At 38.0% G+C, this 72089-nt stretch overlaps 1 pseudogene; it reads left to right on the top strand.

Moving 5' to 3' along the window:
- The first annotated feature begins 26113 nt into the window (after positions 1-26113).
- Positions 26114-26594, top strand: LOC122690459 (annotated as a pseudogene).
- Positions 26595-72089: the final 45495 nt, after the last annotated feature.

The following is a 72089-nucleotide window of genomic DNA, read 5'->3' as shown; positions in this document are numbered from 1 at the left end:
AAAGCTCAAACAACTAAGTGCAGTGTTATTTCTGAGTTAAGACAGCAGTATAAGCATGAGCAAAATTATACAACACCCTACCCCTAAAATGATAATTGAACAAATACATAAATATACAAGCGGGGAAAAAAAATAAATAAAAACTTATCAGGAATGAAAACAGAATAGGTATTCCACACCAGAAAGTTATATCAGAGAGCCATGGGCTACACTGAAGAAACCCAGAGAAGGAATCTATTCTGACAGTAAGTGATGTTTCTAGGAAGTAGTCATAGAAGAGCCTTTTGGAACTGAAACTGATATTCTGTAATTTATAGTTATATATATATATATACACATATATATATCATTATATGTGACTGAATAAAAAGGCAGACAAAGGACTGTTAGGAGGCACAACAACTGGATTTCTTCTTACCTCTGGAGATGGGTATCTTTGTGATTCTATATTGATATAAGGCAATATCTAGGTGTTCTTCTAATTCAAAGGAACAGATCAGATGAAGAACAAGACTTAGTTGTGGAGGAATTAAGGAGGGTCTTGCCCTACATAACCTGACCATATTGATGGCTCAGAAAAGCTTCAGTTCAGTTCAGTTCAGTGGTTCAGTCGTGTCTGACTCTTTGAGACCCCTGCGGCATGCCAGGTTTCCCTGTGCATCACCAAATCCCGGAACTTGCTCAAACTCATGTTCATTGAGTCAGTGATGACATCCAACCATCTCATCCTCTATCATCCCCTTCTCCTTCTGCCTTCAATCTTTCCCAGCATCAGGGCCTTTTCCAATGAGTCAGTTTGCATCAGGTGGCCAAAGAATTGGAGTTTCAGCTTTAGCATCAGTCCTTCCAATGAATATTCAGAACTGATCTCCTTTAGGATGGACAGGTTGGATTTCCTTGCTGTCCAAGGGAGTCTCAAGAGTCTTCTCCAACACCGCAGTTCAAAAGCATCAATTCTTCAGTGCTCAGTTTCTTTATAGTCCAACTCTCACATCCATACATGGATGATGTGAGAAGCTTTGAGGAAGCAAATATTTCTGATACAAGTTATTGATTCTCTTAACTGATATCTCTGATTTTGTTTAGTTTTCTTTGAGGAGGTCATAGGCACAACCTGGAAGAGAGATGGTAGTATACTTAAGAGTAGGGGCCATGGGCTTTAAGTTCACTTTTATTCATGTCACTTACCTGTACCTCATGACCTGCTCAAACACAATCACATGAACTCCACTTTCATTTGATAATAGAGTGCTGCTGTGTCCACACAAATCTACAGCTTGGTGGGTCCAAGAACACATAGTTTATGACATGTAGCTCAAACTGTCTGGTAAATTGGTGTCCCATCATCACAAATTTAGTTTCTACTTAGGCCCAATGGCAAACTAAAAGCTGTTTCTCAAAAGGAAAATAGTTACCTGATGATGCTAGGGCCTTGCTCCAAAATTCTAAAGCTCAGCACCATGACTCATCTATAAAGGCCTGTCGAAGGTTCCAAACAGCACTTTTCTCTGCACTGACACTTCAAGCACCACTGTGTCTTCTGAATCATGGGTTCCAGCTCATGAGGCATTGTGCCTCTTTTTGGCTCTTCAAGGGGTCAGATGCAATAACTTATCCTTCAACTTAAGAGGGATTTCTCCACACAGTCTGCATCATCAAACCCTTAGACATTTCACTGAAGTAGAAGACCCCTAAATTTCAGTCAGATTTGTCTTCCATTCTCTGACATGCAACTATCTTGACAATAGAGCTTAAAAACTAGGGCTTCCCTGGTGACTCAGATGGTTAAGAATCAGCGTGCAATGCAGGAGAGACCCGGGTTCAATCCTTGGGTTGGGAAGATCCCTGGAGAAGGAAATGGCAACCCACTCTAGTATTCTTGTCCAGAGAATTCCATGGATAGAGAGGCCTGATGGGATACAGACCATGGGGCTGCAAAGAGTTGGACATGGCTGAGTGACTAACATTTTCACTTTCTAACAATAAGTTTAGTGTAGTTGCAATTTCTTGCTCACTAGGTGCAATCAGCATATTGTCATCGATGCAATGGTCCAGTGTGATACTGTCTAGAGAAGAAAGGTCATCAAGATCTCTAGGAACCAATGAGTGGTGTCACCAAAATGGTGGAATAGGAGACCTTAGCCTCCATCCACCCTCAAAGATCAACATTACTAATAGATAGCTATCCATGAAAGATAACACAGGTGGGAGGGGTCAGCAGTGAACTTCAGGAGCTTCAGCCAGAACCCGGAACCAAAAAAACCTGAGCAGACCTGCACAATAAGGGTAAGCAGAACAGCTTCATTTTGCCTCTTCCTATTTCCCAAGTCAGCAGTGCTCAGCACCAAGAACAAGCTCTCAGCCTCAAGAACGAGCTCCTAGGTTCAACTGTTCCCCTGCCAGGAAAATGACAACAGGTGAGGGACCCACTTCCCCAGGCTTTCATGGCATGGGTCAAAGGACTCATTCCATTGTCCCCTCACCCAGAGACCAGCAAAGCTGAGACATTTAGGAACAGGGAAGAAGGGCATGTGCAACCAGCATCAGCCAGGCAGTGGGAGGGGGGTTCCCACTGCCTGCTCTGCAGACGACCTGGCCGCCTGTGGATGCTGCAGACCCTGTCAGCCTTCATCACTGAGGACCTCATCACAGACCCCAGAGGCATGCTCTGTAGACCTCCCCAGCAACCTCCCCCACCAGCCACCCTGCAGAAATCAAGGGTTAGCAGAGCTGCGGCAGCAGAACTCCTGCAGATCAGCCACTGAGTTTTTCAGGGCCCCAGGAGGTTTGGCATTTGTAGACCCCAGCTGCCTGGATCCCTCCCACTCCCTTCCCTCCCCTTCCCATAGAGCCTGGGCTCCACACAGGCAGCCAGGTCCAGCCTCTGCAGCTGTATGCATACACGTGGTCTGCCTATACCCAAACCCCTGTCCCACCCCAAGTGTACGCTCCCCACCCGCTCTGGCCACCACCGCAGCCTGCCCTGGTCCCTAGCTTTGGGACCTAGAGGCACTGTGGAGGACCCCAACATCCATGGCAGCCACTGAGAACTCTCTGCAGTGCTCAACAAGGACCATGCAGTAGGTGAGATCATGAACTCCAGTGGCTTGAGCTGATGAGACTCAGGATCATTCAGACATGGAGTCACTGACTCCTGTGCATTTGGCACCCTGAACTACTGGTTCTGAAGTCACAGCATGCTCCAGACAGCCTCCACCCATGGGTGAAGGGCTTTCCTTATCAAAGTATAACTAACGATAGACTGTTTCTTAAGAATGTTTCTCCCCAGGATCACTTTCTCATAGATTTTCATGAAAGTACATTAACGGTTACATACAGTAACCATTTATGTAACCTTTTTTTTTTATAAAAAAAACATTTATGAAAAATATATTATTAAAGCAAATCCAAATATTGTGGAGATTGCCAAATTTTCTAAAGCATTGAATTCTAGAACTACAACCATGAAATCGGAACAAATTGTTCTAGAATTTCAGGTGCATGTTTTGTTTACAGGGAAAGACCTAATGCCCTGAAAACTCTAGTAAATTCAAAACTGCTGTTACATTCTCTTTTAATTAATGTTTTAATTTGCACAACTGTCAGTGAAGGAGAAAATAGAAATCATGCTAATGAAAGCAAATGAGTATATTTCAATGATAAAAGAGAAAACATTAATATTTGTGACTTTAATCTATTGGAAACTACAAACGGCTGATTCTTCTTTAAACTATGCTGAATATTGCATACAAATTAAACCTTTTACAGATTATGCCTACAGCAAGTACGCACGCTTCAGTTAACATGTTTGACAAATTATCTCAAATGTAATAGTTTGCAAGATTGGTTCATGTGGTTTTTCAGAGTTTGCAAGACACAATATATAACATTTGCTATCATAAAAAAAGTATTTATTAATTGCCAAAAAACTCAAATCAAGTGAAAGTAAACTTGTAAAGCATTGTCTTGAAAACATCAAGGGAAGATTGTTATTATTATTGAAATATAATCATTTGCTATGGTTCTTCCTGACTGCTTATAGAAAAACTGAGAAGAAAGAAATGACTTAAATATAGAATTGTTAAGCAAAAAGGAGACAGAATTTCACCTCACACCAGTCAGAATGGCTACCATCAAAAAACCTACAAATAATAAATGTTGGAGAAGAGGCAGAGAAAAATGAACCCTCCAACACTTGGTAGGAATGTAAATTTTTGCAGCCACTATGGAGAATAGTATGGAAGTTCCTTTAAAAAAACTGAAAATCGAGTTACAATATGATTCAACAATCCCACTTCTACGTATATACTTGGAAAAAATGAAAATTCTAATTCAAAAAGATACATGCATCACAATGTTCAAAGCTACAGCACTATTTAGAATAGCCAAGCCATGTAAACAATCCAAGTGCCCATCAATAGACAATTGGCTTAAGAAGATGTGGTGTACACACACACACACACACACACATACACACAAAATGGAATATTACTCAGCAATAAGAAATGAAATATTGCCATTTGCAGCAACATGGATAGACCTAGAGAATATTATACTTAGTGATGTAAGTCAGAAAAAGACAAATACTGTATGGCATCACTTATATAGAGAATCTAAAAATAATACAAATGAAACTATATGGGAAAAAAAATAGACTCACAGACATATGGTTACCAAAGAGGAGACTAGGTGGAGCAAAACAAATTACTATACACAAAATATATTTACCAAAGCCTTTGACTGTGTGGATCACAACAAACTGTGGAAAATTCTTAAAGAGATGGGAATACCAGACCACCTGACCAGCCTCCTGAGAAATCTGTATTCAGGTCAAAGAGCAACAGTTAGAACTGGACATGGAACAACAGACTTGTCCCAAATCAGGAAAGGAATACGTTACGGCTGTATGTTGTCACCCTGTTTATTTAACTTATATGCAGAGTACATCATGAGAAATGCTGGACTGAATGAAGCACAAGCTGCAATCAAGACTTCTGGGAGAAATATCAATAGCCTTAGATGTGCAGATGACACCACCATTATGGCAGAAGTCGAAGAAGAACTAAAGAGCCTCTTGATGAAAGTGAAAGAGAAGAGTGAAAAAGTTGGCCCAAAACTCAACATTCAGAAAACTAAGATCATGACATCTGGTCCCATCACTTCATGGCAAATAGATAGGGAAACAATGGAAACAGTGTGAAACTTTATTTTGGGAGGGGTCTTCAAAATCACTGCAGATGGTGACTGCAGCCATGAAATAAAAGACACTTGCTCATTGGAAGAAAGGCTATGACAAGCCTGGATAGTGTGTTGAAACACAGACACATTACTTTACTAACAAAGGTCCATCTAGTCAAGGCTATGGTTTTTCCAGTGGTCATGTATGAATGGGAGAGTTGGACTATAAAGAAAGCTGAGCACTGAAGAATTGATACTTTTGAACTGTGGTGTTGTAGAAGACTCTTGAGAGTCCCTTGCACTGCAAGGAGATGTAACCACTCCAGTCTAAAGGAAATCAGTCTTGAATATTCATTGGAAGGACTGATGCTTAAGCTGAAACTCCAATACTTTGGCCACCTGAAGTGAAGAACTGACTCATTGTAAAAGACCCTGATGTTGGGAAAGATTGAAGGCAGGAGGGGAAGGGGATGACAGAGGATGACATGGTTGGATGGCATCACCAACGCAATGGACATGAGTTTCAGTAGGCTAGTTGGTGACGGACAGGGAGGCCTGGCGGGATGCAGTCCATAGGGTCGCAAATAGTTGGACATGACTGAGCGACTGAACTGATCTTATAATAACCTATAATGGAATACAGTTAGAAAAAAAACATTCAATCATTTTTCTGTACACCTGAAACTAACCCAACATTGTAAATCAACTAAACTTTGATTTTTAATAAAGAAAGCAAAATGTAAAGATTTGGAAAATTCTCAGACTATTCATACCCACTTCAGTATTGTTGGGCTTCCTTTGTGGCTCAACTGGTAAAGAATCTGTCTGCAATGCAGAGGACCCCGGTTGGTTCCCTGGACTGGGAAGATTCCCTGGGGAAGGGAAAGGCTAGCCACTCCAGTATTCTGGCCTGGAGAATTCCATGACTGTATAGTCCATGCAAAAAGTCAGACACAACTGAGCAACTTTGACTTGGCATCACTTGACTTGGAAGACTATTCATGTTGCAAAAAAGTGAGAACACTAAGGGTGTGGCAAAGTGACCACTTGATAGGGAAATTACTTTCAGCATGAACTGCATACTTCTTCAGCTACTCCAGGAGGAAGTCTGCATTTTTGAACTGAAAGGGAGGGATATGAGAAAGAATGAAGGATGACTGTTGAATTTCTTGGTTTTTCCAGGATAGGACCACGCATGGCTGAGAATGTGCATTATTCTTCAAAAAAAAAAAAAAAAGGGAGTTACCCTGAAAATGATTCAGGGTCAGTCCTCCTCAGTTTCAAAAGTGGGGAGAGGAATTGCTTTGCTTACAAAAAAAGGCAAGACAATTGTCCCAAAGTATCCAGAAAGCAGGACTGCTGCCTTAGTGGGCCTAAAGGGCAAAGAACAGAGCCAAAGAGAATTATTCTAAAGCCTTAACATATCATGGAGTTTGTTTTGCTAGACTTCGGACTTGCTTGGAACTCATGATTGTTTCTTTCTTTCCTATTTCCCCTTTTAGAAATGTGACTATCTTTTGCAGTTCCCAGCATTGTATTTTGGAAACGTAACTTGTTTCAGTCAGTCAGTCAGTTCAGTCGCTCAGTCGTGTCCGACTCTTTGCGACCCCATGAACCGCAGCACGCCAGGCCTCCCTGTTCATCACCAACCCCCAGAGTTGACTCAAACTTATGCCCATCGAGTCGGTGATGCCATCCAGCCATCTCATCCTCTGTCGTCCCCTCCTCCTCCTGCCCCCAATCCCTCCCAGCATCAGGGTCTTTTCCAATGAGTCAACTCTTCTCATGAGGTGGCCAAAGTATTGGAGTTTCAGCTTCAGAATCAGTCTTTCCAATGAACACCCAGGACTGATCTCCTTTAGGGTGGACTGGTTGGATCTCCTTGCAGCCCAAGGGACTCTGAAGAGTCTTCTCCAACACCACAGTTCAAAAGCATCAATTTTTCGGCACTCAGCTTTCTTCACAGTCCAACTCTCACATCCATACATGACCACTGGACTTATATTCACAGTTGGAGAGGAATTTTGTCTCAGGATGAATCTTACCTTGAATCTCACCCATTTCTGATTTAGATAATATTTAGATAGGACTTTGAACTTCAAACTTTAGAGTTGATATTGTAACAAGATTTTTGGGGTTTGGGGGTGGGGAAATAAATATATTTTGCATGCCAGTGGCACACAAATTTATGGAAGCCAGAGGCAGAATGTTATGAACTGAATGTTTGTGTCTCCTCCAAATTCTTATGTCAAAATCCTATACCCCAATGTAATAACATTAGGAGGTGAGGCCTTTGGGATGTAATTACTATTAGATGAGTGCAGAAACCTCATGAATAGGGTTAGAGCCCTTTAAAAGAGTTACAAGAATTATCTTTCCCACTCTGCTGTCCACCATGTTGAGATTTAGTAAGCCAGCAGTCTGCAACCTGGAACAGGGCCTTCTCTAAAACCTGGCCAGGCCAGCACTCTATCTCAGACTTTCAGCCTCCAGAACTATAAGAAATAAAATTTCTATTGTTTAGAAACCACCTAGTCTTTGGCATTTTTGTCCTAGCAGCCCTAACGAAATAAGATAGAAGCCATCATTCCTGTATTTGCAACAAGAAAACGAGTTGGACAAAATAGAAATCAATAACATTTTTTTGGTTCCATCAGAAAACTGAAGTGAGAGTCATCCAAAAGTCTGGAAAGGCAGATGAATTGAGAGTCACCAGCAGTATCTGCTTACCTCGAACAGAAACCACTGTGACCACAAACTGGTAAGAACACCAAAATGGTAATTTTGATGAATTTCTATAGGCTCGGCTCATAACAACTGATCAATCAATGGCAACTAAATATAGTGTCTACCCTTTTTTAATGCTGTTTACATTCATACTGCAGATACACTTTAGGGATTATATTTAACCAGGCTTAATTATTTGCTTCAAATATTTCAGAAGAAACACTGCAGTGATCACTCCTGCACATGATTCTTGAACACATAAATAATTATCTTTAAAACAACCTGGAAGTGAAATATTTAATTCAAAGAGTATGCATTTTTAACGTATAATTCATACACCCTGAAATTCATCCTTTTACAATGTATAAAATTCACTTGATTTTAATAAGCTTACATGGTTGTGACACCATCCCACTATTTAATTCTGAAACATTTTCATCTCTGAAAAAAGAAATCTCATGCCCATTAGTAGTCATTAATTATTTGCAATAGCCAAATATTCATATTTTAATATTTTAATTTTGAGGCCCCAAAATGAAAGCCACCTAAATATTCATTAGCAGGTCTTCATATATCCCTACAGGGGAAATCTTCTCAGCAGAAAAAAGAGTGAACTACTGAGACACACAACAATGTGGATGAATCTCAAAATAATTATGTCAAGTGAAAGAAGCCAGACAAAAACAGCAAATACTATTTGATCCATTTACATAAAGTTATATAAAATAAAAACTACTATATGGTGACCGAAAGCAGGTCAGTGGATGCTTAAAGACAGAATTGGAGAAAGAAGCAGAAGAAAAGAATTACCAAGAGGCGTTAGGGAAATTTCTGAGTCTTTTTCCTGAGCAAACATAATCAAACTTAATAGTCTTCAGTGCAAAAAATTCAAAACAAACAAAAAAGCACAAAACAAGCAAAATAAAATTAACAGAACAACCTCAAATGTCAAGCCAGTTAAGACGAGAATTTTGAGGGCTAAACTTTTTTTTTTCTTTATTTGTTTTTATTAGTTGCAGGCTAATTATGTTACAATATTGTAGTGGTTTTTGCCATACATTGACATGAATCAGCCATGGATTTACATGTGTTCCCCATCCCGATCCCCCCACCAACCTCCCTCCCCATCCCATCCCTCTGGGTCTTCCCAGTGCACCAGTCCTGAGCACTTGTCTCATGCATCCAACCTGGGCTGGTGATCTGTTGCACCCTTGATAGTATACTTGTTTCAATGCTATTCTTTCAGAACATCCCACCCTCGCCTTCTCCCACAGAGTCCCAAAGTCTGTTCTGTACATCTGTGTCTCTTTTTCTGTTTTACATATAGGGTTATCGTTACCATTTTTCTAAATTCCATATATATGCATTAGCATACTGTATTGGTCTTCATCTTTCTGGCTTACTTCACTCTGTATAATGGGCTCCAGTTTCATCCATCTTATTAGGACTGATTCAAATGAATTCTTTTTAATGGCTGAGTAATATTCCATTGTGTATATGTACCACAGCTTTCTTATCCATTCATCTGCTTATGGGAATCTAGTTTGCTTTCCTGTCCTGGCTATTATAAACAGTGCTGTGATGAACATTGGGGTGCATGGGTCTCTTTCAGATCTGGTTTCCTCAGTATGTATGCCCAGGAGTGGGATTGCTGGGTCATATGGCAGTTCTATTTCCAGGTTTTTAAGTAATCTCCACACTGTTCTCCATAGTGGTTGTACTAGTTTGCCTTCCCACCGGCATTGTAAGAGGGTTCCCTTTTCTTCACACCCTCTCCAGCATTTATTGCTTGTAGACTTTTGGATAGCAGCCATCCTGATTGGTGAGTAATGGTACCTCATTGTGGTTTTGATTTGCATTTCTCTGATAATGAGTGATGTTGAGCATCTTTTCATGTGTTTGTTAGTCATCTCTATGTCTTCTTTGGAGAAATGTCTATTTAGTTCTTTAGCCCATTTTTTGATTGGGTCATTTATTTTTCTGGAATTGAGCTGCAGGAGTTGCTTCTATACTTTTGAGATTAAACCTTTGACTGTTGCTTCATTTGCTATTATTTTCTCCCATTCTGAAGACTGTCTTTTCACCATGCTTATAGTTTCCTTTGTTGTGCAGAAGGTTTTAATTTTAATTAAATCCCATTTGTTTATTTTTGCTTCTATTTCTAATATTCTGGGAGGTGGGTCATAGAGGATCTTGCTGTGATTTATGTCAGAGAGTGTTTTGCCTATGTTCTCCTCTAGGAGTTTTATAGTTTCTGGTCTTACATTTAGATCTTTAATCCATTTTGAGTTTATTTTTGTGTATGGTGCTAGAAAGTGTTCTATTTTCATTCTTTTACAAGTGGTTGACCAGTTTTCCCAGCACCACTTGTTAAAAAGGTTGTCTTTTTTCCATTGTATATCCTTGCCTCCTTTGTCGAAGATAAGGTGTCCATAGGTATGTGGATTTATCTCTGAGCTTTCTATTGTGTTCCATTGCTCTATATTTCTGTCTTTGTGCCAGTACCATACTGTCTTGATGACTGTGGCTTTGTAGTAGAGCCTGAAGTCAGGCATGTTGATTCCTCCAGTTCCATTCTTCTTTCTCAAGATTGCTTTGGTCATTTAAGTTTTTTTTGTATTTCCATACAAATTGTGAAATTATTTGTTCTAGTTCTGTGAAAAATACCGTTGGTCACTTGATAGGGATTGCATTGAATCTATAGATTGCTTTGGGTAGTATACTCATTTTCACAATATTGATTCTTCCAATCCATAAACAAGGTATATTTCTCCATCTATTTGTGTCCTCTTTGATTTCTTTCATCAGTGTTTTATAGTTTTCTATGTATAGGTCTTTTGTTTCTTTAGGGAGATATACTCCTCAGTATTTTATACTTTTTGTTGCAATGGTGAATGGTATTCTTTCCTTAATTCCTCTTTCTGTTTTCTCATTGTTAATGTATAGGAATGCAAGGGATTTCTGTGTGTTAATTTTATATCCTGCAACATTGCTGTATTCATTGCTTAGCTCTAATAATTTTCTGGTAGAGTCTTTAGGGTTTTCTATGTAGAGGATCATGTCGTCTGCAAACAGTGAGAGCGTTACTTCTTCATTTCCTATCTGGATTTCTTTTATTTATTTTTCTGCTCTTATTGCTGTGGCCAACACTTCCAAAACTATATTGACTAGTAGTGGTGAGAGTGGGCACCCTTGTCTTGTTCCTGACTTTAAGGGAAATGCTTTCAATTTTTCACCATTGAGGATAATGTTTGCTGTGGGTTTGTCATATATAGTTTTTATTATGTTTAGGTATGTTCCTTCTATGCCTGCTTTCTGGAGAGTTTTTATCATAAATGGATGTTGAATTTTGTCAAAGGCTTTTTCTGCATCTATTGAGGTAATCACATGGTTTTAATCTTTCAATTTGTTAATGTGGTGTATTAATTGATTGATTTGTGGATTGATTGATTGATTGCAGATATTAAATAATCCTTGCATCCCTGGGAGAAAGCCCACTTGGTCATGATGTATGATCTTTTTAATATGTGTTCGATTCTGTTTGCTAGAATTTTGTTAAAGATTTTTGCATCTATGTTCTTCAGTGATATTGGCCTGTAGTTTTCTTTTTTTGTGGCATCCTTGTCTGGTTTTGGTATTAGGGTAACAGTGGCCTCATAGAAAGAGTTTGGAACTTTGCCTTCTTCTGCAATTTTCTGGAAGAGTTTGAGTAACATAGGTGTTAGCTCTTCTCTAAATTTTTGGTAGAATTCAGCTGTGAAGCCATCTGGTCCTCGGCTTTTGTTTGCCGGAAGATTTCTGATTACAATTTCGATTTCGCTTGTGATGCGTCTGTTAAGATCTTCTATTTCTTCCTGGTTCAGTTTTGGAAAGTTATACTTTTCCAAGAATTTGTCCATTTCTTCCAAGTTGTCCATTTTATTGGCATAGAGCTGCTGGTAGTAATCTCTTATGATCCTTTGTATTTCAGAGTTGTCTGTTGTGATCTCTCCATTTTCATTTCTAAGTTAGTTGATTTGGTTCTTCTCCCTTTGTTTCTTGATGAGTCTGGCTAACGGTTTGTCAATTTTATTTACCTTTTAAAAAAAAACAGCTTTGAGGTTTGTTGATTTTTGCTATGGTCTCTTTTGTTTCTTTTGCATTTATTTCTGCCCTAATTTTTAAGATTTCTTTCCTTCCACTAACCCTGGAGTTCTTCATTTTTTCCTTCTCTAGTTGCTTTAGGTGTAGAGTTAAGTTATTTATTTGACTTTTTTCTTGTTTCTTGAGGTAAGCCTGTATTGCTATGAACCTTCCCCTTAGCACTGATGTTACAGTGTCCCATAGGTTTTGGGTTGATGTGTTTTCATTTTCATTAATTTATATGCATATTTTGATTTCTTTTTTGATTTCTTCTATGATTTGTTGGTTTTTCAGAAGCACGTTATTTAGCCTCTATATGTTTGAATTTTTAATGTTTTTTTTTCCCTGTAATTGAGATCTAATCTTACTGCATTGTGGTCAGAAAAGATGACTGGAATGATTTCAATTTTTTTGAATTTACCAAGGCTAGATTTATGACCCAGGATGTGATCTATTCTAGAGAAGGTTCCATGTGATTTGAGAAAAAGGTGAAATTGATTATTTTGGGGTGAAATGTCCTATAGGTATCAATTAGGTCTAGCTAGACATTTGTGTCATTTAAAGTTTGTGTTTCTTTGTTAATTTTATGTTTAGTTGATCTATCTATAGGTGTGAGTGGGGTATTAAAGTCTCCCACTATTACTGTGTTATTGTTAATTTCCCCTTTCATTCTTGTTAGCATTTGCCTTACATATTGCAGTACTCCTATGTTGGGTTCATATATATTTATAATTGTTATATCTTCTTCTTGGATTGATCCTTTGATCATTATGCAGTGTCCTTCTTTGTCTCTTTTCACAGCCTTTATTTTAAAGTATACTTTATCTGATATGAGTATTGCGACTCCTGCTTTCTTTTGGTCTCCATTTTCGTGAAATATTTTTTTCCAGCCCTTCACTTTCAGTCTGTGTGTGTCCCTTGATTTGAGGTGGGTCTCTTGTAGACAGCATATATAGGGGTCCTGATTTTGTATCCATTCAGTCAGTCTTTGTCTTTTGGTTGTTGCATTTAACCCATTTACATTTAAGGTAATTATTGATAAGAATGGTCCCATTGCCATTTGCTTTGTTGTTTTGGGTTCACGTTCATACCACCTTTCTGTGTTTCTTGTCTAGAGAAGATCCTTTAACATTTGTTGAAGAGCCGGTTTGGTGGTGCTGAATCCTCTCAACTTTTTGCTTCTCTGTAGAGCTTTTGAATTCTCCTTCATATCTGAATGAGATCCTTGCTGGGTACAGTAATCTGGGTTGTAGGTTATTCTCTTTCATTACTTTAAGTATGTCCTGCCATTCCCATCTGGCCTGAAGAGTTTCTATTGAAAGATCAGCTGTTGTGCTTATGGGGATCCCCTTGTGTGTTATTTGTTGTTTCTCCCTTGCTGCTTTTAATATTTGTTCTTTGTGTTTAATCTTTTTTAATTTGACTAATATGTGTCTTGGGGTGTTTTGCCTTGGGTTTATCCTGATTGGGACTCTCTGGGTTTCTTGGGCTTGTGTCACTATTTCCTTCCCCATTTGGGGGGAGTTTTCAGCTATTATCACCTCGAGTATTTTCATGGCCTTTCTTTTTGTCTTCTTCTTCTGGGACTCCTATGATTCAAATGTTGGGTGTTTCACATTGTCCCAGAGGTCCCTGAGGTTGTCCTCATTTCTTTTAATTCTTTTTTTTTCTTTTTTCCTCTCTGCTTCATTTATTTCCACCATTTTATCTTCTACCTCACTTATCCTATCTTCTGCCTCCATTATTCTACTGTTGGTTCCCTCCAGAGTGTTTTTGATTTCATTTATTGCGCTATTCATTTTTAATTGGCTCTTTTTTTTTTTATTTCTTCTAGGTCCTTATTAATCATTTCTTGCATCTTCTCAATCCTTGTCTCCAGGTTATTTATCTGTAACTCTATTTTGTTTTCAAGATTTTGGATCATTTTTATTACCATTATTCTAAATTCTTTTCCAGGTAGATTCCCTATCTCCTCCTCTTTTGTTTGGCTTGGGCATTTTTCATGTTCATTTACCTGCTGGGTATTTCTCTGCCTTTTCATCTTTTTTAGATTGCTGTGTTTGGAGTGGCCTTTCTGTATTCTGGTAGTCTGTTGTTCCATTTTATTGTGGAGGTTTCTCCCTGTGGGTGGGACTGGATGTTTGGCTTGTTGAGGTTTGCTGGTTAGGGAAGCTTGTGCCAGTGTTTTGGTGGGTAGAGCTGGGTTTCTTCTCTCTGGAGTGCAATGGAGTGTCCAGTAGTGAGTTTTGAGATGGGTCTATGGGTTTGGTGTGACTTTGGGCAGCCTGTATATTGACACTCAGGGCTATGTTCCTGCGTTGCTTGAGAATTTGTGTGGTATATCTTGCTCTGGAACATATTGGCTCTTGGGTGGTGGTTGGTTTCAGTGCAGGTATGGAGGCTTTTAGATGATCTCTTATTAATTAATGTTCCCAGTATTCAGGAGTTCTCTCATGTTCTCAGTTTTTGGGCTTAAGCCTCTTGCCTCTGGATTTCAGTCTTATTCTTCCGGTAGCCTCAAGACTTCTCCATCCATACAGCACTGATAATAAAACTTCTAGGTTAATGGTGAAAGGATTCTCCACAGTGAGGGACATTCAGAGAAGTTCACAGAGTTACATAAAGAAAAGGAAATGGAAGAAGGAGATAGAGGTGAGCAAGAGGAGAAAAGGGGTTTCAAGAGAAGAGAGACAGATCTAGGTAGTACTCTGTTCCCTAAGTGTTCTCTGCAGCCCAGAAGACCCACAGAGACTCACAGAATTGTATTGAGAAGAGAAGGGGGAGGGAGGAAATAGAGGTGATCTGGGGGAGAAAAAGGAGAGTCAAAAGGGGGAGAGAGTGATCAAACCAGTAATCACACTCCTGAGTAAAAACGGGTACTGAGGTTGGATTCTTAAATATTCAAAATTGATATCAAATACTGAAAAACAAAGATTAAAAATCTAGAGTAGAGGTTAGACTCTTAAAAATACAATATTAAAAAATATCGAAAACACAAAAAATTTAAGAAATACATATATTTTCGCTTTAAAAATAGGGTCCTTTTTTTTTTTTTTGGCCAGGTTATAGTGGGTTATAAAAATGAAAATTAAGGAGTATTAGAGGAGTAATAGAGGACTTTAAAAAAAAAAGAAAAAAATTAATTAAAAAAATAATAGTAATATTAAAAATATATCTAGGAATTTCTCTGGAGCTGTTGCAGTCAGTGTGGGTTCTGTTCAGTTTCAGATAGCTCCTTGTTCCAGCTTACAGTTCTCGATATCTATAGGCCCCTTCCGGTGTAGTCGGTGTTAACTACAGGGATTTTAACCTGTTGCCCCTGTCACTTCTAAAGGGGTTCCCTTTGTTTATTTGGCTTCTCTTTGCAGGTCTCTTCAGTGTCTAATTTCCTCCCTGACACAAGTGGTGAAGGTGGTCTCTTGTTTAGTGCTTATCCCCTCCGCAGTCCCAGCCTCAGTTTCTGCACGCTGGTCTGGCGCTCATTGTGTCTCTTCTGGGAAGCTGATTTCTGGCTGCGACCATCCTGGCAGATGTCAACCATCCAGAATCTCAGGAAGTCTTTGGTTAGAGACTGGAAGCCTGTTTGCAGTTTGGTAGGGGATGCCGTCTCTGGGGCCGAGTTTGCCCCTTTCCCCTCCCCCCTGCCTCCAGAGGGAGATGGGCCGGTCCACAGCCAGCTAGCTCTTCTCTGGTATTCACTTAGCCCTTTGTTCTGGGAACAGGCGGGTAGTGCATCCCACAGTTTAAGTTGCTATCTCTGGTTAGCTCCCTCAGATTGCCCTCAGGGCTTTCAAGCCCGGTCTTTACCCCAAGCAATGCCGCCACCTGCTCCTCTCCATCAGCCCCCACTTGCTGGTGGTGGATGAGAGCATCTGGGGTACTTTTCTGCTGGGAGTTGTTTTAGACATGTAATCTGCGGGTTTTATTTATTTTTCCTTCCAGTTAGGTTGCCCTCTGAGATTCGAAAACTTCCCCGAGACCCGCTGGTGAGAGGGTTTCCTGGTGTTTGGAAACTTCTTCTATTAAGACTCCCTTCCCAGGATGGATCTCTGTCCCTAACTCTATTGTCTCTCTTTTTATCTTTTATATTTTGTCCTACCTCCTTTCAAAGACTGGGCTGCTTTTCTGGGTGTCTGATGTCCTCTGCTAGTGATCAGAAGTTGTTTTGTGGAGTTTGCTCAACGTTTAAATGATCTTTTGATGAATTTGTGGGGGACAAAGTGGTCTCCCCGTCCTATTCCTCCGCCATCTTAACTTCCTCCCTCTGATGGCTAAACCTTAAAATGCCACCTGGGAAGCCCTCTTTAGGCAGAGGTAAGCCAAGAACAAAGATCGTTAAGCCACTCAACAACCCTTGGAGAAGCATATGTTCTGTGTCAAGCACAGGCATAAGGCATCATCCTTGTCACCCACTTTTTGAAGAAAATGACTGCTCCATGCCTTCAGGAATGGGCACTTCCACATATGGCATCCCGAAAAGATGCCCCAAAGTCATTTCCATGCTAGAGAAAATAAACCTGAACTCTTAAAATCCAGAATTCTGAATATTCAGGCATTGTCTACAATGTTCATCATCCATTTAATCCCAAGAGGCTAGTTGGGGGAACTTTTCTGGAAATCAATGTCAGGTATTTAGGTATTGTGAAGGTGAACAGAAAACTGCCATTAAAAGTTTTTGTCTATCAAAATTGGGAATATTTCAATTCTCTTAATTTCATCATGTTATCAGTGACAAAGTAGATAAAACCTAGGATAGCACAATTATGAGTAATTAGAATTGAAATTTGTGCCACATTTTTCATTACCCCTACATGTATCATGGTGAGACTTTCTTGTTTTACTCATATTTTAGATTCCGTCACCTTTCAAGGTCTTCTGAACTAAAAACAGAAAAGCACCACCTGAAGGTCAGTTCAGAGACAGAGGTGCTGAGGCCTGTTGTCCACACGTGTCTCCAAGGTGAGCCCTAAGGTGTCCTGTCCCTCTAACCTCTGTGTATTCACTAAGAAGGGATTTTATTAATATCAAGATTAAACAGTTTGACATTTAACAAATCATTTTATCAATTTGCATAGTCTTAATAAATGATAAATTTCAAGAAGTTATAGCATCAAGCAGAATTGTCATAAAGCCAATAATAGCCTTGCTGGCATAAAAGACAATCCCCACGGCTCTTTGCATAACCCCCATCATTTCTGCGCAGCCCAGGTTCAGAATCCTGCCCCATCATTTCATGGCAAATAGATGGGGAAACAATGGAAACAGTGAGAGACTTTTTTTCTTGGGCTCAAAAATCACTGCAAATGGTGACTGCGGCCATGAAATTAACAGACACTTGCTCCTTGGAAGAAAAGTTATGACCAGCCTAGACAGCATATTAAAAAGCAGAGACATTACTTTGCCAACAAAGGTCTGTCTAGTCGAAGCTATGGTTTTTCCAGTAGTCATGTGTGGATGTGAGAGTTGGACTATAAAGAAAGCTGAGCACTGAAGAATTGATGCTTTTGAACTGTGGTGTTGGAGAACACTCTTGAGAGCCCCTTGGACTGCAAGGAGATGCAACCAGTCCACCCTAAAGGAAATCAGTTCTGAACATTCATTGGAAGGACTGATGCTGAAGTTGAAACTCCAATACTTTGGCAAACTGATGCAAAGAGCTGACTCATTAGAAAAGACCCTGATGCTGGGCAAGATTGAAGGCAGGAGGAGAAGGGAACAACAGAGGATAAGAAGGTTGGATGGCATCACCGACTCGATGGACATGAGTTTAAGTAAGATCTGGGAGCTGGTAATGGACAGGGAAGCCTGGCATGCATCCATGGGGTTGCAAAGAGTCGGACATGACTGAGCAACTAAACTGAATTAGAGAAAGGAAATGCCTCAATACTAAGAGAGTTGCACCAGGTCCCTCACCGACAAGATGGATTTTAGGGTAGCAGTGGGATAAAGTGAGTCATCCTGAGCCATAAGACAATTGACATGAATTTTGGAGAAAGGCAGATTTCTGTCAAATTCATAGTTCATTAATATAGCTTAAGGTAGACATCTCCATGAAAAAAACGCATTGGTTAGCTCAAGTTTGACATAAAGTTCCCCTGGAACCAGATGCCACCATGACAACACAGGATTAGATGAGAAAAGAAAAAGAAAAAAAATAGTCTATCACTTGCAATTTATTGTCTCCTGACACTTGGAGATATATGGCCTCCCTACCAAGACAATTAACACTCTCACAGACAGCTCCCCAAGTTTTCCAAGGAGGCCCCAAAACTAGAATCTATCTCACCATTTAACTTATTTAACTTATATGCAGAGTACATCAAGCAAGATGCCGGGCTGGATGAAGCACAAACTGGAATCAAGATTGCCAGGAGAAATATCAATAACCTCAGATATGCAGATGATGCCACCCTTATGGCAGAAAGGGAAGGAGAACTAAAGATCCTCGTGATGAAAGTGAAAGAGGAGAGTGAAAAAGTTGTCTTAAAACTCAACATTCAGAAAACTAAGATCATGACATCCAGTCCCATCACTTCATGGCAAATAGACGGGGAAACAATGGAAACAGTGTGAGACTTTACTTTTTGGGCTTCAAAATCACTGGAGATGGTGACTGTAGCCATGAAACTAAAAAACAAACAAACAAACAAAAAAAAAACAAACGCTTACTCCTTGGAAGAAAAGCTATGACAACCCTAGACAGCATATTAAAAAGCAGGAACATTACTTTGCTAACAAAGGTCTTTCTAGTCAAAGCTATGGTTTTTCCAGTGGTCATGTATGAATGTGAGAGTTGGACTATAAAGAAAGCTGAGCACTGAAGAATTGATGCTTTTGAACTGTGGTGTTGTAGAAGACTCTTGAGAGTCCCTTGCACTGCAAGGAGATCCAAACAGTCCATCCTAAAGGAAATCAGTCCTGAATATTCATTGGAAGGACTGATGCTTAAGCTGAAACTCCAATACTTTGGCCACCTGAAGTGAAGAACTGACTCATTGTAAAAGACCCTGATGCTGGGAAAGATTGAAGGCAGGAGGAGAAGGGGACGACAGAGGATGAGATGGTTGGATGGCACCATTGAATTGATGGACATGAGATTGAACAAGCTCCAGGAGTTCATGATGGACAGGGAGGCCTGGCATGCTGCAGTCCATGGGGTTACAAAGAGTCAGACACGACTGAGTGACTGAACTGAACTGAACTGATCTCAGCAGTCCTGGAGTTCAAACAGGTCCCACACCATCTAACAGCACTGGGAGAGGCAGAAAGCACACAGACTAGGCTAGCAGATGCATTCCTCTGCTAAGCTCAGAATGAGGACATGAAAAACGCAAGGTCCTATTTTCCCTGGAGAGGGGAAAAGAGTTATTAGAGGTTCTGATAGAGCTTCTGGCAGGACTGACTGGTGGGAGCCTTGTCCATGAAGACTAGGAGTGCCTGATGTGTTTAATGCATAGAGACCAAAACACATTCAAGGACAATCAGACAAACATATCCTCAATCAGTCAAATCTAAAGAACAAGGAAAATCTCCAGAAATGAATTCTATCAAAGGAAATCACACAATTAATTAAATTTTAAGATAACACTTATTCTAAAAATTTCACAAATGTCTGACAAAACACATTAACAATGAACAACAGAAGATTGTCACAGACTTTCAGATATTAAAAAGAAAATATAATGAACAACTTTATGCCAAAACACTTAAAATTTTGATACAATGTATAAATTTCTACAAAAAAATAATTTACCAGAAATAACCAGAAGCAATTTAAAACTGAATAGTTCTACAATTATAAAAGGATTTGCGTTAGTAATGAAAATCTTCCTACATTGAAAGCTGCAGGTGCATAGAGCTTCACTAGCAATTCCACCAAACTTTCAAAAAAGCAATAATTCCAGTATTACACAAACTATTATTCCCAATAATAGAATAAGAAGATATAATTTGCAACTCATGAGTCTAACATCAGCTTGTTAACAAACTCTATCAGGAGTTGTCTCAAAAGGGAAAATTACATGTGAATCTCATTCAAAAATATGCATGCAAAAATCCTTATAAAATACCAGCAACAGAAGAAAGGATTAATATAGCATTAGATTGTGGAGCTATTTTGGAAATGCTGGTTCTATTTTACTTTAAAATTTTAATTAATACAATGTACTATACTACCATATTAAAAGGGGGAAATCATATGATTGTCAAAACAGGTGGAGTGAAATTACTTCATAAAATTAATCACATATTCACAATTAAAAGACTCAGCTAAATTTCTACAGTTAAGCTTCCTTTACAGGAACTCCCTGGTGGTCCAGTGGTTAGGACTTCACACTTTCACTACCAAGGGCCCACATTAATGCACATCATGTATAATTCTGCACATAAAAATACAAAATAATATAGAGATAAATGACTGGGGTTGAGAAGCTCGCCACAAAAGTGAAGTGAAAGTCACTCAGTTGTCTTTGACTCTTTGTGACCCCATGGACTATACAGTCCTTGGAATTCTCTAGGCCAGAATACTGGAGTGGATAGCCTTTCCCTTCTCCAGGGGATCTTCCCAACCCAGGGATCGAACCCGGGTCTCCTGCATTGCAGGTGGTTTCTTTACCATCTGAGCCATTCGTAAGTGCTTTCCAAAAGTCACCTCATTAACATAACAAGACCCCACTGTGGCTCTCCTCACTTCAGTTCAGTTCACTCAGTCGTGTCCAACTCTTTGCAACCCCATGAATAGCAGCATGCCAGGCCTCCCCGTCCATCACAAACTCCCTGAGTTTACTCAAATTCATGCCCATTGAGTCGGTGATGCCATCCAGCCATCTCATCCTCTGCCGTCCCCTTATCCTCCTGCCCCCAATCCCTCCCAGCATCAGGGTCTTTTCCAATGAGTCCACTCTTCACATGAGGTGGCCAAAGTATTGGAGTTTCAGCTTCAGCATCAGTCCTTCCAATGAACACCCAGGACTGATCTCCTTTAGGATGGACTGTTTGGATCTCCTTGCAGTCCAAGGGACTCTCAAGAGTCTTCTCCAACACCATAGTTCAAAAGCACCTGTTTTTCGGTGCTCAGCCTAACTCTCACATCCATACATGACCACTGGAAAAACCATAGCCTTGACCAGATGGACTTTTGTTGGCAAAATAATGTCTCTGCTTTTTAATATGCTATCTAGGTTGGTCATAATTTTCCTTCCAAGGAGTAAGCGTCTTTTAATTTCATGGCTGCAGTCACCATCTGCAGTGATTTTGGAACCCCCAAAAATAAAGTCTGACACTGTTTCCACAGTCTCCCCATCTATTTCCCATGAGGTGATGGGACCAGAGGCCATGATCTTAGTTTTCTGAATGTTAAGCTTTAAGCCAACTTTTTCACTCTCCTCTTTCACTTTCATCAAGAGGCTTTTTAGTTCCTCTTCACTTTCTGCCATAAGGGTGGTGCCATCTGCATTTCTGAGGTTATTGATATTTCTCCCAGCAATCTTGATTCCAGCTTGTGCTTTTTCCAGACCAGTGTTTCTCATGGTGTACTCTGCATAAAAGTTAAATAAGCAGGGTGACAATATACAGCCTTGATGTACTCCTTTTCCTATTTGGAACCAGTCTGTTGTTCCACGTCCAGTTCTAACTGTTGCTTCCTGACCTGCATATAGGTTTCTCAAGATTCAGGTCAGGTGTTCTGGTATTCCCATCTCAGAATTTTCCACAGTTTATTGTGATCCACACAGTCGAAGGCTTTGGCATAGTCAATAAAGCAGAAATAGATGTTTTTCTGGAACTCTCTTGCTTTTTCGATGATCCAGTGGATATTGGCAATTTGATCTCTGGTTCCTCTGCCTCTTCTGAAACCAGGTTGAACATCTGGAAGTTCTCGGTTCACGTATTCCTGAAGCCTGGCTTGGAGAATTTTGAGCATTACTTTACTAGCGTGTGAGATGAGTGCAATTGTGCGGTAGTTTGAGCCTTATTTGGGATTGCCTTTCTTAGGGATTGGAATGAAAACTGACCTTTTCCAGTCCTGTGGCCGCTGTTGAGTAAGTGTTTTAGGAGCTCTGTGCCAGTAACAGGACAAAGACCAAATATGTATTTTTCATTATAAATACAGTTTCACATATGTCAACTTAAAGAAATGTACAATGTGAGGGTTGCAAGTTAAGTTTTCAATCAATCAATTCAGTTGCTCAGTCATCTCTGACTCTTTGTGACCCCATGAACCACAGCATGCCAGGCCTCCCTGTCCATCACCAACTCCTGGAGTCCACCCAAACCCATGTCCATTGAGTTGGTGATGCCATCCAACCATCTCATCCTCTGCCATCCCCTTCTCCTTCCGCCCTCAATCTTTCCCAGCATCAGGGTCTTTTCAAATGAGTCAGCTCTTTGCAACAGGTGGCCAAAGCATTGGAGTTTCAGCTTCAACGTCAGTCCTTCCAATGAACACCCAGGACTGATCTCCTTTAGGGTGGACTGTTTGGATCTCCTTGCAGTCCAAGGCACTCTCAAGAGTCTTCTCCATCACCACAGTTCAAAAGCATCAATTCTTTGGCGCTCAGCTTCCTTTGTAGTCCAACTCTCACATCCATACATGAACACTGGAAAAACCATAGCCTTGACTAGATGGACCTTTGTTGACAAAATAATGTTTTATTTGGGGCAAAATGAGGACTGCAGTCCAGAGATATCACCTCAAGTAGCTCTGAGAAACTTCTTTGAAGAGGTATGGGGGAAGGACAGTATATATGCTATTTTTAGTGAAGGGGGAATACACACAGTCAAGCACATATTTTTCCACGAGGTTTCTACTATTCTCTTGAAGCCTTCGCTAGTCACATGGAACAGTCATCACCATGAAGGATTTTAGTATTTTTCTAGATAAGAGGAAATACAAGAATTGGGCTCATAAAATCTGGGGGCTTTCCAGGTGGTATTAATTGTGAAGAATCTGCCTGCCAATACAGGAGGCATAAGAGACACAGGTCCAGTCCCTAGGTTGGGAAGATCCCCTGGAGGAAGGAACACCTACCGACTACCGACTCCAGTATTCTTGCCTGGAGAATCCCATGGACAGAGGAGCCTGGAGGGTTATAGTCCACGGGGTTGCAAAGAGTTGGACATGACTGAATCAACTTGGCATGCATAAAATTGGCTCCTGAAAATATCTATCTGAAGACCTGTTCTGCCAGTCCACACACACACACACACACACACACACACACACACACACACACACACAATCACCCCCACCCAGCAGAGAGGACCTCATCTCATTTCTGCTGTCCACCCTGAATGAAGGGCAGCAGCTGCAGTCCAGGCAAAATACGTAATCCTTGTAGAGGTGGATGGCAAGTGCCCATGGAAAGTGGCTAATCTGTAGTTGATGCATAGAACCTTGCATGTCAAATAAATAGATATTTGATTTTTGACAAAAGTAGCACTGTAGAGAAGTAAGGGAAAAGTCCATTTTTTTTCCCTTAAATGGTGTGGAGACAGTTGAGTATACACAGGGAAAAAGTATTAAAAAATTAAACTTAACCCTGACTTCACCATACACACATACATCAGTATACACAGTCCCTCCTCATTATTTATTGATTTGGTACTTGTGAATTTCTTTGCTCACTAAAGTTAATTTGTAATCACCAAATCAATACTTACAGTCTTTTGTGGTCACTGTGATCCTGCACTGAGTGGTGAATTTGAGTCTCTCAATGCAGACACTGCCAGGTGAGGTCAAATAAGGCCATGCTCTGTCTTGTTTTAGCTCTCATACTGTAAACAAGTGTCCTTTTCAAGGTCTATTAGTGCCACATCTTTGTTTTTTTTTTTCCTTTTTTTGCTTGTTTTGGGTGCTTTTACTGTTTAAAATGGCCTCTAAGCACAGCACTGGAGTACTGCCCAGTGTTCCTAAGAAAGATATGATTTGCCTTATAGAGAAAATATGAGTATTAATAAGCTTGTTCAGGCATGAATTACAGTGCTTGGGCTGTTGGCCATGAGTTTCTCAACCTAAATAAACCTACATTATGAGGCAGTAATCAAGTAGAAAGCATTTATCTGAGATCAAAGAATTGCAATCAGTGCACACAGATTCTGGTCACAACCCAGTGTCTCCCTTGGAAGTAAAGGGTCTTTTAAAGGCAAAGAAGAGAAGTTTGCACTACAAGGAATTTTAATTAAAATTAGAGGCAGACAGTAGCATTGACTCAACAAGATTAAGTGCTAAGACTACTGCATGCATGTTAAGCCGCTTCAGTCATGTCCAACTATTTGCAACTCTGTGGACTGTAGCCTGCCAGGCTCCTCTGTCAATTGGATTCTCCAGGCAAGAATACTGGAGTGGATTGCCATGCCCTCCTCCAGGGGATCTTCCCAACCCATGGATCGAACCGAGGTCTCTTATGTCTTCTGCGTTGCAGGTGGGTTCCTTATCACAGAGGACTGTAAAGTTCCTCACTGTGACAAGTGCAGGTGTCCCTAGGTTTGTAGTTTGGCCCAGTTCAAAAGTTCATGGTTCCACCTGGTTGGGACATGTATAAAATCCACCTTGGTAATGGCCTCCCAGCTCTAAGACCCCTTGACATAAGCAACTCCATTTTATTTCATAGGTTCAAAGTTAATGAGTCAGTAATTTGGTATATCCAGAAAAATGGAGAGGAAATTTACCCATCTTTACATGAGGCAGCTCAGTACATGTACATGTGCTAAAGTAACAGCTCTAGTATGTGATGATGCCATGGAGAAGTGACCAAGCCTGTGTATTTGTAAGATGATAGCCAATTAATAAAAGCATAGTGGGCAGCATTCTTGTGAGGCTGAAAGCCAAAGACATTTACAGTCACATTATCCAGGGTTAGGAAAATGTTAAACCCTTCTTGACAAAGGCTGGCTGATTGGCTTGCATATTTCAAAAAACCATATGTGTGAAAAACATTGAACTTTTAGGTGAAGCAGGTCTGTAGGTCAGGAGGCTGTGGAATAATTTTAAAGTATCCACTAAGTGTTGTACAGAAAAAGGGTAATGGAAAAAGAAGATTTACAAAGCAGATGAGACTTGCTTGTTTTAAAAGGACATTGGCAAAGATCCTATACAACAGAAATGGCATTTCAGATGGTGAAAATGTCATCAGAGACTTACAGGAACCTAATCCTATATTTTTTCTAAGAGAGGATAGTTCATCATTTGCTAATTCAATGTTGATGGTGACTTTATAAAACATAACTATTGGGGATAATTAGAATCAAACATATATATATATATTTTTTTTTCAGTTTACTGCAGCACTTTTTATTTCCTCACAATGACGCGTTGCTGGGGCCTAATGTTCTCACATGACAGTAGAAAATCAAAGTCTGTTGTCATCTCTTAAAAGAATTGAGAATTGCGTACAAAAACCTTACATAAATTAAAAGGATGAATAAATTTACAGGTGTGAATGCAAACTGTTTCCAACTCAAGGCAAGTAACAGCCCACGGTATTCTGGTGGGAAATCTTCAGTAAGAAAGGAAAAGCAGGTCCTAAGGCTTGGACCTTCCCAACCCCATTTAAGACCGGCCAAGACAGAAATGACAACTGTTTCAGGACTCTTGCCAGCCTCTAGAGAAATCCTGGAATAGGCAGCTCTGACACATTAATACCCTGCACAGACAGAGACTCGCAGTCTCCCAGATTCTAATCAAGCCATTGGATTTCTCTTCCATAAACATTCTCACCTCAGCTACAGAGATGATAGAGCCGCATGTAACTAGGGGTTAAAATCAAAGATATGCACAGGGTATTAAAACATATACCAAGGTAGAGTTAACTTGAATACAAGCTCAAAATCAGCAACAAGTTCTATTATATATATATAATCTTACAAATAAATAAGAAAAAGATGGACAACAAAGACAATTACAGAAAAATGAACAAAAGATTTGAACAATTCCCTCAAAACAGAGGAATTCCACAGTCCAAAAATCATTTGAAATGGTGTTCAACATTATTAGTAACTAGGAAAACATAAATTAAAACCACAGTATAGAGGCCTTGCAGATGCCACCACCCTGAGCCTCCTGCACTGCCCAGCCTAATTCACATCCACCATGTTTTTGGACATCGCCATACACAGAGAGCCCTTAGGCTGCATCCCCTTTAAACTGTCTGCAGACCAAGTTCCAAAAAGAGCAGAAAATTTTCATACTCTGAGCACTGGCGAGAAAGGATATGGTTATAAAGGTTCCTGCTTTCACAGATTAATTCCAGGATTTATGTGCCTGGGTAGTGGCTTTACATGCCACAATGGCACTGGTGGCAAGCCCATCCACGGGGAGAAATTTGATGATGAGAATTTCATCCTGAAACATATGGGTCCTGGTATCTTATCCATGGCAAATGCTGGTCCCAATACAAAATAGTTCCCAGTTTTTCACCTACACTGCCAAGACTGAGTAGTTGGATGGCAAGCATGTTGTCATTGGCAAGGTGAAAGACAACATGAATGTTGTTGAAGCCATGGAGCACTTTAGGTCCAGGAATGGCAAGATCATTAAGAAGATGACCACTGCTGACTGTGGACAAATCTAATAAATTTGACTTGCATTCCACTTAACTACCAGACCATTTCTTTTGTAGCTCAGGCGAGCACCCCTTCACTCCCATCTGCTCGAAATATCCTATAATCTTTGTGATCTCACTGCAGTTCTTTGGGTTCCATATTTTCTTTATCTCCCTCCAAGTTTAGCTGGATTGCAATGTTAAATTTATGATTATGAAATAAAAACTAAACAACAGAAACAACAACAAAAATCCCACAGTATGAGATCATTACCCACATTACAGACTGGTAAATTTTTCAATACAGTTCAATCGTTCCATCGTGCCCAACTCTTTGTAACCCCATGGACTTTAGCACCATTCCTTCTGTAAAATCGTAAATTTTTACAATCTGATAATAGCCCATGGTGGAAAAGATATGATTCTAATACTCTATGGGTGGAAGTGCACAATTAACATAAGCACTTTGGAAAACAAAACTCATTTAATAAAGCTGAAAGCATATATACTCTGTAGTCCAGCAATTCCATTATTGAGTAAATACCATACAAAAGTGCATGTATACACACACCTGAAGGCACTGAAAAGAATTCCCATAGTAGCACTGTTCTTAGTAGCCTGAACTGGAAACAATCCATAGGTACATTATTGGTGAAGCTAGGAATAATCTGTGATATTTCTTCTCATAAGGAAAATAAGAACTCTAAATATGGGGAGGTGTACCCATATTTTCTGAAATGATTAACATCCCTATGTTTTTTATTTTTTTAATGAGGATAGAAAATGTGAGTGCTCAGAACAAGCTCCAGAGAAAGGTAATGTGTTCTAATCTAGGAGTGACTGAGATATTTTTTCCAGATTTTCTCTATTTTTAAAAGCATAACCGTTTTCATTTTGTTAGCTTAAGATTCCATTTTAAATATTTTAAGTGTATTAGCATATTAAAATCCACAGAAAGCTAAAGAAGCACTCCCCTGCTCTTGTTATGTTAATAGACATGCCATTTAATTCATTTAAATTTTATTGTCCTCACCTATTAAATGGTGATGAGTCAAGTCCATTAGCTAGAAATGTATTAGCAAACAGAACATCTGAATAACAGGGTTCAAATAGGAGTTATCCTCTCTCTCACAATAACAAAAATCCAAAAATCAGCAGTTTCAGGTGCTCAGAAATGAATTAAAGGACTTAACCTCTTTCTTTGTGCTTCACCATCATTACTGTAGGGGAATAAAACTTGCATCCCCCAAATGTCTCTTGGCCTGTGCTTTATTTCCAGGTGAAAACAATCAAGGACTAAAAGACCCAAGAAGAACCTTACCCCTAACTGCCTAGGTGTATAGACAGGGACAGACCTAGTTATGTCCATTTGTTAAAATCCCTTTTTGTGTTTCACTGACTCTGCTCGCCACACAACAGGCCAATGAATCCAAGAGATGAGGTGTTGTGGCAAGCAAGGGACTTTAATTGGGGAGCCAGCTAACTGAGAAGATGGCAGGCTAGCACGTCAAAATGACCATCTTGTAGGGGCCTGTATGTCAGATTCTTTTACATATCAGAGATGGGTGGAGGTGAGGAAACAAAGGAAAAAGACCATTTAATTCCTGCAAATATCTCCTAGAATGACAAGCCTCAGGTAAGGGGATGTGTTAGTTTCACTTCCTTACAGTCATTTCATGGGTGGTGTGAAATGGAATATCTCCTGTCAAGTCAACAAAAATGTCATTTCTCTCTGTGATCCAGACTCCTAAATGTGAATTTCTGGGCTGCGCAGGTAAGCAGCAGATGAGGTGCACCAGGCACTGCGCCATTTCCCACACAAAGGATTCAAGAATGTCAGTCTTTCACAGGTGGGCGGGGTCAGGTTGTAAATTCAAAATTAACCCTTCCTGGTTACATACCTGGCCCAGCAAACATTTATTTATCAAACACTTCTTTTCCATCTCCACGTCAATTACCTTTCTCCCTTTTGAAGTGCCAAACCACTAACTACATCAACATCCTCTTTTGTCTTTAGCTGAAGATGGTATTTAGGTGACAGAAAATCCCATGGATGAAGGAACCTTGCAGGCTACAGTCTATGGGGTCACAAAGAGTCAGACACAACTGAGCGACTTCACTTTCACTTTTCAGCCATTTTAGTGAGTTACTCAATGTTCCTGGGTCTCCCATGTATGCCTTCATGCCTGCTAAGTCGCTTCAGTCATGTCTGACTCTTTGTGACCCCATGGACTGTGGCCTACCAGGCTCCTCTGTCCATGGGATTCTCCAGGCAAGGATACTGGAGTGGGTTGCCATGCCCTCCTCTAGGGGATTTTCCTGAACCAGGAATTGAACTCCCTTCTCTTCTGTCTCCTGCATTGGCAGGCAGGTTCTTTACCACTAGTGCCACCTGGGAAGCACCCTACTATATATACATGTTACTAAAATTTGTGTGATTTTCTCCTGTTAATATTAGACCAGCCAGAAGGACCCAGAAAGGTAAAGGAAACTTTCCTCCTCCCCAACATCACCGTGTACTTCTAGGCATCACATGTGTGTGTTATGAGCAGGGAGGGTAAAGGAAGGAGACTACACCCATGACATCTGTCCTTCTTTCATTAGTAATCAAAATTATTTCTCAGAATACTAAATTTTTTCTCTCTTTCATCTATTTGTCATTAACTATGCCACAAAGTCAGAGCTTCCCGACCTTGTAGCTCAGTGGTAAAGAATCTACCTACAGTGTCGGAGATGCAGGTTGGATCCCTGAGTCAGGAAGATCCCCTGGAGAACAGGATGGCTACCCACTCCAGTATTCTTGCCTGGGAAATCCCATGGACTGAGGAGACTGATGGGCTACTGTCTATGGGGTCACAAAAGTGCCAGATACGATTTAACAACTGAGCAAGTAAACACACACATGCCACAAAGTCAGCCTTGGTTGCAGGGGAAACTGGAAAACCAAGAATTCATTTTGCCAACCTCTGGTAGAAGAATATAAAAGAGACAGAGTTAAGGAATGAACATTTCATGAGCCAATACAATGTCGGGTACACTCACCGTAGTACCCCAAAGGGTGGTTATGAGGACCAGTTGTGCTGTCAGATTTGAAAATCTTTAGAATTTACAAAGTGCCAAGCAAATGTAAGGAATTATTATGCTCATCTTTTGGAACTAAGTATCATTAGGTATGTTAACGAACCCAAATTATGATTCAATGATTAGTTACTGAGAAAAAGTTATTTTATGCAAATATCATACTAGATGATTTAAATCTATTTTTATGTATTTTGAACATCAGCTACCAACGGCTAGCCTGGGATTTTGCTCAGGATAGAATATCTCAACTTAATGAACCAATATGAAAAATTCCTTTCTTTTCTAGGAGATGAACCTGGAAATCTTGTCATATTATTTATCTCTGTCTAAAGTTTCTACTGTGGATAGATGGAAGGCAGAGAGAAAAAATTCCCTATAGAAATAACCAAGGGAAAACTGATATTGATTTTCACAAAATAAATTCAGAGTAACTCTCACAGGGATTGGGTGTATCTAGGTCACTGAGAAGAAAAAAAAAAAAAAAAAAAAAGACTAACATTTTGCTGACAGGAGAATTACGGTTATTTCTTATACATGGTTATTAAATGGATTCATAAATTTTCATTATTATACCAAGGTATTTTCAACCAAGTAGAATTGCATACATATGTGAACACAAGGCAAGAATATAATTTTGACAACACTATGCATTAAGATTGGTTTTGAATAAGGAACTCGTGGTTAAATTACCTTTAAAATCTCAAATAAAATCATTTAAAAATTCAAAGCATTTCAAAGTGGCAGCTACTCCACACATGATATGTGGCCCAAAGAAAATAGTCAGTGGTTATTTTTCCCTCATACAACTCCAAAATCATTCAAAGTACCACAGGGCCCTTCAAGGAGTTTTCAGAATTACTAGCCTTAAGTATTGACCTAAGTAGTCAATTTAGCAATCTCAACATATGAATCCAGTAGACTAGAAAGAAAGTCATCTTCATTAGCCAGTGTGTGCATATGCATGCTCAGTCGCCTCTGACTCTTTGCAACCCCATGGACTGTAGCCCCTCAGGCTTCTCTGTCCAAGGGATTCTCCAGACAACAATACTGGAGTGGGTTGCCATGCCCTCCTCCAGGGAATCCACCCGAAACTGGGATAGAATCCAACTCTCCTGTGTCTCCTGCACTGGCCGGCATATTGAAAGCGAAATTTGCTCAGTCGTGTCCAACGCTTGATGACCTCATGGACCATACAATCCATGGAATTCTCCAGGCCAGAATACTGGAGTGGGTAGCCTATCCCTTCTCCAGGGGATCTTCCCAACCCAGGGATCGAACCCAGGTCTCCCACATTGCAGGCAAATTCTTTACCAGCTGAGTCATAAGGGAAGTCACCGGCAGGCAGATTAGCAAGGAGTAAATAATAAAGTTAGCAATAACATTTTTAACTACTTAACCCATCAACGAAGATATATTAAGCACCCAATATGTGGCAAGCTCTACATTAAGCACGAGAAATACAGTGGTGAACAAAAAGACATGATAAATGCTATGTCCTTTTATGTTACATACAGTGGAGGGGAAAAGACAAATTTTAAACATACTTAAATGATTTCCTTCTTAAGTGCTTAATACAATTCCTAGCTGATAGTACTCATTCAGTAAATATCTGCTACTACTATTGGTGCTCCACAGGTGGTGCTAGTGGTTAAAAGAAAAGAAAAGAAAAGAAAAGAAAACACCAGTCTGCCAATGCAGGAGACATAAGAGACTCAAGGTCAATCCCTGGGTTGGGAAGATCCCCCTGGAGGAGGGCATAGCAACCCACTCCAATGTTCTTACCTGGAGAATCCCATGGACAGTGGAGTCTAGTGTGCTATAGTCTATGGGGTTGCAGAGAGTTGAACAGGACGGAAGTGACTTAGCATTACTATTGATAATACAAAAACAAACAAATAGGTGTAAAGTGTTACAAAAACATAAACCAGGTGGACTAAAACTATTCTGGAGAGTCCAGAAAATGCTTCCCGGATGATGTGATATTTAAATCAAGTTCTGAAGGGTGAGTAGGTATTAAAAAAGAAGGCACATAACTTACTCATTTCTAAAATGAATACTATATGCAGATTGTCCTATTCACTGATCCCTACAAATGTCTTACAATTACAGGCTGATACCTTTGCTCAAGTCAATATTCCCTGTTAAATGCTCTCCCTCCACTTTTCACCAGTTCTGATCTCATTTCTTTTTCACAGCCTAAATCTGTGGAATTACTCTGAAAATTCTGCGTTTTTCCAACAGTGATATTTGGTCCTAATCATGAGTTATCTAGGAGCTAAGACATTTGGAATATGCCAATAGGTGTGGTGCAATATTAAATAAATCTTAGATATGTACAATTGGACTCTGAAAAGAAAGGCAGAAAGGACAGAAAAAAAAAAAGTCTGGAGAAACACTGGTGAGGAATTTTCCAAAATTAATGACAACAAACCAGAGATGCAAGAAGCTCAGAGAATAAACACACACAAAAACCTCAAACAAATAAGCATATCATACTAAAAAACAAAGATACCGTCCTATTTCAGCTCCAACATGTAAAGAACTTGGTAACTATCACTCTCATACATATAAGGAAAAAAAAAACTGAACAAACTGAAACCAGTGACTTTCCTTGGAACCACTGGAGAATAAAATTGGCTGGGCAAACCACTATCACAAAATCTGGAGAGAAAAGTGAATACAGACAACAGCTGAGACCAGTTTACTTGAATTAGATGCCAGTAGAGTCAGCAAGTGATAAGAACGCTTAATCCATAACTTCGAAAAATTACTGGAAGCGGTATAAAGTAGTGTGACAGAGAGGAACTCTTAGGGGTTGCAGTCTTAGGGAGCCCTCCACACTTCTGAGTTTTGCCTGCAGGAATCCTACCAAATTCTCCTGTTAAAAAGCCAAGAAAAATTCACATCTCTGGCAGAGAAAAATCAGTGGCATCCATCCCAAAGGCCACCAGTATGCCTTTCTGAGACAGCGAGGGGGAACCACAGAGACATAGAGAATGATCACGTTTCTGGAAAAAAACTCAAATGCCAGGCTTACCTCTCTGGGTTTCTGTTGGTTCACAAACAGGTTCCCCCTACAGGGAGGGCAAGGAGAGAGGGAAAAAAGAGCTAGACGTTCCAGACGCGTGGGTCCATGCTATGTCACTTCAGTAGTGTCCAACTCTTTGAGACCCCATGGATTGTAGCCCGCCAGTCTCCTCTGTCCATATAATTCTCCAGGCAAGAATACTGGAGTGGGTTGCCATGCCCTCCTCCAGGGGATTTTCCTGACCCAGGGATCAGAATGTCAGGGGCAAGTTTACTAAGTGAGGGAACTTACCTACAAGGCTTGCCTCTGCTGTATGTGTCCCCACTTGCCTGAATCTTAAAAAGTTTACATAGAATCCTTAATGGGGTTCAGTCATATATCCTGTCCAGATGGTCTCAGCAACACCTTCCTCTCTCAAGGCTGCTTTTTTGGAACAGCTCCCACTGTGGACACATTGGGCGGAATGTCCCTCTAAGGTAGGTGGGGGAAGGGAGAGGCACCTCTATCACCCTGGTCCAGCCCATATCTTCTCCAGGAGTTCCTCCACCAGTTTCCTTCTTCCAGATCTTATTTCTATAGTATCTCCCTGCCTTTCTAGATAATGTGTTGTTTGTTGTGTTCACTTTCAGTTTTGTTTGGCAATAGCAGTGGGGCTTGATGGAGAAGGTTGTCAGAAATTTCCCAGTCTGTTTTTATTCCAGAAGAAAGTCCATACACAGTGTTTTAGAAGGATTATGCCCACTTCATTTTCACAGCAAACCTATACTCTAGAAATGTACTAATTCCCCATTACATATTTTATAATGAACAAAGTATCTTAATGTTTTCATTGTAAAACAAACCAACAAATAAAAAAGTTCTTTTGGCTGTATGGATAGGTATAATGTATATATAAGTAAACGTGAGTGGTGAGAGAGTCATTTCCTAGGTAGGTTTATAAGAAGTCTAGGGGTCCCCAAGGAGACAGGGGTCTGGAATTCTCAGGGAGGAAGAAAGGGCAAACTTTTTTTTTTCCTTCTACATTCCTTAGGATTATATAACAATAATGCATCCTGCCTGAGGACAGTCTCTGGATTAAACCTTCTGGCTAATCCTGTTATCTTAAAATGTAAATTTTGAGAGTAGGTCTGTTGAGGTCTTTACAACCTCCAGACATTCTTTGGATTCATTGTAGAGTATATAACTCCATTGCTAACACTAGCAAGCGGGTACTCCTTCTGCCCCCTTCTGATGTCTATGTCAGAAGCTGTCTCTATCTCCTTTATAATTTAATAAAACTTTATTACATGAAAGTTCTGAGAAATCAAGCCTCATCTCTGGCCCTGGATTGAATTCTTCTCCTCCGGAGGCCAAGACTCCTAGCATCTTTTCGAGGTTAAGCAACAACCTTTCATCTTGGGGGCTCCTCCGGGATTCTTCAGGACAAGGTAAGGATGCTTGGAGCTCTAGTTCTTTGTTCTCCTAGCGAATACGTTTCCTGCTGTACTTTACTAACTCTATGTTGTGCTTGCGTGAATGAATGAAACACCCTGTGTGACGCAAGTTAGTAGCCTTGCTCTGTGGTTCCACGGTGACCTCATATGGCTTATGGCAGAAACCTGTCAGGGGTTTATACCGACATGCCAAAGCCAAGAAGCACCCAACGTCTCCTTCGGGGAGTGACCAGAAATGGGCAAAACATGTGGACCGAACTCTCCTTTCTTGGTCAAACTTTTCGGTCTCTTTGACCATTTCATAACTCCTTGGAAATTAGAAATACTAACCTAGTCTGTCGCATCATAGACTTCCAAGGGACTTGAGATCTATGCTGTTACTGCGTGCTGTTACTTAGATCCCAAACTTGGATTGGTAGTCAGGAAGCACCTAGCCTCGCTAGGAATCGAATGTTTGGAAGTTAGATGGAGCTCTAGCTACAAGAGCATCTCTGAGGTTAAAGGTTACTTAGATTGGAACTAGGTTACTCAGATTGGAACTGCAATGTTTTGTTTTGTTTTGTTTTGTTTTCCCCCTTTGGTAACGCTGGCTCTTAGTGGACCAGAGGAGGCTCTTATACTGGTGTGGTGATGCTTGCAAGGAACATCTCAGTTTTATGTTCATATCCGTCTTATTGTGGTCAGGAATATACTCAGGGTTGTGCACAGGCACTCAGGTGACAAATGTTTCCCACAGCAGTCTAGCCTGGGGGCATTCCAGAAGGTTGCTCTGGTCGTACCCTGGGTGGCATCAGAGGCAAGCAAGGTTTTAATGGTGAGGAGCTGGACGTCAGTCAGGGATGCCATCAGGTCTACCCCTGGTGCATCTCCACCCCACCTCAGTGGTAGAAACGGGAGGGATGAGTATGTTGCCTGCATTGGTAAGGGACAGACTAAGTCCGACCAGGAAAGAAAAACTTTGGTGTAAAGTCTGTCTACATCCCCATCTAGAGCAGGGAAGGACACCTCCGGTAGAAAGAGGGTGCTGGTCACTTTTATTCTTTCTTCTAGATGGGCGCTAACAATTCCAGCCTCACTCCTTTGAATTGTATCCTGAAAAACTGGGATAGATTTGATCCCCAGGGCTTAAAGAAGACACACCTGATCTCCCTATGTGATACTACATGGCCACAGTACCCACTGGAGGATGGCAAATGGTGGCCAGTTGGAGGGTCTCTTAAGTATAGTAACTGTTTTACAATTAGACCAGTTCTGTAGAAAACAAGGGAAATGGGTAGAAGTAGCATATGTGTTGCCCTTTTTCTCTCTGCGAAATACGTCAGACTTATGTCCTAAGGGTATAGATTTGGGTGTGACTCCTTGAGCTCCCTCCTGTCCTCTTACTTTGCTAGATGAGATGGAGGACAGGAGACAAAGAGGTAAAGAAAAGCAGGTTTCTCCAACCTATCCCTGGGATCATATGCGAAGAGCAGCCAAAGAGACTGTGGAACAGCCACACAAGTTGTTGTCTCTTCATGAAGCACCCACGGGGAGAAATAATCAGTCTATGAGAGTTAATAAGCCTTTTTCTTATCAAGAAATACAAAGGATCAAGGGGAATCTGGGAGACTACTTAGAGGACCCAGAAAAATATATCAGAGATTTTAAAGGTGTTACTCTGCTTTATGACCTTACTTGGAAAGATGTGATATATATCTTGGGACAAACACTGACTCCCAACTCAAAAACTCGAGTTTTGGGAAAAGCGGTTGCTTATGGAGATGAATGGCTTGGTAATGAATCAGTAGGGAAGAGGGAGGACAAGATAACCACCCTCCCCACTGGGAATCAGGCAGTCCCAATTACAGAACCAGACTGGGGCTAAAGGAAGATGGGATCAGAGTCATTTTGTCAGATGTATTCTTGAAGGACTCAGGCAAGCACATGATAAGCTTTTAAACTATGGTAAATTGGCAAACATAGAACTGGAGGAGAAGGGAACTCCTGGTAAATTCCTAGATAGACTGAGAGAAGCCCTTCGCAAGCTATTAAAACGGGCATATGGACCAAATCAGTCTTTAGATAATCTGTTACAACTGGCTCAGACAGTCTATTATGGTAGGGAATATGAGGAAAAGAAAGAAAGGCAGGAAAAGACAAAGGAACAGGCAGAAGACCTCGCAATGGCTATGAAAACCATTCTTAAACAGCCTGAAAAAAATGCCCAGAGGGACCCAGGTGAAAAGGGATGGGCTTGCTATTACTGTGGAAAAGAGAGGCACCTCAAGTGGGATTGCCCTCAGGCATCTAAGCTGCCCCCAGCTCTATGTCCAGTCCTCAAAGGACCACACTGGAAGAGAAACTGCCCCCAGAGGGGTAGGTTTCAGGGGTCAGACTCTCAAGACAATCAGGACTGAAAGTGCCCGGGGGTCCTCACACAAGCTCCCATCCTAATTACACCTGAGGAACCATGGGTATTGATAGCTGTGGGGGAGCAATCTGTTGATTTCATTTTAGATACTGGTGCAATTTACTCCATGCTTACTGAAGCCCCTGGCCCACTTTCTTCCCAATCTGCTTCTGTAATGGAACTGTCTGGACGAGCCAAAAGATAGGCCAGATAATCTATGTGAGCCTACTTCTGCTGACTCCAAATATCCTGAGTCTGCTGTTTGATCTTCAAGACAATACCCACTGGGAAAAAAAAAAATAAAAAATAAAAAATAAACTGTGGTGTTGGAAAAAAAAAAAAAAAAGACAATGCCTTCCTGTCCTGGGCTCACTCCTACGCTGCATTTCATAATCAGTCTAACTGCTGGGTCTGTGGAGCACCCCCCTCTTCATCAGTGAAAGGCTTCCCATGGTGGACAACTCCACTTCAAGGAAAAGACTTTCTTCAAATCTGCAAACGCCTTCGACAACAATTGCATGTGATGCCTCTTCTTAAACTGATGACATCTAACAACCCTAAGATGGACTGATGTAACTATGGACATAATGTGACTTTTCATTTTGATTTTTACTTGGTTTAATGACTATTTTGCCTTACGTTTCTAACTATATAATGGGGTTTTCTAACTGTCTAAAAGCTTTTAAGTTACAAAGAGTTGTCCAAACTCCTAAAGTGCCACAGCCTCCTCCAACTATTACTTGGGGCCCCAGGATCAGAGACCCTCAATATGAGGGTTAGGAGAATATGTTGCCTCAACAATTTAGGGACCACATCCTTAAACAACAGGAAGTAGTTATGGAATGAAAATGACACCCCTTTCCCTTGGCAACATAATTCTTCTGAAAGAAAAGGGGGGAATGAGAGAGTCATTTCCTAGGTAGGTTTATAAGAAGTCTAGGGGTCCCCAAGGAGACAGGGGTCTGGAATTCTCAAGGAGGAAGAAAGGGCAAACTTTTTTTTCCCCTCTACATTCCTTAGGATTATATAACAATAATGTATCCTGCCTGAGGACAGTCTCTGGATTAAACCTTCTGGCTAATCCTGTTATCTTAAAATGTAAATTATGAGAGTAGGTCTGTTGAGGTCTTTGCAACCTCCAGACATTCTTTGGATTCATTGGAGAGTATATAACTCCATTGCTAACACTAGCAAGCAGGTACTCTCTCTGCCCCCTTCTGATGTCTATGTCAGAAGCTGTCTCTATCTCCTTTATGATTTAATAAAACTTTATTACACAAAAGCTTTGAGCGATCAAGCCTCGTCTCTGGCCCCGGAATGAATTCTTCTCCTCCGGAGGCCAAGAATCCAGGCATCTTTTAGAGGTTCAACAACAACCTTTCAGTGGGTTGGGTTTTTTTTTTTTTTTAAGGATTGTGGGAGGGTATGGCATAATGATGATTGCCAAAGAAAAGAACAGTGGAGTGCAAATTGCCATCAGAAGAGGTAATAAGGAACATCAGTTTCTCTGAACCTAGATTTCTTCTGTGTCTCTAGCAATAATAACCAGATATTTTGAAAGTAAGTAAGAGAAAAAGACGTTTGATAAATACCTTAGGAATATTATTTTTTCTAGCATCATTGAGATTTAATTATAAATAAAAATTATATATATTTAAGGTGTGCAAAGTGATGCTATATGTATATACTATGAAATGATTACCTCAATCAAGCTAATTAACATGTTGCCTCACATAATTATCTTTTTTTTTCTGTGAGAACAATTAACATTTACTGTCAGCAAATTTCAAGTTTACAATATAGTATTAAATAATCACCATGCTGTACATTAGATCTTCAGAATTTATTCATCCTGCACAACTGAAATATTGTATATTAGTAATTCCCTGGCAGTGATCCGGTAGTTAAGACTCTGGGCTTCCACTGCAGGGGGCATGAGTTGGATCCCTGGCCAGGAATTGAGATCATGCATGCCACTTTGCTGGACAAATAAAAAACACAGAAAGATACTCAACATCATTATCCAGGAGAGAAATGCAAATTAAGACTGCAGTAAGATATTATATACTATTAGAATAGCTCAACTGAAAAACAGTGATGATACCAAATGTTGGCAAGGATGCAGAAAAACTGGATCTCTCATATGTTGCTGAGGGGAATGCAAAATGGTACTCCTGCTCTGGAAAATAGCTTGATAGATAATTTAAAAACTAAATATACACATGACTCTTCAATCATCCTTTTCAGTATTTATCCCACACAAATAAAAATTTGCCTACAAAAGCAGTTGTGCATTAATGTTCATAGCTGCTCTACTTATAATAATCAAAAAGTGGAAATAACACAAATGTCCTTCAATTAGTGAATGGTTAAACAGTGGCACATATAAACGTTGGAGTGCTACTCAGCAATACAAATTAATCAACTATTGATAAACAAGTTAGATGGAGCTTAAGATTATTACATAGGTAAAAAAAAATAGAACCTCAAAATATTACACATTTATGACTTCATTTATATAACATCATCTAAATGAAAAAAATGTAGAGATGGAAAACAGATTCCCAGAGTTTAGGGATGGTTGTGGGTGAGGAGTGTGTGACTATAAAGTGATGTGTGTGATAGAGTTCCTTTGCGGTGATGGAACAGTATCTTTATCGTGGTGGTTGTTATACCAATCCATATATGTAACATCATTTCATAGAACTTGCACAGAGAGAAAAATGAGTGCATGCAGTAACTAATAAAATCTGAATACAGTCTTTAGTCTAATGAATAGTATTCTCTTAATGTTAATTTCCAAATTTTGATAATATGTATTATGGTTATGTAGGTTGTTACCATAAAAGGAACCTGAATGAAGGACACACAGGAATTCTTTTTACTATTTTCACAATCCCTTTTGAATGTAAAATTACTTCAATATATAAAGTTAAATAAAAGTAAATAAAAATAATTAGAATAATGATCATTTGTGTTAGTATTAATTGATGGATAATCTCACCTGATCCTCACAGCAATCCTATGATTTAGAAAATATTATTAATTCTACATCACAGGATTGCCATGAGGTGTCAATGAGGAAATTCTTTTGGAAGACTAAAAGCAACTTAGAAACATAAGCCATCATATTATCACAACATACCTCAAATTTGTGTACACACCCTCTTTAAAAGTACACAACACACACACACTTAGATAGACACATTCACAAATTAAAACGTCCAATTTTGCATATTAGAAAGGCGAAAACTGTGTCTCAGAAAAATCTTGGATTTCCTTTAAGTCATCCCAGAATAAAAGGCTGTCATGAATTTGTCAAATTAAATACTTGTTAAGTGGAGTACAAACTGTCAGATCACAACAGAAATTGAAATTGATTAGTTTCTTACTCACAGGTCCTTACTCACCCGGCACTCCTCGAGGGGTCACATGTGGAGGGCAAGACAGAGGGAGAGACAGGACCTGGGGCACATGCCTTTATTAGGGTCCACGGGTGGAATGCTTTGCGATTTCCAGGTTATGGCTAGATGGATCAGTTCAAGTCAAAAGAGTGGAGTTTTGATAAGCCCCACGGGTGTCTTGTCTAATCAGCACATAAGAGGGGAGACTGTTGATCACAAGGACTCTTAGGGAAGTTGGATCAGGAACTTATATTCATTTATGACTTTACCAGCTGCTATGTAGGGCATGTGCTTGCACGAGGGACTAGGGTCTATGTAAGGCCCCCTCAGGCCATTTGGTTGAACAAAATGGATGCCAAGTCAGTAATATCATGGAATAACTTAACTAAACTCTCAACAAAATCCCAAAATGACACTTTTATAAATATTGGAAGCCAATGTTTAGATTAGTGTCTAAAATTGATGTGTGGAATATTTCATGAAATCTTTAAATAAGAGGGTATTGCAGGGATTTGAATCACCAGATCTTCAATGGTATTGTAATGCCACAGTAAATGAAAACCTTGTACTATTGGCTCAATTATTGACAAAGATCAATAAATTGAATTAAGAGTTGAATTGCTCTTGCATAAAATAGGTATTTAACAGAAGTAGATATCCACAGATATATTTTCAATTTATAACATAGACTAACTCAATCTGTGGCCATTAAAATTCAGAGTTAGAAAATTTTAGAAATTATAAAAGGTGTTAATTACTTTCACTTAGGTGGAAGTTCATGGTGAGTTATTTAATGAAAAAGATGGATTATGTAAGGTTAATTCTACTTGGTAAAATGCTATTTTATTTCAAGGTCTCCAGTGAGTCACAGGATCAGGATGTAGCCATGGTCAAACACTCTCTTGGAAAATTACTCCAGCTAATGGACAAGAGTTGATGTCAGTTAGAAAAACACACATGATCTTGTGTTTTCAGAAGCTGCCAAGGCCAAACTTTATGCACTGGCTTTGACAAGACAGAGAAACTTAAATGTTGGTATCATAATACTATTTGATTCTTTACATGACTTGCCTGCATACATGCAAATTGGAAATATTATATCTATTTTTAAATGTGTCAAATGTTGAATAAAATGAACTAGGTAATTAATATTGATTAAAGAAGTATGAAATGAAGGGTAATAGAGAAGGTATTACTTCTGTTTTTATTATTAGATTCCGTTGCCAGGTATCACTGATAATGGTGAAAAATCATTTGCAATGTTATTAAGAAAATTATTATGGGGTAAGAAAGAATGAATTTGAGTCAGTTCTAGAGAGGTGGATGAACCTAGTGCCTGTTATACAGAATGAAGTCAGTCAGAAAGAGAAAAACAAATACAGCATATTAATGCATGTATGTGGGGGTCTATAAAAATGGCATTAATGAACCTACTTGCAAGGAGGGAACGTAGGTGCTGATATAGAGAAAGGACTTGTGAACCCAGTGGGGGAAAGAGAGAGTAGGAAAAATGGAGAAAGTGGAATTGACATATATACATTACTATCTGTAAAATAGACAGCTGGTGAGAAGTTGCTGTATAACACAGGGATCCCAGCTTGGCACTCTGTGATGACCTAGAGGGGTGGGATGGGGGAGAATTGGGAGGCTCAAGAAGGAAGTGATATATATATAATTATGGCTGATTTGCACTGTTGTAGGGCAGAAACCAACACAACATTCTAAAGCAATTTTCCCCTGATTAAAAAGTAAATTAAAAAAATCAAATGTAATATGGATTTTAAGCAAAGAAAATTTTCATCACTGAATCAGGATTCTGATTCTCCACTTTGGAAATACAAGTTGGATGGACAATAGAAAAAAGAAAAAAAAGAAAATTATTGTGGGAAACAATAAAAATGATACCATAGATCAGTTATCCAATATGTTGTTGCAAATAAGAAAAAATGATGATAATGGTAATCACTAACATTTGATGCTTACTTACATTTCTGGCAGAGAGCTTAATGCTTATATGTAGATTATCAACCTTGATCTTCACAACAATCTTATCTATAAAAATATTATGAATTGTGTATCAAGAGAATTCAGTGAGGCAACATATGTAAAGACCATTTTGGAATCTGAAAAGTAATAACAGAAACATAAATGGTTTTATTATCACAAAATTAAATTTAATTAAAAATACACATTTAATAATCACATTTGAGGGAATTCCCTGGTGGTACAGTGGTTAGGACTCTGTGCTATCATGACAGATGTGGGAATAACATCCCACAAGCCACAGAGCAGAGCCAAAATATTTTTTAAAAAAGCACATTTGATTTGTTGTTAAAAATTGACTTTGTTACCTATGGGATATGAAGTTGAACCAGGTTGTTGTCATAAGCCCTAAAATCAAAGCTCTGCTTGGCTTGTTTCATAGGACTATTAATGAAACATTCTGATTACAATGATGTAGTGTGTAGTTTGGTCTTAATATCCCAATGTCCCAAGCAAATGAATATTATTAATCACCTAAAAGAACTAAGAAAAGCCACTGAAAAATTTTTGTCAGTAATATAATTTGGTTAGAAAAGCATTTAAGGAAGTAAATACAGTGGCTTGCCTACGTATCATCAATAAATATTTTAAAAAATAGTTTGTAGAAGACTCTATCCACAGCAGAAAGAAAAACTGAAAAGTTGTCGATGAATAAATTTAAACATTTAAAAATATATTGATTGTATGTAAATACTGTCCTTTTGTGTGTGTGTTCACAAATGGAATAGAGTCTGGATGGGAAAAGAATGTATTGAAAAATAGCTAATCAAATTATAATTTGAAAGTGATTTTGTTTTTGAGACATTGGATATAGTATTGTTACAGCCTACATGCAAGAAAAAGCAAATGTAAATACATATAAGAAACCAAATGAAGAATGCCAATGAATAATAAACTGTACTATAAAGCCATTAAACTGTACTCTCTCTCTCTCTCTCTCTCTCTCTCTCTCTCTATATATATATATATATATATATATATATATATATATATATATATATATATATAAAGCCATTAAACTGTACTATAAAGCCACAATCATTAAAAGAACCATTGGAGCAATAGCTCAAATGGATATGGGAAAATTCAACACTTGCAACTCACTTCTCACCATTAAATGGATACATTACCCACATTTTTAAAGACTGTGCTTGTAAATATCAGCCAAATAAAAATCTACTAACAAGTACATCCTTAATTATTTGTTAATGAGAAAAACAAGTAGCAGCTTTATAAACAAGTATAATCATGACTTCCTTTTTGTGAAATAAAACAATGTAAAAAATGTCTTCATGTTTATATATTATGGGTGAATATATCTACCTATTTATCTATCTATCTATCTATCTATCTATCTATCTATCTATCTATCTATATGGGAGGAAAATGATAACAGGAAATTCTCATATGCTGTTAGTAATTGTTAAGGTTTGCTGTTGTTGTTTAGTTGCTATGTCCGAGTCTTTTACGACCCCATGGACCATAGCCCGCCAGGATTTCCCAGGTAAGAATACTGGAGTGGGTTGCCTCATCCTTTCCCAGAAATCTCCCCAACATAGGGATCGAACCCATGTTTCCTACATCTCCTATATTGACAGGAGGATTCTTTTACCACTGAGCCACCTGGAAAACCTGAATTGTTAAGGTTAGGCTTCCATTAAGTTGGACAATTAAACAAAAGTATCAGGATATATTCTCCACTGCAACTCAGTCCATTGATTATTTATCAAATGTTTAATGTGAAAATAATTAAATAATATATAACAACAGAGAAGTTAATTGCAACACTTTAGCACTTTACTTACCTAAAATTACATATTATACATCATTTCCAAATTCCAGTTCTTTTAAGTTATATGAAACACTAGTTACCCATACCACATGTGATACCTTTAAAATTTTCTTTTTAGAAAAGCTATCAGCAAAGAAAGCTAATTGGTCTTTTGACCCACCAGATGGCACATTAAAATAGAAAAATTATGGTAATTATGGGTTATTAAGATAGAAAAAATAATTGAGGACATGTTTAATCCTGTATTGTTAAGAGCAAAGCAACAACAAAATAGCAATATATTTGAACGTTTGTTAATATATAGTTTTGTTGCCAAAAACTTAGTTTTGTACTTAAAGTTTTGTAATTGTTAATAAAATTTACCAACATATAAGGAACTTGAATTAATCTATTTAGTAGCTAATATTAAGTCCCATTATTAAATTGACATCTCAATGTTGTTTGGCTTTCAGTTGGCTGTCAACAACCCTGGGTGAGTTGGCACCAAAGTCACTATAAATTTGCTTTGTGAGAGCCTGGATCCCAAAATACAGAAGAGTATCAAATATTCAAGAGGCCCATATTAGGCATAATCTCCAAATAAGTATCACCTGAATTGTTTGAGAGATGAACCTAAGGCCCATATTTTGGGGATGATGTGTGTAGAGGATTATTTTAATTGTGATTCATGAAGACAGCTATTATCACTCACTTAGGAAGACATAGAAATTCATGTTGAGAACTTATAGTTTGCTCTGGAAGGCGGTAGGTAGACAGGAATTATATAATAACCAATAGCTTTATCAATTACCAAAATAAAACCACCAGTAATGGAGAAACAAAAACAAAATGGAAAACAATATAAAAATTCAAAGGGATAAACCTATCAGGTATTTTCAAGGACACAAGACAAATGAAATTTCTTTCACAGAAAGATTTTAAAAAGAAGTTTCAAAAATGATAAACACATATGGAAAGAAAAGGCTCAATATTGTTAAATTGTTAATATTTCCTGAATTAATTTATAGTTACTTTAAAATTAAAAGTCCTAACATAGCCTAACTTAATTTTTGTAAATTTAATGAAGTGAAGTAATGGTAAACTCCAAAAATAAATTGGTAATACATGACACAGAAGCAATAAATAAGTCGAATAGGAAAATAAATTGAATAATAGCTACTCTACTATAAAGCCATAATAATTTAGACATTTTGCCACTGGCTCAGTCATTAGTCATCACAATTTATCTGAGAGGTAGCTGCAGTACAGTTGATATCCATCAGAAAAGCACACATAAATCCTTCATTTAAAACATATACCCAAATTCAGTTCACATGGGTTAACATTTAAATTTTATAATTTTCAAACATTTCTAATATTAACTCATAAAGCAGTCTGGCTTAGATAGGCATCTGTGATATACTTAGATTTTATAGTGTGATGAAACATGAAAAAATCATTTTATATAATATTTCCCATTGTTAAAAAAATTCTCAAATACTTTAGTGTTTGTGTATATATGTGTGTGTGTATATATATATTAGGATTTCTTTCTAGCATACAGAAAAGTATGGGGGATATACACTAAACAATTTGTATTGCTTATAAAAGCATTAGATAAATATATAGGGTGTGATAGGAGATTATTACACTTTACATCTTACATTATTTACTATTTCAAAATGAGCAAATAGCTGCCTTTAAATAAGACATTGAAGAGAGAAAATGCAAGTGGTTAAAAATGAAAAGGAATAGCTTAATTCTTCTATAACTGACAAGCAGTACACTTTGTGCTTTTAAGTGGATTACCTTGCTTAATCTTCACAGACATAAAAATGTAGTATAGTTGTTAATTCTACATTACAGACTTGTCTGAGTAAAGAAATCAAATATGAGAAGAAAATGATCACTGAAGGAGTTTAGAATGTTCAGGTCCATCTCTAAAAATAAAATAGTTAAATATAAAAAACATTTTCACTGCTGACTTTTGAAATGCTATTTAGAATGTATTTATGAATTTTTACTAAAGTTAATCACATAATCAGCTTCCAATTTTGGAAAGTAACATATAGTCATCCTGAATTTACAAAAAAAAACAATAAAAATTTTTTTTTCTGGGTATATTTAAATACATACATGCATATATATATCTTAAGAGAACAATCAGGAAATATACCACATTGTTAATATTTCTTACTTTAAGAAATGTGAGGCACAGAAGGTTGGTGTGGGTGGGAATGCAACTGCTAATTTTCATTACATATCTTTAGCTAGTTCCATTTGAGATAGAGAATGGGAGTTATTTTGTTATAATAACTCAATAGAGTTATTAGAATAGTCAGTCAATAGAAAAAAAAACAGTCAATAAAGGTAAAGAGATAATAAAGAGATTCTATAGGCAAATCATTTAATATGGGAATTTAAAAAGTCACTTACCTTCCAGAAGCTATAAGTTTTCTCTTCTGTAAACCAAAGATATTAATCATATTTAATATTAAATTCAGACAATGGTAGCAGCAATGATGATTCTTAAAATTTAAAAACTACTTACGTGACAGACTGACTGCTTGGTGGGTATTTATAGATAATCTCACTTGAACCTTGTAAAAGTTATAAGATACAGATATTATTAATTCTGATGATTCAGTTCCTCTTGGAAATTGAAAAGAGATAAAAACAAGCTATTAAATTATCACATGTACTTCAAAGCCAAAATACACATTTAATTATGTTCTCTTGACATCCTCTTTAGAAGCCAATTATCTATATATCAGGATGTGATTATCCAGGCTAATCCTCCGTGTTAGCTATGCTTAATCACCCCTATTCCATTAATTGTCATTTTATGCCTCAAGGTCTCAGATGAAACTGAAATTCAAGAAACTTGAAACTCAGTTCAAGGAACAGGTAAACGCTGTGTATTAGTTGCCATGTGACGCTTAACTGACCATGAGAAGATCAGAATTTCGGAATAGAGATGAATATCCCAGGTCTAAATAACATGGAGTAAGGAGTGGTTAGGAAGACCCAGTCTCTAAAGCATGAGTTGTATAATAGTCTGAGTTGCTCTGTACTACTCAACATGCAATTTGCTGATTATAGTAATGCACTTAGTAAATGCAAGAAAGTGCAGCAAAGAATGATGACCTTCGGTAAGATAATTTGGTAGAAGAAACAGTTTTATTAAGATATATAATTTAAATACCATAAAATTCACCATGTTAATGGTGTATAATTTAAAGATCCTTAATACATTTACAGAGCTGGGCAACTATCACTACAGTCTAATATTAGAACATATCTATCATCCTCAAAAGATGCCTCATGTCTGTTTGCCAAAATTTTCTGCTCCCATCCCCAGCTCAATGCAGCTACCAATCTACTTTTTTTTTCCTTTATAGATTTGGCATTTCTGTACATTTCATATAAATGCAATGACACAATATGTGGCCTTCTTTCTGTCTGGCTTTCATTTGGCATGTTCTTGAGTTTAATCCATGGGCAGCATATATTAATACTTCATTCCTGTTTATTACCAAATAACATTCTAGTGTATGGCTGTATCACATTTTCTTCATTCACTCACCACATTGCCTGGACACGTGTTTGCATTTTTTGAGGTAAATACCTAGGAGTGAAATTATATGCCAGGTTAATGCTAAATGAACATTTAACATTTTAAGAAATTGCTATACCATTTTCCAAATTGTCAGCATCATCTTTCATTCCATCAAGCAATATGTGAGAGTTTCAGTTTCTTTACATCCTTGGCAACACTTGTTATCATCTGACTTGTATATGTCATATTTTGCTAGCTCTAAAATTATATGTCATTGTGGTTTTGATTTGCATTTCCCTAATGACTAATAATTTTGAGCATCACTTCAAGTATTTTAGGCCTTTCCTATGCCCTGTTTGTTAAAATTTTATTTACATTTTTTGCCTGTTTTTAATGGGATAGTTGTCTTCTAATGTATTCTGGATACAAGTTCTTTATTGACTACATCATTTAAAAACACTTTCTCCCCTTGTGTGAATTGTGTTTTCACTTTATTAATGAAGTCATTTGAAGCACAAATGTGTTTTTATCTTGATGAAGTAAAATATACAGTTTATTTTTTTTTAATATCTCATGCTTTTGGTGTCATAGCTAAGAAAACTTTGTCTAACTCAAGGTTTAACATTTTACTGTTAGTATTTTCCAATGGCTTTATAGTTTTAAGCACTTAATTTACATCTATGACCATTTTGCATTAATTTTTGGGTTTGTTTTAGGCAAGAGTCCATATTAATCTTCTTATATGTGGATATTCAAACATCTCAGAATAACTTACTGAAAAGATTATTCTTTCCCAGTTGAATGCTCTTGGTACCCTTGTCAAAGTCAAGTAACCATAGATGTTTACTTCTGGACTTTCAGTTCTATTCCATTGATCTATATGTCTACACTTTTTCCAGTACAACAAGGTCTTGTAGCCTTATGCTTGCATGTTCAGTTGCTCAGTCATGTCTGACTTCTTGTGACCTCATAGACTGTAGCCCGCCAGGCTCCTCCGTCCATGGGATTTTCCAGGTAAGAATACTGGAATGGGTTGCACTTTCTTACTCCAGGGGATCTTCCAGACGTAGAGATCGAACCATGCCTCTTGCATTGGCAGGCAGACTCTTTATCACTGGCACCATCTGGGAAGTCCTGCAGCCTTGTAGTAAGTTTTGAAATTGGTCAGTGTAAGATTTCCAATGTTATTTTTCTTTTAAATATTGTTTTGGTTCTATATATCATTTGTGTTGCCATACACATTGTAGAATGATCTTGTCAGAGTCTGTGAAAAAAAGACGTTTGGGCTTTTAATAGGGTTGTATTGAATGTATAGGTCAATTAGGGAGTATCTCTATCCTAATATTTTTGATTCTTTCAATTGGTAAGATGTTCTCCATTTATTTAGATGTCCTGTAATATCTTTCAGCAATGTATATAGTTTTCATTGTACAAAATGAGGACTTATTTTTTTTTCCCAGAGTGCATCATCTTTATTTCCATTTAAGTTATTGGAGAATTAGTGCTTTGTGTGTGTGTGTGTGTTCACTTTTTAAAATTTAGTTATTTTAATTGGATGCTAATTACTTTACAATATTGTAGTGATTTTTTTCCATGCATTGACATGAATCAGCCATGGGTTTACATGTATTCCCCATCCTGAACCCCGCCTCCCTCCCCATTGCATCCCTCTGAGTCATCCCAGTGCACCAGCCCTGAGCACCCTGTCTCATGCATCGAACCTGGGCTGGTGATATGTTTCACATATGATAATATACAGGTTTCAAAGCTATTCTCTCAGATCATCAAACCCCCGCCTTCTCCCACAGAGTGCAAAAGACTGATCAATACATCTGTGTCTCTTTTGCTGTCTCGCATATAGGGATAAGGTTACCATCTTTCTAAATTCCATATATATGCATTAGTACACTGTATTGGTGGTTTTCTTTCTGACTTACTTCACTATGTATAATAGGCTCCAGTTTCATCCACCTGATTAGAACTGATTCAAATGTATTCTTTTTAATGGCTGAGTAAAATTCCATTGTGTATATGTACCACAGCTTTCTAATCCGTTCATTTACTGATGGACATCTAGGTTTTTTCTGTGTCCTAGCTATTATAAACAGTGCTGTGATGAACATTGGGGTACATATGTCTCTTTCAATTCTGGTTTACTTGGTGTGTATGCCCAACAGTGGGATTGCTGGGTCATATGGCAGTTCTATTTCCAGATTTTTAAGGGATTTCCACACTGTTCTCCATAGTGGCTGTATTAGTTTGCATTCCCACCAACAGCGTAAGAGGGTTCCCTTTTCTCCACACCCTCTCCAGTATTTACTGTTTCTAGATTTTTGGATAGCACCCATTCTGACTGGTGTCAAACCATACCTCATTGTGGTTTTGACTTGCATTTCTCTGATAATGAGTGATGTTGAGCATCGTTTTGTGTGTTTGTTAGCCATCTGTATGTCTTCTTTGGAGAAATGTCTCTTTAGTTCTTTGGCCCATTTTTTGATTTGTTCATTTATTTTTCTGGAATTGAGCTGCAGGAGTTGCTTGTATATTTTTGAGATTAATTCTTTGTCCGTTGCTTCATTTGCTATTATTTTCTCCCATTCTGAAGGCTGTCTTTGCTTATAGTTTCCTTCGTTGTGCAAAAACCTTTAAGTTCAATTAGGTCACATTTGTTTATTTTTGCTTTTATTTCCAATATTCTGGGAGGTGGGTTATAGAGGATCCTGCTGTGGTTTATGTCAGAGAGTGTTTTGCCTATGTTTTCCTCTAGGAGTTTTATAGTTTCTGGTCTTACATTTAGATCTTTAATCCATTTTGAGTTTATTTTTGTGTATGGTATTAGAAAGTGTTCTGGTTTCATTCTTTTACAAGTGATTGACAAGTTTTCCCAGCACCACTTGTTAAAGAGATTGTCTTTTCTCCATTGTATATTCTTGTCTCCTTTGTCAAAAATAAGGGGTCCATAGGTGTGTGGATTTGTCTCTGGGCTTTCTATTTTGTTCCATTGATCTATATTTCTGTCTTTGTGCCAGTACCATACTATCTTCATGACTGTAGCTTTGTAATATAGCCTGAAGTCAGGCAGGTTGATTCCTCCAATTCCATTATTCTTTCTCAAGTTTGCTTTGGCCATTCGAAGTTTTTTGTATTTCCATACAAATTGTGAAATTATTTGTTCTAGTTCTGTGAAAAATACCATTGGTAGCTTGATAGGGATTGCATCGAATCTATAAATTGCTTTGGGTAGTATACTCATTTTCACTATATTGATTCTTTCAGTCCATGAACATGGTATATTTCTCCATCTATTTGTGTCCTTTTTGATTTCTTTCATCAGTGTTTTATAGTTTTCTATGTATCGGTCTTTCAATTCTTTAGGGAGATATATTCCTAAGTATTTTATTCTTTTCGTTGCAATGCTGAATGGTATTGTTTCCTTAATTTCTCTTTCTGTTTTCTCATTGTTAGTGTATAAGAATGCAAAGGATTTCTGTGTGTTAATTTTATATCCTGCAACTTTACTATATTCATTGATTAGCTATAGTAATTTTCTGGTAGAGTCTTTAGGATTTTCTATGTAGAGGATCATGTCATCTGCAAACAGTGAGAGTTTTACTTCTTCTTTTCCTATCTGGATTCCTTTTATTTCTTTTTCTGCTCTGACTGCTGTGGCCAACACTTCCAAAACTATGTTGAATAGTAGTGGTGAGAGTGAGCACCCTTGTCTTGTTCCTGACTTTAGGGGAAATGCTTTCAATTTTTCACCATTGAGGATAATATTTGCTGTGGGTTTATCATATATGGCTTTTATTATGTTGAGGTATGTTCCTTCTCTTCTTGCTTTCTGGAAGTTTTTTTTTTTTTTAATCATAAATGGATGTTGAATTTTCTCAAAGGCTTTCTCTGCATCTATTCAGATAATCATATGGTTTTTATATTTCAATTTGTTAATGTGGTGTATTACTTCGATTGATCTATGGATATTAAAGAATCCTGGTATTCTTGGGATAAAGCCCACTTGGTCATGATGTATGATATTTTTAATATGCTGTTGGATTCTGCTTGCTAGAATTTTGCTAAGGATTTTTGCATCTATGTTCTTCAGTGATATTGGACTGTACTTTTTTTTGTGTGTGTGACAATTTGTCTGGTTTTCATATTAGGGTGATGGTGGCCTCATAGAATGAGTTTGGAAGTTTACCTTCCTCTGCAATTTTCTGGAAGAGTTTGAGTAGGATAGGTGTTAGCTCTTCTCTAAAATTTTGGTAGAATTCAGCTGTGAAGCCGTCTGGTCCTGGTCTTTTGTTTGCTGGAAGATTTCTGATTACAGTTTCAATTTCTGTGGTTGTGATGGGTCTGTTAAGACTTTCTATTTCTTCCTGGTTCAGTTTTAGAAAGTTGTACTTTTCTAAGAATTTGTCCATTTCTTCCAAATTGTCCATTTTATTGCCATATAGTTGCTGATAGTAGTCTTTTATGATCCTTTGTATTTCAGTGTTGTCTGTTGTGATCTCTCCATTTTCATTTCTAATTTTGTTAATTTTTTTTCTCCCTTTCTTTCTTGATGAGTCTGGTTAATGGTTTGTCAATTTTATTTAACTTCTCAAAGAACCAGCTTTTGACTTTGTTGATTTTTGCTATGGTCTCTTTTCTCTCTTTTGCATTTATTTTTGTCCTAATTTTTAAAGTTTCTTTCCTTCTCCTAACCCTGGGGTTTTTAACTTCTTCCTTCTCTAATTGCTTTAGGTGTTGAGTTAGGTTATTTATTTGACTTTTTTCTTGTTTTTTGAGGTAAGCCTGTATTGCTATGAACCATCCCCTTAGCACTGCTTTTACAGTGTCCCATAGGTTTTGGGTTGTTGTGTTTTCATTTTCAGTTGTTTCTATGCATACTTTGATTTCTTTTTAGATTTCTTCTGTGATTTGTTGGTTATTCAGCAGTGTGTTGTTCAGCCTCCATATGTCGGAATTTTTAATAGTTTTTTTTTTTCCCCTGTAGTTGACATCTAATCTTACTGCATTGTGGTCAGAAAAGATGATTGGAATGATTTCATGTTGGTTTTTTTGTTTTGTTTTGTTTTTCTGAATTTACCAAGGCTATATTTATGGCCCAGGATATGATCTATCCTCGAGAAGGTTTTGTGTGCACTTGAGAAAAAGGTGAATTTCATTGTTTTGTGGTGAAATGTCCTATAGATATCAATCAGGTCTAACTGGTCCATTGTGTCATTTAAAGTTTGTGTTTCCATGTTAGTTTTCTGTTTAGTTGACGTATCCATAGATGAGGTGGAATATTATAGTCTCCCACTATTATTGTGTTGTTAATTTCCCCTTTCATACTTGCTAGCATTTGCCTTACCTATTGTGGTGCTCCTATGTTAGGTGCATATACATTTATAATTGTCATATCTTCTTCTTGGATTGATCCTTTGATCATTATGTAGTGTCCTTCTTTGTTTCTTTTCACAGCCATTATTTTAAAGTCTATTTTATCTGATACAAGTATTGCTACTCCTGGGTTTTTTTTGGTCTTCATTTACATGAAATATCATTTTTACAGCCCTTCAGTTTCAGTCTGTATCTGTCCCTTGTTTTGAGGTGGGTATCTTGTAGACTGCATATACAGGGGTCTTGTTTTTGTATCCATCCAGTCAGTCTTTGTCTTTTGGTTGGAGCATTGAACCCATTTACATTTAAGGTAATTATTGATAAGTATGTTCTCGTTGACATTTACCTTGTTGTTTTGGGTTCAAGTTTATACACATTTTCTGTGTTTCCTGTCTAGAGAAGATGCTTTAGCTTTTGTTGAAGAGCTGGTTTGGTGGTCCTGACTTCTCTGAGCTTTTGCTTGTCTCTAAATCTTTTGATTTCTACTTCATATTTGATTGAGATCCTTGCTGGGTATAGTAATCTGAGTTGTAGGTTTTTCTCTTTCATCACTTTAAGTGTGTCCTGCCATTCCCATCTGGCCTGAAGAGTTTCTATTGAAAGATCAGTTATCCTTACGGGGATCGCCTTGTGGGTTATTTGTGGTTTTTCCCTTGCTGCTTTTAATATTTGTTCCTTGTGTTTGATCTTCATTAATTTGATTAATATGTGCCTTGGGGTTTTTTGCCTTGGATTTATCCTGTTTGGGATTCTCTGGGTTTCTTGGACTTGGGTGACAATTTCCTTCTCCATTTTAAGAAAGTTTTCAACTGTTATCTCCTCGAGTATTTTCTCATGCCCTTTCTTTTTGTCCTCTTCTTCTGGAATTCCTATGATTTGAATGTTGGGGCGTTTCACATTGTCCCAGAGGTCCATGAGGTGTCCTCATTTCTTTTAATTCTTTTTTTTCTTTTTTTCCTCTCTTCTTCATTTATTTCTACCACTCTATCTTCTACCTCACTTATCCTATCTTCTGCCTCTGTTATTCTACTTTTGGTTCCCTCCAGAGTGTTTTTGAGCCCATTTATTGCATTATTCATTATTGATTGACTCTTTTTTTATTTTTCTAGGTCCTTATTAATCATTTCTTGCATCTTCTCAATCCTTGTCTCCAGGCTATTTATCTGTAACTCCATTTTGTTTTCAAGATTTTGGGTCATTTTTACTATCATTTAGAACTATTTTTCAGGTAGACTCCCTCTCTACTCCTCTTTTGTTTGGTTTGGTGAGCATTTATCCTGTTCCTTTACTTGATGAGTATTTCTCTGCATTTTCTCCTGGAAAGATTGCTGTGTTGGGGTGGCCTTTCTGTATTCTGGCAGTTTGTGGTTCTTTTTTATTGTTGCGGTTCCTCCCTGTGGGTGGGGTTGGATGAGTGGCTTGTCAAGGTTTCCTGGTTAGGGAAGCTTGTGTCAGTGTTCTGGTGCATGGAGCTGGATTTCTCTCTGGAGTTCAATTAAGTGTCCAGTAGTGAGTTTTGAGATGTCTAAGGGTTTGGTGTGACTTTGTGCAGCCAGTATACTGAAGCTCAAGGCTATGCTCTTGCATTGCTGGAGAATTTGTGTGGTGTGTCTTGCTCTGGAACTTGTTGGCTCTTGGGTTGTGCTTGGTTTCAGTGTAGCTATGGAGGCTTTTGGATGATCTCTGATTGATTGATGTTCCCTGTAGTCAGGAGTTCTCTGGTGTTCTCAGGTTTGGGGCTTAAGCCACCTGCCTCTGGTTTTCAATCTTATTCTTACAGTAGTCTCAAGATGACTCCACCTATACAGAACTGATGATAAAACATCTAGGTTAATGGTGAAATGATTCTCCACAGTGAGGGACACCCAGATAGATTCACAGAGTTACCTGGAGAAGAGAAGAGGGAGGAGGGAGATAGAGGTGACCAGGAGGAGAAGAGGGAGAATCAAAAGGGGAGAGAGCAGTCTAGCCAGTAAACAATTCCCTATGTGCTCTCCATAGTCTGGAACCCTCAGAGAGGTACATGGATTTATATAGAGAAGAGAAGAGGGAGGAAGGAGATGGAGGTGAGCAGAAGGAGAAAAGGGGAAATCAAAAGGAGAGAGATAGATCTAGGCGTACTCTGTTCCCTAAGTGTTCTCCACAGCCCAGAACAAACAGAGATTCACAGAGCTGGGTAGAGAAGAGAAGGGGGAGGGAAGAGATAGAGGTGACCTTGGGGAGAAAAAGGAGAGTCAAAAGGTGGAGAGAGTACTCAAGCCTGTAATTACACTCCTAAGAAAAAATGAGTACTGAAGATTGGATTCTTAAAGGTAGAAAATTGATAACAAATACAAAAAAGCAAAGATTAAAATTCTAGAGTAGAGGTTAGACTCTCAAAAATGCAATATTAAAAAAAAATCACAAAAAGTATAAGAAATATATATGAAGTTTGCTTTACAAATAGGGTCTTTTTTTGGCAAGGTAATAGTAGGTTATAAAAGGAAAATTAAAGGAGTAATAGAGGACTTAAAAAAGAAAAATAATTTTTAAAAATTATAATAGTCAAAATATATCTAGGAATTTCTCTGGAGCTGCTGTGGGCAGTGTGGGGTCAGTTCAGTTTCAGATAGTTCCTTGTTCCAGCTTATACTTCTCAAGATCTATAGGCCCCTTCCAACGTAGTTGGTGCTAACTGCAGGGTTTTAGTCTGTTGCACCTGTCAGTTCCAAAGCAGTTCCCTCTGTTTATTTGGCTTCTTCTGTTTATAGGTCTCTTCAGTGTCTAATTTCTGCCCTGACACAAGAGGGCAAAGGTGGTCTTTTATTTGAAGGTGGTCTCTTATTTGGCTGAACAAAGCTCACTTGTTCAGTCGTGCTGTGGGGAGGGAGGAACACTGCAAACAAATATCACTGGCGTGTGTGGGGAGTGCTCGCAGTGTTTCAGCCACACTGGGTTTGCCCCTTCTCCCAGCATGTGTACTTTCCCAACCTACAGTGCTCAGGGTCCAGGTTGCTCTGAAGGAAGCTGGCCCTGGGTTGCATGCACTTCCCAAGTCTAAGCCACTCAAGTTCATTCTTGGGTACTCCACAAAGGTACACACTTGCTTGGGTTTGTGTTTTGTGCCCTTCCCAAGTCGGAGCAGCTCAGGCGACCAGGTGCTTGGGGAGCACACACTCCCCAGGTGGCGAGTGTGTCTTATCACCTCTCTGGTCCCAGCCACTCGGTTGCCTGGGTGGCAACAGGCGCACTGTCTCCGATGTGCAGTGTGTCTCTTCTGGGGAGCTGATCTCTGGCTGTGGCCCTCTTGGCGTATGTCAACAGTCCAGAATCCCAGAAAGTATTGGTTAGCAACTGGAAGCCTGTTCAGAGTTTGGTAGGGAATGCCATCTCTAGGGCCTAGTTTGCCCCTTTCCAGCTCTGGCTGGCACCTGCCTGGCCCCCTGCTTCCGGCAGGGGATGGACCCATCTGTAGCTGGCTAGCTCTCCTCTGGTATTCGCTCAGTCCTTTGTTCTGTGAGTGGGCCCAGCAGTGCCTTAGGTTAGGGCTTTCCATGGGATAGTTCTCTCTCTCTCTCTCTCTCTCTCTCTCTTTTTCTCTCTCTCTCCCTGGCTGTCCCACAGTTTAGGTTGCTATCTCAGGTTAGCTCCCTCAGGTTGTCTTCAGGGCATTCAGTCCCAGTCCTTACCCTAAGCAATACAGCCTGCTCCTTCCTGTTCAGCCCCCACTTGCTGGTGGCAGATGCGAGCGTCTGGGGTACTTCTCTGCTGGCATTAGGCACATAATCTGTGGGTTTTATTTATTTATTTATTTTTCCTCCCAGTTATGTTGCCCTTGAGATTCCAAAACTCCCTGTAGACCCGCCGGTGAGGGGGTTTCCTGGTGCTTGGAAACGTCTCATTTAAGGCTCCCTTCCCAGGATGGATCTCTGTCCCTAATTCTTTTGCCTCTTTTTTTATCTTTCATATTTTGTCCTACCTCCTTTGAAGACAATGGGCTGATTTTCTGGGTGCCTGATGGCCCCTGCCAGCATTCAGAAGTTGCTTTGTGGAATTTGCTCAGAGTTCAAATGTTCTTTCAATGAATTTGTGGGGAAGAAAGTGGTCTCCCTGTCCTACTCCTCCACCATCTTGAGGACTTCTTTGTTAAACTTATTCCTCAGCATGTTATTCTCTTTGATAATATTATGAATGGAATTTCTTGTCTTTTTGTTTTTCGGTCATGCCTTGAGCCTTGTGGGATCTTTGTACTCTGATCAGGGATCAAATTTGGGGCCTCAGCAGTGAAAGTGTGGCATCCTAACCACTTGACGACCAGTGAATTTCCTTCCTTTACCTTTTAGATTGTTAATTGATAGAACTTACACATGCTATTAACCTCTTTAATTGCTAGCACTTACACATACTATTGACTTCAGAAGTTGACCTTGGTCGCTGAGACCTTGCTGAGATAGTTAATCACTTCTTGTTGTTTTGTACGTGTGTGTATATATTGATTCTCTGGTATTTTCTACATACAGGGTAATGTTTCATACAAATAAAGAAAGTTTCAATTTTCTTTTTCCAACAGGATTTTTATTTTCATCTCTTTTACCTACCTAACTGCACTGTCTAGAACCACCAGTACAATGTTAAATTAAAGTGGTAAGATGCCACAAAAACCAGACAAAGATGCCACAAAAAAGAATATTACAGGCCAATATCACTGAAGAACATAGATGCAAAAATCCTTAACATAATTCTAGCAAACAGAATCCAACAACATATTGAAATGATCATGCATCATGACCAAGTGGGCTTTATCCCAGGAATGCAAAGATTCTTTAATATCCAAAAATCATACAATGTAATACACCACATTAACAAATTGAAAGATAAAAACCATATGATTATCTCAACAGATGCAGAAAAAGCCTTTGACAAAATTGAACACCCATTTATGATAAAAACTCTCCAGAAAGCAGGCAGAGAAGGAACATACCTCAACATAATAAAAGCTATATATGACAAACCCACAGCAAACATTATCCTCAATGGTGAAAAATTGAAAGTATTTCCCCTAAAGTCAGGAACAAGACAAGGGTGCCCACTCTCACCACTACTATTCAACACAGTGTTGGAAGTGTTGGCCACAGCAATCAGAGCAGAAAAAGAAATAAAAGGAATCCAGATAGGAAAAGAAGAAGTGAAACTCTCACTGTTTGCAGAAGACATGATCCTCTACATAGAAAACTTTAAAGGCTCTACCAGAAAATTATTAGAGCTAAGCAATGAATACAGCAATGTTGCAGGATATAAAATTAACACACAGAAATCCTTTGCATTCTTATACACTAACAATGAGAAAACAGAAAGAGAAATTAAGGAAACAATACCATTCACCATTGTGACAAAAAGAATAAAATACTGAGGAGTATGTTTCCCTAAAGAAACCTATATATAGAACCTATCTAGAGAAAACTATAAAACACTGATGAAAGAAATCAAAGAGGACACAAATAGATGGAGAAATATACCATGTTCATGAATTGGAAGACTCAATATTGTGAAAATGAGTATATGATCCAAAGCAATCTATAGATTCAATGCAATCCCTATCAAGCTACCAATGGTATTTTTCACAGAACTAGAACAAATAGTTTCACAATTTGTATGGAAATACAAAAAACCTCAAATAGCCAAAACAATCTTGAGAAAGAAGAATGGAACTGGAGGAATCAACCAGCTTGACTTCAGGCTCTACTACAAAGCCACAGTCATCAAGACAGAATGGTAAGGGCACAAAGACAGAAATATGGATCTATGGAACAAAATAGAAAGCCCAGAAATAAATCTACACACCTATGGACACCTTTTCTTTGACAAAGGAGGCAAGGATATACAATGGAAAAAAGACAACCTCTTTAACAAGTGGTGCTGGGAAAACTGGTCAGCCACTTGTAAAAGAATGAAACTAGAACACTTTCTAGCACCATACACAAAAATAAACTCAAAATGGATTAAAGATCTAAATGTAAGACCACAAACTATAAAACTCCTAGAGGAGAACATAGGCAAAACACACTCTGACATACACCACAGCAGGATCCTGTATGACCCACCTCCCAGAATATTGGAAATAAAAGCAAAACTAAACAAATGGGACCTAATGAAACTTAAAAGCTTTTGCCCAACAAAGGGAACTACAAGCAAGGTGAAAAGACAGTCTTCAGAATGGGAGAAAATAATAGCAAACGAAGCAACAGACAAAGGATTAATCTCAAAAGTATACAAGCAACTCCTGCAGCTCAATTCCAGAAAAATAAATGACCCAATCAAAAAATGGGCCAAAGAACTAAACAGACATTTCTCCGAAAAGGACATACAGATGACTAACAAACAAATAAAAAAATGCTCAACATCACTCATTATCAGAGAAATGCAAATCAAAACCACAATGAGGTACCGTTTGACACCGGTCAGAATGGCTGCTATCTGAAAGTCTACAAGCAACAAATGCTGGAGAGGGTGTGGAGAAAAGGGAACCCTCTTACACTGTTGGTGGGAATGCAAACTAGTACAGCCACTGTGGAGAACAGTGTGGAGATTCCTTAAAAAACTGGAAATAGAACTGCCATATGACCCAGCAATCCCACTCCTGGGCATACACACCAAGGAAACTAGATCTGAAAGAGACATATGTACCCCAATGTTCATCACAGCACTGTTTATAATTGCCAGGACATGGAAGAAACCTAGATGCCCATCAACAGACAAATGGATAAGGAAGCTATGGTACATATACACAATGGAATATTACTTAGCCATTAAAAAGAAATCATTTGAATCAGTTCTAATGAGATGGATGAAACTGGAGCCCATTATACAGAGTGAAATAAGCCAGAAAGATAAAGACCAATACAGTATACTAACACATATATATGGAATTTAAAATGATGGTAACGATGACCCTATATGCAAAACAGAAAAAGAGACGCAGACGTACAGAACAGACTTTGGGACTCTGTGGGAGAAGGTGAGGGTGGGATGTTCTGAGAGAAAAGCATTGAAACAAGTATACTATCAAGGGTGCAACAGATCACCAGCCCAGGTTGGATGCATGAGACAAGTGCTCAGGGCTGGTGCACTGGGAAGACCCAGAGGGATGGGGTGTGGAGGGAGGTGGGAGGGGTGATTGGAATGGGGAACACATGTAAATCCATGGCTGATTCATGTCAATGTATGGCAAAAACCACTACAATATTGTAAAGTAATTAGCCTCCAACTAATAAAAATAAATGAAAAAAAATAAAAAATTAAAAAAATAAGGAAAAAAAAATAAATTGGTAAGGGTAAAAATACTCTTCATTGGTTCCCAATCTCAAGTGGATGACATTTATTCTTTCATCATTATACCATGTTTTTAGCAGTGTATTTTTGTGAACGCTAGTCCCTGCTATACATGATATTGCCTACCTTCTATCAGTAGACTTCTGTGGCTTGTTACTGCATGCTAGCCTGATGTTGAGGGATCTTCTATGTTTCCCTGGTACAAGCTAAATATTAGGTAGGCGAGATAGTAGGTTCTTCTTGCCAGGTCTGTCTCAGCAATGCTGGCCCTGTCAACTGTGCATGTGTACATGCTCAGTGATTCAGTGACTCTTTTGCAATCTCATGGATTGTATGTAACCCATCAAGCTCCTCTCTCTGTGAAAATTTCCAGGCAAGAATATTGGATTGATTTGCCATTTTCTACTCCATGGGATCTTCCCCACCCAGGAATGGAAATTGAATCTTCTGTGTCAGAAACCTCTAGTGATCTGAGCCAAGATGATTGCTTTATCTCTCTCCAACGAGTAATGAGGACTTCTCAGGTGGCACTAGTGATAAAGAACCCACTTGCCAATGCTGGATACATGGGTTCAATCCCTGGGTCAGGAAGATCCCCTGAAGAAGAAAATGCAACCCACTCTAGTATTCTTGCCTGTAGAATCCCATGGACAGAGGAGCCTGGTGGGACACAGTCCATGGGGTCACAAAGATTTGGACATACCTGAGCATGCAGGAGTAAAGATTATTTAACTTTCCTGTATAGCTAGCTTCAGTGGGTCTTATTCTGTTCCCTGGGTAAAACAAGATTAGCTGCCCATTCCCTAAAAATGTAAGGCATTTGTTCCATAGAGGAGAAGATTTGGGGCAAAGCTTCATGATTTTCTTTCAACAATGGCTTCTCACTTCCTTCAACCCTGACCCACTCTTTCTTATCTATTTCGTGGATTAGAATTTCTCATCCATTTCAGGGAATAGCCATTTCCTTCTCCAGGGGATCTTCCTGATCCAGAGACTGAACCCTCATCTCCTTCATTGCAAGCAGATTCTTTACCACCTGAGGCACCAGGGAAGCCCGTTTCATAGACATTACCTTGCAAATGTTCACAATCTATCTCTGAAGTTCCTATACTCTCAAGTAGCCTACATTAATTCTTTTGCATTTCACTTTAAAAAAAAAATAGCTGAATGTTTCTTACCTGTCAGTCAACATAGGACTGGAAATTCTATTTAGCACAATAAAAAGAGAAAAGGGAAACAAATGTCATATTGCCTTTATATGCAGAAATCATGGTTTTCTATGTAGAATATCTCCCAAAATATTCTGAAATTAGTAAATGCATTTAATTAGACTGCAGGATATAAATCAATATATAAAGATCAATTTTATTTTTGCATACTAACAAAGAACATGTGGAAATCAATATTTGAGATACCTGTATTTGAAATACCTGTAATTGAAATACAATATTGAAATATAATCACTCAATATGAAATACCTAGGTGTAAATCTAACAAAACATGTCCAGAACTCATATGCTGAAAACTTACAAAATGTTGATTAAAAAAAAAAAAACAAAACACAAAGATTTAAAGAACTAGAGACACATATTCATGAATTGGAAGAGTCATCATGACAAAGGTGTTAATTTGCCGGTCCATTTGATGTACAGGTTTTAGGTAATTCCTATTAAAATTCCAGCAAGACTGTAAATAAGAACATGATTATTCTAAAATCTGTACTGAAAAGACAAAAAAAAAAAAAAACTAGAATAGCTAAAAGAGCATTCTGGAAAAAAATACAGTAGGAGGAAATACTTTGTCTAAATTCAAGACACATTACATGCTTACACTAATCAAGACTAAGTAGTACTGGCAGAGAGATAGACATAGTGATAATAGAACAGAATAGAGAACCTAGAAGTAGCCCACACAAAAGTATGAACAACTGATTTTTGACATATGTGAAAAAACAATTCAATGGACAAAGAATTGTCTTTTTAACAAATGCTAGACAAATTGGATAGCCACAGAAATAAAGAAGAAAAAAGAACATGGACCTAAAATACACAATTTATGCAAAAATTATTTTATTCCAACCAAATAACATAATCCATATCTCTATAGGTTTTAACTAACTTATTTATGGTCATTAAGTTACGACATAAATTATGATCCTTGACACTCACTCAATAAGAAAAACATGATTTTTTATTACACATTTAATTACTTAATTTTTATTTTAACATAAAAATCCAATGGAAGTTACATGTGCCTGTTAATATTTACAAATATATAATATCCTGGTACCTTTTTTATATATCAAAATAATAGTGCAGTGTTAGTCGCTCAGTCGTGTCTGACTCTTTGTGACCCCATAGATTGTATCCCACTAGGCTTTTCTCTCCATGGGATTCTCCAGGCAAGAATACTGGAGTGTATCATCATTTCCTTCTCCAATACTGGCAACTATTTATCTTTTAAAATTAACATGAAATTATCAAGGTAATACAGGCTTGGAAGTCTTTTTTCATTAGATAAACAGCAAAGTTTATTATGTATAAGTACATGTTTAAATACATAAGGTTTGCCTGCAATGCCAAGTAGATGTTATTTTTGTTAATCCAAATGATTTCAACAAACTTTGCTGTTTTTCTAATGGAAAAAGACTTGCAAGCCTGTATTACCTTGATAATTCCATGTTAGTTTTAAAAGTTAAATAGCTGCCATATATTGGTCTCTGCAGTCCCTATAGTAACCATGAGATATTAATCTCTTTAATATTAAAATCTCACAAAATACTGCATATTGTGCAAAGTCAATACAAAATATATGATATAATTAAAATAATTTATTAAGGAATTTTGTAAGAATTCTAGAATTTTTGGTTAGAATTATAGTCATAGTAATATGGAATAATTGATTAGAATAATAAATGTAAAGAACCATATAAACTCAAAATTACAAGTTTTTTTTAAAGGAAAATTATCTATAATGCTCTTTAAGAATATTTATATACTTTAAAAGGCTTTCATATAAAGTAATAATCTCAAGTTTGCAGATGGTTATTCATTGACATTGTAATAGTAGTAAATGGAGAATTAAACATTAAAAGGCTTCTTTAGAGATCTTTTACATCTTCCTTATATTACTGAAAAGAACATATGCATTAATGTGATTAAGGGGCAATATCTCAATATGAAATAATCATGTGGCATCAGGCAATATTCAGTGCTCTTGAATTCTTACAGCATCAGTTTTCACTAAAATCAAATTAGATAAATGTGCTGTTGAATAACAAACTTGTGTATATATAAGGTGGACAGTGGTGTTTAAAATTATAAATAGATATAAATGTTTATTTAATTTGACATCATTTTACATCTTAAAATATAATAATGAAAACGCTTCAGTTACTACATAAATTATTCATCTTGACTACAAACAAGTTTTCAATCAGATAAATAAGGTTGTAATTCAACTCCATATGCTTAATGTTTCTGTTTAGATTAAAAGCCTGCACTGAATTAGTAAAGGTATTGCACCTATTTCGTTAAGCAAAGCATGACTACCTTTGAAAAGTTTACATGAAAAATGGTAAGAAAATTGTCATTAAATTGTCAAATGTTTCGTAGGATATACTGATACATTATGCAATATATTATATAAATATAAGTTTATTTTATTAACATAATTATTTTCTCATATAATATATAGTATACAATATGTATTATAAAATATATATTATACAGTAAACACTATTTTTGTATATTTAAAATTTATATGTAACTGAGTACTCTCTATTATTTTTGCTAATTATGACAACCCCACCATTGAATAATACAGAGTTAGGAAAACACACACTGCTGTGAGTCAACAGCTATATAAATATTACAGTGAACATGATAGTCCAAAATCTTTCTTCTAGTTACATGGGAGAAACCGTTTCCCACCTGTGTCTCTTTGCACAGAACATATTAGTTGGCATTTAGAACTATTAATTACCAGATATTGTGAGAAAAAATAGAAACATAAATATCTAGTCAACTTAGGAGGAGAAAGCAATGGCACCCCACTCCAGTACTCTTGCCTTGAAAATCCCATGGATGGAGGAGCCTCGTAAGCTGCAGACCATGGGGTCGCTAAGAGTCGAACACGACTGAGTGACTTCACTTTCACTTTTCACTTTCATGCATTGAAGAAGGAAATGGCAACCCACTCCAGTATTCTTGCCTGGAGAATCCCAGGGACGGGTGAGCCTGGTGGGCTGCCGTCTACGGGGTCACACAGAGTCAGACACGACTGAAGCGACTTAGCAGCAGCAGCAGTCAATTTAGGAAGAAGGGAGATGAGTGCAAGTTTTGGGAGGATGGTATGAGGCAGATAAAGTCAAGTCTGGTTTCTCAGGAAATATTTTAAAATTATCAAATGTCTCAGGGACTACATTGAGATAGAGAGCAAATAAAAGACCATGACTAGTATACACGGAAAAAAATAATTTTTCATAGGGACTCATGTGCAGAAAAACAATTTGTCTTAGGGAGTTAGAGGAGAAATAGACAATCAGTATTTTCCCCTTGTGTCTTGTTCAGATTTAAGAGGATTATAAATTTGCTTTCATTTTTTGAGACTTCAAATGAAATACCATAATATAGGATTTCTAGTATGAGCACATTAGTTTAAAGTCACTTATTTTTCTTCTCTTCTTGGAATTCAAAAGGAGAATAAGGCAACAGAAATGCACACCTCTTATATGACACTAGGAACAGCTGAAACCTTAAATAATGAAAAGATGTCTGCCCTGCAACCTGCAGTGGGTACAGGAGAGTATTATGACCTCAAGTAGAGAATATGGGACTTCCCAGGTGGCACAGTGGTAAAGAATTCGCCTGCCAATGCAGGAGACACGAGAGATGCAGGTTTGATCCCTGGGTCAGGAAGCTCCCTTGGAGTAGAAAATGGCAACCCACTCCACTATTCTTGCCTGCAAAATTCCGTGAGAAGTCAGGAGCCTGAGATGAAGATAGTAGATTATGTGTGCAATACTGGAAACAGTGTGCAAAGACTGAAGGTGTGGCCTTGTTCTGAAGCTTAGAGCAACCACATAGCAAGGAACTTTAAGTGGAGGAAATCTTCAAGAAGAAACAAAAAGAAATGGGGAAAGTAAAATGTTGAAATATGTGAATTGATATGTTACTATCTGGACAATAAGAACTTCAGAAATAGAGAAATGAAAATGCAGAGAAGGAAGTATTTGTAAAATCAGTGGAGATAAGTTTCTCAGACTTAACAAAGCATAAAAGTAGCAAAATGGAAGTGATTCAGAGTATACTGGAAACAGAAATAAACTGCAACACACACATACACAGAGTCACATGAGAGTGAAATTTTTCTAAATGTCAAACAAAAAAGGAGATTCTAAAAACTTACAGACAGAAAATTCTGAAAGCTTACATAAAACAAACAAGAGTTATATGGAGCCTTAGATTTTCAAATAGCAGCATGAGTTGTAAGAAACTGAAGAAAAATAATGTAAAATTCAGCATATGTATTTATTCAAACTGTCATTTAAATATATATGCAAGGTGAAATTATTCCCAGGCATAAAAGTCCCAGAAATTTTGTTACAAGAGATAAGGCAAAACAGTTATGGATGAAATACTTATAAGAGGAGAAAACATTCTGGTAGTTGCTTAAGGTCATATAGAAGAAAATGTGATAAATTACAATGGTAAATTTCATTGTGGTGAAAATGGATGTGAGAATGTGAGAGAATAGTAAAAATAGCTATTTGTTGCTGTTGCTTAGTTGCTAAGTCTTGTCCAATTCTTTGTAACCCCATGGACTGTAGTCCACTAGGTTCCTCTGTTCATGGGATTTCCCAGGCAAGAATACTGAAGTGGATTGCCATTTCCTTCTCCAGGGAATCTTCCCAACCCAGGAACTGGACCCTTGTCTCCTGTATTGGCAGACAAATTCTTTACCACTGAGCTACCAGGGAGGCCAAAAATAGCTATAATTACACTAAAATCAGTATTTATAAAAATCAACATAATGGGAAGTTGGAAAGGGGAGAAGGATAAATGATGCCATAATGTGACAGGTTGAAATAAACCATATTCCTGAATTGAGATATTCACTGCTTACAAAACACATACCTTAAACACAAGAACACATAATAGTTAAAAGAAAAACAAAACAAAACAAAAAACATGAAAAAGACATATTAGGCAAGTCAGCCAAAAGACAGATGGTGTATCTATATTAATAAGACAAAAAAAAAAATAGTGTTCAATTCAAAATGAAGAGAGGGATGATTCGATCTTGGGGGGGGGGGAAGGTATTATTGGAAAAGTTGTTGAAATTCATATAAAACTGGAGTTTGTTAATTAGTTCAGTTCAGTCACTCAGTCATGTCTCACTCTTTGAAACCCCATGGACTGCTTCCCTGTCCATCAGCAACTCCCGGAGCATGCTCAAACTCATGTACAACGAGTCAGTGATGCCATCCAATGATCTCATCCGCTGTCTTCCCATTCTCCTCCCACCTTCAATCTTTCCCAGCATCAGGGTCTTTTCCAGTGAGTCAACTCCTCGCATCAGGTGGCCAAAGTATTGGAGTTTCAGCTTCAACATCAGTCCTTCCAATGACTATTCAGGACTGATTTCCTTTAGGATGGACTGGTTGCATCTCTTTGAAGTCCAAAGGACTCTCAAGAGTCTTTTCCAACACCATATTTCAAAAGCATCCGTTCTTCAGCCCTCAGCCTTCTTTATAGTCCAACTCTCACATCCATACATGTCTGCTGGAAAAACCATAGCTGTGACTAGATGGGCCTTTGTCAGCAAAGTGATGTCTCTGCTTTTTACTATGCTGTCTAGGTTGGTCATAACTTTCCTTCCAAGGAGCAAGCTTCTTTTAATTTCATGGCTGCAGTCACCACCTGAAGTGCTTTTGGAGCCAAAAAAAAATAAAGCCTGTCACTGTTTCCATTGTTTCCCTATCTATTTGCCATGAAATGATGGGACCAGTGGCCATGATCTTAGTTTACTGAATGCTGAGTTTTAAGCCAACTTTTTCACTCTCCTCTTTCACTTTCATCAAGAGGTTCTCTATCTCTTCGCTTTCTGTCATAAGGGTGGTGTCATCTGCGTATCGGTGGTTATTGGTATTCCTCCCAGCAATCTTGATTCCAGCTTGTGCTTCATCCAGCCCAGCATTTTGCATGATGTACTCTGCATATAAGTTAAATAAGCAGGGTGACAATATACAGCCTTGACATACTCCTTTCCTGATTTGGAACCAGTCTGTTGTTCCATGTCCAGTTCTAACTGTTTCTTCTTGACCTGCATGCAGATTTCTCAGGGGGCAGGTAAGGTGGTGGTCTGATATTCCCATCTCTTGAAGAACTTTCCACAGTTTGTTGTGATCCACATAAAGTGCTTTATTGGCATAGTCAATAAAGCAGAAGTAGATTTTTTTTGGAACTCTCTTGCTTTTTCTGTGATCTAACGGATGTTGGCAATTTGATCTCTGGTTCCTCTGCTTTTTCTAAATCCAGCTTGAATATAAGAATTTCATTGTTCATGTACTGCTGAAGCCAGGCATGGAGAATTTTGAGCATTACTTTGCTAGTGTGTGAGATGCATGCAATTGTGCGGTAGTTTGAACATTCTTTGATATTGCTTTTCTTTGGTATTGGAATGAAAACTGACCGTTTCCAGTCCTGTGACCACTGATAAGTTTTCCAAATTTGCTGGCATATTGAGTGCAGCACTTTCACAGGATTTTAGGATTTTACATAGCTCTTCTGGAATTCCATCACTTCCACTCGCATTGTTCGTAGTGATGCTTCCTAAGTCCTACTTGACTTTGCATTCCACAATATTTGGCTCTAGGTGAGTGATCAGAGCACTGTGATTATCTGGGTCATGAAGATTTTTTTTTTTTTTTGTATGGTTCTTCTGTGTATTCTTGCCACATCTTCTTAACATTATCCGCTTATGTTAGGTCCATACCATTTCTGTCCTTTATTGTGCCCCTCTTTGCAGGAAATGTTCCCTTGGTATCTTTAATTTTCTTGAAGAGATCTCTAGTTATCTCCATCTATTGTTTTCCTCTATTTCTTTGCATTGTTCACTGAGGAAGGCTTTCTTATCTCTCCTTGCTATTCTTTGGAACTCCACATTCAAATGGGTATATCTTTCCTTTTCTCCTTTGCCTTTTGCTTCTCTTCCTTTCTCAGCTATATGTAAGGCCTCCTCAGACAACCATTTTTGCCTTTTCTACATTTCTTTTTCTTGGGGATGGTCTTGATCACTGCCTCCTCTACAGTGTCACGAACCTCTGTCCATAGTTCTTCACTCACTCTATCAGATCTAATCCCTTGAAGCTATTTGTCACTTCCACTGTATAATCATAAGGGATTTGATTTAGGTCATACCTGAATGGTCTAGTGGTTTTCCCTACTTTCTTCAATTTAAGTCTGAATTTGGCAATAAGTAGTTCATGATCTGAGCTGTAGTCAACTCCCAGCCTTGTTTTTGCTGACTGTACAGAGCTTCTCCATATTTGACTACAAATATAATCAATATGATTTTGGTATTGACCATCTGGTGATGTGCATGTGTAGAGTCTTCTCTTGTGCTGTTGAAAGAGGGTGTTTGCTATGATCATTGTGTTCTCTTGGCAAAACTTTTGTTAGCCTTTGACCTGCTTCATTTGGTACTCCAAGGTCAAATTTGTCTGTTACTCCAGGTATCTCTTGACTTCCTATTTTTGCATTCCTGCCCCCTATAATAAAAAGGATATCTTTTATGGTGTTAGTTCTAGAAGGTCTTGTAGGCCTTCATATAATTTTTTCAACTTCAACTTCTTCAGCATTATTGGTTGGGACATAGACTTGGATTACTGTGATATTGAATGGTTTGCCTTGGGAATGAACAGAGATCTTTTGTCATTTTTGAGATTGCATCCAAGTACTGCATTTAAGACTATTTTGTTGACTGTGATGACTACTCCATTTCTTCTAAGGGATTCCTGCCCACAGTAGTAGATATAATTGCCATCTGAGTTAAATTCACCAATTCCAGTCCATTTTAGCTCACTGATTCCTAAAATGTCAATGTTCACTCTTGCCATTTCCTGTTTGACCACTCACTTCTGATTTGCCTTGACTCATGGACCTAGCATTCCAGATTCCTATGCAATCTTGCTCTTTACACTTCCACCACCAGTCACATCCACAGCTGGGTGTTATTTTTGCTTTGGCTCCGTCTCTTCATTCTTTCTGGAGTTATTTCTCCACTGATCTCCAGTAGCATATTGGGCATCTACCTACCTGGGGAGTTCATCTTTCTGTGTCTTATCTTTTTGCCTTTTCATATTGATCATGGGGTTCTCACGGCAAGAATACTGAAGTGGTTTGCTATTCCCTTCTCCAGTGGACCACATTTTGTCAGAATTCTCCACCATGACCTGTCCATCTTGGGTGGCCCTACTTGGCATGGCTTGTAGTAATGTATTTTTGTTAATTTCTTAGTTTCAAAATATGTATCATGGCAATGTAAGATGTTCACATTTGTAGAAATTGGGTGAAACTGTGCTGTGTATATAACTCTTCTGTAAATCTAAAATTATGCTCAAATAAAAAGTGTCTTACAACACCAAAAATTGCTTAAAATGGATCATAAATTTGGAAGCAAAATGTGAAAGTATAAAACTTGGAAACAAAAAAAAGATGGAGAAAAACTTCAAGACCTAGAGTTGGGTCAAATGTTAACTGTAACACCAAAAGCATGATCCATAAAAGAAAAGACAGCACACTGGACTTTGTCAAAATTAAAAATTTTTGCTGTAAAACCTTTTTAAGAGGATAAAATAACAAGCTACAGATGTGGGGGAGATATCTGAAAACCACACATGTGACAGAGGACTCATTTCTAGGTATAAAAATAACTCTCAAAACTTAATAGTAAAAAGAAAAACAATCCATCTACAGAATGGGAAAACACATACACATATAGACAAATTGATTATCAACAGACATTCGAAGAAAGAGTGGAAGAGAGATAATAGTCTTTTTAAAATTTGAGTCTGGAGCAATTGCGTAGCCATAAGCAAAACAAATTAATTTTATCTCTACATCACACCACATAAAAATTAACTCAAAATGGATCATGGACCTCGACAATGCCTCTGTATGCTTCCATATGAAAACCCAAGAGAAAGTATTTGTCACTTTGAAACCACTTTTCAGGTCCAAAAAAACATTAACATGGTCTTCATTAATATGGAAAAAAGGTAAATTGGACTTCATTCAAATTCCAATCATTGAAAAACACTGTAAAGAGAATGAAAAAAATAAATCACAGCTTTTGAGAAAATGTTTGCCAGTCACATATCTGGTAGAGGAGTTGTGTTGAGTACATATAAAGAATTCTCAAAACTCAATAATAAGGAATCAAACAACCCAATAAAAAAGAAGCAAAATATTTAAACAGACACTTCATCAAAAAACATATAAGGATGGCAAATAAACACATGCAAAAATTGTTAGTCACCTATCATTAAGGAAATGCTATACCACAATGAGACACTACTATGTATTTATTAGAAGGTCTAAAATTGAAAATACTGGTGGTACTGTGTCCTTTAGGATATGGATCACTGGAATGCTACAGTGCTGCTAATCAGAATGTAAATAGCGCAATCATTTTGGGAAACAGTTTAGCAGATTGGTAAAAAGCTAAACATTTACCTACCACATGATTGATCCATTTTAAACCTTTGTATTATTTCAAGAGACATGAAAACATATGTGATGCAAAGAACTATACACAAATGTTCATAACAGCTTTACTTATAATGGCAAAAATAAAAAGAAAGAAACAACCAAAATGTACACCAACAAAATTTGATATATCCACACAATGGAATACAATTCAGTCATAGAAATGAATAAATTATTGATACACACAGCAACATGGATTAATCACAAAATAATTTTGCTGAGTGAAAGAAACAAGACAGGAAAGAATTTTGTTTGATTCCATCTACATAAATTCCCAGAATATTTAAACTGATCTATTGTCACAGAAATCATATCCGTATTTGCCTTGGAGAAAAGCAGCAAGTATTAACAGGAAAGATGAGCTTACAAAGTTGCACGGGGAAATGTTTGGAGTTGATGGATACATTATCATGTGTGTATAAATATGAAAAATGATCATAGTACACACTTTAAATATGTGCAGCTTATTATAAATCTGTTATATCACCCCAAAAGCTGTGAATACATTTTTTAAAAGCTAGTTAGCATTGGAAACAAAATGATCAAAGTCAAAAATTCTGCTTTGTTCCATATACAAAGGAATCATGAAAAGTATGATTTCTACCAAAATAAATAAAAATATGTACTGTAGCAGTAGGTTTTCCTATTCTGTAGTTTTCCACTGTACTCTGTGATTATAATGATTGCTGCTTTATTAAAAGTGTATTATAGCTAGTAGGTAATTCACATTTAATTATGCTTCTATCAATAAAAAAATTTCTGTTGATGAATTTGTCTATATTTTCAAGTTTTATTAGTTTCAAATATGCACAGTGATTTTTGCCATATACATAACACAATGCTACAAAATCAAACTCAAAGGCTCATATGATCCATTTCTCTACAGAAACCAAGGATAATTCCTTCTTAAATATAACCAAACTGTAGAAATTCAACAAATGTATGAAAACCAGTGAATTTTAAAATAAAAAGCAGACTCACAATCAAAGTGAATATCCTTATACTATTCTCTGGTATTTATTTTCTTACTCTAATTAAAACCTGGTTCTCTGCTGAGGATGGTGCTTCCCTTAAATCCTTCTCAAGTGTTTGCTCTTCCTTACTCCTGTATCTCATGAATCATTTTCCCATTGTCTCCCATTCTCGCCCTCTCATGCTTTATTACCCCAGTTATGAATCCATCGCCTTTAAGACTTTACCAAGTCTCTGGTACATATATACCATGGAATATTATTCAGCCATTAAAAAGAATTCATTTGAATCAGTTCTATTGAGATGGATGAAACTGGAGCCCATTATACAGAGTGAAATAAGCCAGAAAGATAAAGACCAATACAGTATACTAACACATA

The sequence above is a fragment of the Cervus elaphus genome, chromosome X (genome assembly GCF_910594005.1).
Source record: "Cervus elaphus chromosome X, mCerEla1.1, whole genome shotgun sequence".
NCBI classification, from domain to species: domain Eukaryota; kingdom Metazoa; phylum Chordata; class Mammalia; order Artiodactyla; family Cervidae; genus Cervus; species Cervus elaphus.
This window is presented reverse-complemented; position numbering and strand designations above follow the sequence as displayed.